We start from the raw sequence: 72,089 nt of genomic DNA on the forward strand, positions 1-72,089 counted from the left end.
TGTACGCTGAATACGAAAAGTGAAATCGTTGAAATCGCTGTATGCTGAATACGAAAGAAGAGAAATCGTTGAAATCGCTCTAGACTGGATACGAAAGAAGAGAAATTGTTGAAATCGCTGTACGCTGAATACGAAAAAATAAAATCGTTGAAATTGCTGTAGGCTGAAAACGAAAGAAAAATCGTTGAAATCGCTGTACGCTGAATACGAAAAAGAGAAATCGTTGAAATCGCTGTAGGCTGAATACGAAAGAGAAATCGTTGAAATCGCTGTACGCAGAATACGAAAAAGTGAAATCGTTGAAATCGCTGTAGGCCGAATACGAAAGAAGAGAGATCGTTGAAATCTTTGTACGCTGAATACGAAAAAGTGAAATTGTTGAAATCGCTGTAGACTGAATACGAAAGAAAAGAAATCGTTGAAATCGCTGTACGCTGATTACGAAAAAGTGAAATAGTTGAAATCGCTGTAGGCTGAATACGAAAGCAGAGAAATCGTTGAAATCGCAGTACGCTGAATACGAAAAAGTGAAATCTTTGAATTCCCTGTAGGCTGAATACGAAAGAAGAGAAATCGTTTAAATCGCTGTACGCTGAATACGAAAAAGTAAAATTGTTGAAATCGCTGTACGCTGGATACGAAAAAGTAAAATCGTTGAAATCGCTGTACGCTGAATACGAAAGAAAAGATATCGTTGAAATCGCTGTAGACTGATTACGAAAGAAGAAAAATTGTTGAAATCGCTGTACGCTGAATACGAAAAAATGAAATCGTTAAAAATCGCTGTAGGCTGAATACGAAAAAAAGAAATCGTAGAAATCGCTGTACGCTGAATACGAAATAGTGAAATCGTTGAAATGGCTGCACGCTGAATTCGAAAGAAGAGTAATCGTTGAAATCGCTGTAGGCTGAATACGAAAGAAGAGAAATCGTTGAAAGCGCTGTACGCTGAATACGAAAATGTGAAATCGTTGAAATAGCTGTATGCTGATTACGAAAGAAGAGAAATAGTTGAAATCGCTGTACGCTGAATACGAAAAGTGAAATCGTTGACATCGCTGTAGGCTGAATACGAAAGAAGAGAAATCGTTGAAATCGCTGTACGCTGAATAGGAAAAAAGTGAAATCGTTGAAATCGCTGTAGGCTGAAAACGAAAGAAAAGAAATCGTTGAAATCGCTGTATGCTGAATACGAAAAAGTGAAATCGTTGAATTCGCTGTAGGCTGAATACGAAAGTAGAGAAATCGTTGAAATCGCTGTAGGCTGAATACGAAAGAGGAGAGATCGTTGAAATCGCTGTACGCTGATTACGAAAAAGTGAAATAGTTGAAATTTCTGTACGCCGAATACGGAGAAAGTGAATTTGTTGAAATCGCTGTACGCTGAATACGAAAAAGTGAAATCATTGAAATCGCTGTAGGCTGAATACGAAAATAGGGAAATTGTTGAAATCGCTGTACGATGAATACGAAAAAGTGAAATCGTTGAAATCGCTGTAGGCTGAATACGAAATAAGATAAATCGTTGAAATCGCTGTACGCTGAATAAGAAAGAGTAAAATCGTTGAAATAGCTGTAGGCTGAATATGAGAGAAGAGAAATTTTTTAAAATAGCTCTATGCAGAATACGAAAAAGTGAAATCGTTGAAATCCCTGTAGGCTGAATACGAAAGAAGAGAAATAGTTGAAAGCGCTGAACGCAGAATACGAAAAAGTGAGATCGTTGAAGTCGCTGTACGCGGAATCCGAAAGAGGAGAAATCGTTGAAATCGCTGTAGGCTGAATACGAAAGAAGAGATATAATTGAAATCGCTGTACGCTGAATACGAAAATGTGAAATCGTTGAAATCTCTGTAGGCTGAATACGAAAGAAGAGAAATAGTGGAAATCGCTGTACGCTGAATTGGAAAAAGTGAAATCGTTGAAAACGCTGTAGGCTGAATACGAAAGAAGAGAAATCGTTGAAATCGCTCTACGCTGAATAAGAAAAAAGTGAAATCGTTGAAATCGCTGTAGGCTGAAAACGAAAGAAGAGAAATCGTTGAAATCGCTGTACACTGAATACGAAAAAGTGAAATCTTTGAAATCGCTGTAGGCTGAATACGAAAGAGAAATCGTTGAAATCGCTGTAGGCTGAATACGAAAGAAAAGAAATCGCTGAAATCGCTGTACGCTGATTACGAAAAAGTGAAATCGTTGAAATCGCTGTAGGCTGAATACGAAAGCAGAGAAATCGTTGAAATCGCTATGCGCTGAATTGGAAAAAGTGAAATCGTTGAAACCGCTGTAGGCTGTATACGAAAGAAGAGAAGTCGTTGAAATCGCTGTACGCTGAATTCGAAAAAATGAAATAGTTGAAATCGCTGTACGCTGAATACAAAAATTGAAATCGTTGAAATCTCTGTATACTGAATACGAAAGAAGAGAAATCGTTGAAATCGCTGTAGGCTGAAGACGAGAAAATGAAATCGTTGAAATCGCTGTAGGCTCAATACGAAATAAGAGAAATCGTTGAAATAGCTGTACGCTGAATACGAAAAAGTCAAATCTTTGAAATCGCTGTAGGCTGAATACGAAAGAAGAGAAATCGTGGAAATCGCTGTACGCTGAATACGAAAAAGTGAAATCGTTGAAAACGCTGCTAGGCTGAATACGAATGAAGAGAAATCGTTGAAATCGCTGTAAGCAGAATTCCAAAAAGTCAAATCGTTGAAATGCCTGTAGGCTGAATACGAAAGAAGAGAAATCGTTGAAAGCGCAGTTCGCTGAATACGAAGATGTGAAATAGTTGAAATCATTGTACGCTTAATACGAAAATGTGAAATCGTTGAAATCGCTGTACGCTGAATACGAAAGAAGAGAAATCGTTGAAATCGCTGTATGCTGAATACGAATTAAGTGAAATCGTTGAAATCGCTGTAGGCTGAATACGAAAGAAGAGAAATCTATGAAATCGCTGTACGCTGAATAGGAAAAAAGTGAAATCGTTGAAATCGCTGTAGGCTGAAAACGAAAGAAAAGAAATCGTTGAAATCGCTGTATGCTGAATACGAAAAAGTGAAATCGTTGAATTCGCTGTAGGCTGAATACGAAAGTAGAGAAATCGTTGAAATCGCTGTAGGCTGAATACGAAAGAGGAGAGATCGTTGAAATCGCTGTACGCTGATTACGAAAAAGTGAAATAGTTGAAATTTCTGTACGCCGAATACGGAGAAAGTGAATTTGTTGAAATCGCTGTACGCTGAATACGAAAAAGTGAAATCATTGAAATCGCTGTAGGCTGAATACGAAAATAGGGAAATTGTTGAAATCGCTGTACGATGAATACGAAAAAGTGAAATCGTTGAAATCGCTGTAGGCTGAATACGAAATAAGTTAAATCGTTGAAATCGCTGTACGCTGAATAAGAAAGAGTAAAATCTTTGAAATAGCTGTAGGCTGAATATGAGAGAAGAGAAATTTTTAAAATAGCTCTATGCAGAATACGAAAAAGTGAAATCGTTGAAATCCCTGTAGGCTGAATACGAAAGAAGAGAAATAGTTGAAAGCGCTGAACGCAGAATACGAAAAAGTGAGATCGTTGAAGTCGCTGTACGCGGAATCCGAAAGAGGAGAAATCGTTGAAATCGCTGTAGGCTGAATACGAAAGAAGAGATATAATTGAAATCGCTGTACGCTGAATACGAAAATGTGAAATCGTTGAAATCTCTGTAGGCTGAATACGAAAGAAGAGAAATCGTTGAAATCGCTGTATGCTGAATACGAATTAAGTGAAATCGTTGAAATCGCTGTAGGCTGAATAAGAAAGAAGAGAAATCTATGAAATCGCTGTACGCTGAATAGGAAAGAAGAGAAATCGTAGAAATCGCTGTAGGCTGAATACGAAAGAGAAGTAGTTGAAATCGCTGTACGCTGAATACGAGAAAGTGAAAACGTTGAAATCGCTGTAGGCTGAATACGAAAGAAGAGAAGTAGTTGAAATCGCTGTACGCTGCATACGAAAAAGTGAAATCGTTGAAATCGCTGTAGGCTGAATACGAAAGATGATAAATCGTGGAAATCGCTGTACGCAGAATACGAAAAAGTGGAATCGTTCAAATCCTTCTAGGCTGAATACGAAAGTAGAGAAATAGTTGATATCGCTGTACGCTGAATAAGAAAAAGTGAAATGGTTGAAATCGCTGTAGGCTGAATACGAAAAAAGAGAAATCGTTTAAACCGCTGTCCGCTGAATACTAAAAAGTGAAATCGTTGATATCGCTGTAGGCCGAAAACGTAAGAAGAGAAATCGTAGAAATCGCTATACGCTGAATACGAAAAAGGGAAATCGTTGAAATCGCTGTACACTGAATACGAAAAATTGAAATCGTTGAAATCGCTGTAGGATGAATACGAAAGAAGAGAAATCGTTGAAATCGCTGTACTTGGAATACGAAAAATTGAAATCGTTGAAATCGCTGTAGGCTGAATACGAAAGAAGGGAAATCGTTGATATCGCTATTCGCTGAATAGGAAAAAGTGAAATCGGTGAAACCGCTGTAGGCTGAATACGAAAGAAGAGAAATCGTTGAAATCGCTGTTCGCTGAATTCGAAAATGTGAAATAGTTGAAATCGCTGTAGGCTGAATACGAAAGATGAGAAATCGTTAAAATCGCTGTAGGCTGAATACGAAAAAGAGAAATCTATGAAATCGCTGTACGCTGAATAGGAAAGAAGAGAAATCGTTGAAATCGCTGTACGCTGAATACGAAAAAGTGAAATAGTTGAAATCGCTGTAGGCTGAATACAAAAAAGTGAAATCGTTGTAGGCTAAATAGGAAAGAAGAGAAATCTATGAAATCGCTGTACGCTGGATAGAAAAGAAGAAAATGCGTTTAAATCGCTGTGCGCTGAATACGAAAAAGTGAAATCGTTGAAATCGCTGTAGGCTGAATACGAAAGAAGAGATATCGTTGAAATCGCTTTACGCTGAATACGAAAAAGTGAAATCGTTGAAATCGCTGTACGCTGAATACGTAAGACGAGAAATAGTTGAAATCACTGTACGCTGAATACGAAAAAGTGAAATCGTTGAAATCGCTGTTGGCTGAATACGAAAGAAGATAAATCGTGGAATTCGCTGTACGCTGAATACGAAAAAAGTGAAATCGTTGAAATCGCTGTTGGCTGAATACGAAAGAAGATAAATCGTGGAAATCGCTGTACGCTGAATACGAAAAAAGTGAAATCGTTGAAATCCCTGTAGGCTGAATACGAAAGAAGAGAAATCGCTGATATCACTGTACGCAGAATACGAAAAAGTGAAATCGTTGAAATCGCTGTAGGCTGAATACGAAAGAAGAGAAATCGTTGAAATCGCTGTACACTGAATACGAAGAAGTGAAATAGTTGAAATCGCTGTAGCCTGAATACGAAAGAATGGAAATCGTTGAAATCGCTGTACGCTGAATACTAAATTGTGAAATCGTTGAAATCGATGTAGGATGAATACGAAAGAAGAGAAAACTTTGAAAAAGCTGTACGCTGAATACGAAAAATTGAAATCGTTGAAATCGCTGTATGCTGAATACGAAAAAGTGATTCGTTGAAATCCCTGTAGGCTGAATACGAAAGGAGAAATCGCTGTACGATGAATACGAAAAAGTGAAATCGTTGAAATCGCTGTAGGCTGAATACGAAAAAAGAGAAATCGTTGAAATCGCTGTACGCTGAATACGAAAAAAGTGAAATCGATGAAATCGCTGTAGGCTGAATATGAAAGAACAGAAATCTTTGAAATCGCTGTACGCTGAACATGAAAAAGTGAATTCGTTGAAATCGCTGCTGGCTGAATACGAAAGAAGAGAAATCGTTGAAATCGTACGCTGAATACGAAAAAGTGAAATAGTTGAAATCGCTGTAGGCTGAATAAGAAAAAGTGAAAGCGTTGAAATCGCTGTACGCTGAATACGAAAAGTGTCAAATCGTTGAAATCGCTGTATGCTGAATACCAAAGAAGAGAAATCCTGGAAATCGCTGTACGCTGAATACGAAAAGTGTGAAATCGTTGAAATCGCTGTATGCTGAATACGAAAGAAGTGAAAACGTTGAAATCGCTGTAGGCTGAATACGAAACAAGAGAAATCTATGAAATCGCTGTACGCTGAATAGGAAACAAGTGAAATCGTTGAAATCGCTGTAGGCTGATAAATCGTGGAAATCGCTGTACGCTGAATACGAAACAAGTGAAATCGTTGAATTCGTTGTAGGCTGAATACGAAAGAAGAGATATCTTTGAAATCGCTGTACGCTGAATACAAAAATGTGGAATCGTTCAAATCGTTCTAGGCTGAATACGAAAGTAGAGAAATCGTTGATATCGCTGTACGCTGAATACAAAAATGTGAGAAAGAGTTGAAATCGCTGTGCGCAGAATACGAAAAAGTGAAATCGTTGAAATCGCTGTAGGCTGAATACGAATGAAGAGAAATCGTGGAAATCGCTGTACTCTGAATGCGAAAAAAGTGAAATGGTTGAAATCGCTGTATGCTGAATACGAAAGAAGTGAAATCGTTGAAATCGCTGTACGCCGAATACGAAAAGGTGAATTCGTTGATATCGCTGTATCCTGAATACGAAACCAGAGAAATCGTTGAAATCGCTCTACGCAGAATACGAAAAAGGGAAATCGTTGAAATCGCTGTTGGCTGAATACGAAACAAGAGAAATCGTTGATATCGCTGTAAGCTGAATACGAAAATGTGAAACCGTTGAAATCGCTGTAGGCTGAATACGAAAGAAGAGAAATCGTTTAAACCGCTGTATGCTGAATACGAAAAAGTGAAATCGTTGAAATCGCTGTACGCTGAATACGAAAAAGTGAAATCGTTGAAATCGCTGTAGGGTGAATACGAAAGAAGAGAAATCTATGAAATCGCTGTACGCTTTATAGGAAAGAAGAGAAATAGTTGAAATCGGTGTACGCTGAATACGAAAAAGTAAAATCGTTGAAATCGCTGTAGGCTGAATACGAAAAAAGAGAAATCATTGAAATCGCTGTACGCTGAATACGAAAAAAGTGAAATCGTTGAAATCGCTGTAGGCTGAATATGAAAGAACAGAAATCTTTGAAATCGCTGTACGCTGAACATGAAAAAGTGAAATCGTTGAAATCGCTGTACGCTGAATACGAAAAAGTGAAATCGTTGATATCGCTGTATCCTGAATACGAAACCAGAGAAATCGTTCAAATCGCTCTACGCTGAATACGAAGGGAAATCGTTGAAATCGCTGCAGGCTGAATACGAAACAAGAGAAATCGTTGAAATCGCTGTAGGCTGAATACGAAAGAAGAGAAATCGTTTAAACCGCTGTACGCTGAATACTAAAATGTGAAATCGTTGAAATCGCAGTAGGCCGAAAACGTAAGAAGAGAAATCGTTGAAATCGCTGTACGCTGAATACGAAAAAGTGCAATCGTTGAAATCGCTGTACACTGAATACGAAAAATTGAAATCTTTGAAATCGCTGAATGCTGAATACGAAAGAAGACAAATCGTTGAAATCGGTGTACTTGGAATACGAAAAAAGTGAAATCGTTGAAATCGCTGTAGGCTGAATACGAAAGAAGAGAAATTGTGGAAATCGCTATACGCTGAATAGGAAAAACTGAAATCGTTCAAACCGCTGTAGGCTGAATACGAAAGAAGAGAAATCGTTGAAATCGCTGTTCGCTGAATTCGAAAAAGTGAAATAGTTGAAATCGCTGTAGGCTGAATACGAAAGAAGAGAAATCGTTGAAATCGCTGTAGGCTGAATACGAAAAAAGAGAAATCTATGAAATCGCTGTACGCTGAATAGGAAAGAAGAGAAATCGTTGAAATCGCTGTACGCTGAATACGAAAAAGTGAAATCGTTGAAATCACTGCAGGCTGAATACGGAAGAAGAGAAATGGTTGAAATCGCTGTACGCTGAATATGAAAAAGTGAAATCGTTGATATCGCTGTATCCTGAATACGAAACAAGAGAAATCGTTGATATCGCTCTACGGTGAATACGAAAAAGGGAAATCGTTGAAATCGCTGTAGGCTGAATACGAAACAAGAGAAATCGTTGAAATCGCTGTAAGCTGAATACGAATGAAGAGAAATCGTTGAAATCGCTGTACGCTGAATACGAAAAGTGAAATAGTTGAAATCGCTGTAGGCTGAATACAAAAAAGTAAAATCGTTGTAGGCTAAATAGGAAAGAAGAGAAATCTATGAAATCGCTGTACGCAGAATAGGAAAGAAGAGAAATGGTTTAAATCACTGTACGCTGAATACGAAAAAGCGAAATCGTTGAAATCGCTCTAGGCTGAATACGAAAGAAGAGATACCGTTGAAATCACTTTACGCAGAATACGAAAAAGTGAAATCGTTGAATTCGCTGTACGCTGAATACGTAAGACGAGAAATAGTTGCAAATCGCAGTACGCTGAATACGAAAAAAGTGAAATTGTTGAAATCGCTGTACGCTGAACATGAAAAAGTGAATTCGTTGAATTCGCTGCTGGCTGAATACGAAAGAAGAGAAATCGTTGAAATCGTACGCTGAATACGAAAAAGTGAAATAGTTGAAATCGCTGTAAGCTGAACAAGAAAAAGTGAAAGCGTTGAAATCCCTGTACGCTGAATACGAAAAAGTGAAATCGTTGATATCGCTGTATGCTGAATACCAAAGAAGAGAAATCGTGGAAATCGCTGTACGCTGAATACGAAAAGAGTGAAATCGTTGAAATCGGTGTATGCTGAATACGAAAGAAGGGAAACGTTGAAATCGCTGTAGGCTCAATACGAAACAAGAGAAATCTATGAAATCGCTGTACGCTGAATAGGACACAAGTGAAATCGTTGAAATCGTTGTAGGCTAATAAATCGTGGAAATCGCTGTACGCTGAATACGAAACAAGTGAAATCGTTGAATTCGTTGTAGGCTGAATACGAAAGAAGAGATATCTTTGAAATCGCTGTACGCTGAATACGAAAATGTGGAATCGTTCAAATCGTTCTAGGCTCAATACGAAAGTAGAGAAATCGTTGATATCGCTGTACGCTGAATACAAAAAAGTGAAATAGTTGAAATCGCTGTAGGCTGAATACGACAGAAGAGAAATCGTTTAAATCACTGTACGCTGAATACTAAAATGTGAGAAATAGTTGAAATCGCTGTGCGCAGAATACGAAAAAGTGAAATCGTTGAAATCGCTGTAGGCTGAATACGAAAGAAGAGAAATCGTTTAAACCGCTGTACTCTGAATACGAAAAAGTGAAATCGTTGAAATCGCTGTACGCTGAATACGAAAAAGGGAAATCGTTGAAATAGCTGTAGGGTGAATACGAAAGAAGAGAAATCTATGAAATCGCTGTACGCTTTATAGGAAAGAAGAGAAATAGTTGAAATCGGTGTACGCTGAATACGAAAAAGTAAAATTGTTCAAATCGCTGTAGGCTGAATACGAAAAAAGAGAAATCGTTGAAATCGCTGTACGCTGAATACGAAAAAAGTGAAATCGTTGAAATCGCTGTAGGCTGAATATGAAAGAACAGAAATCTTTGAAATCGCTGTACGCTGAACATGAAAAAGTGAAATCGTTGAAATCGCTCTATGCTGAATACGAAAGAAGTGAAATCGTTGATATCGCTGTATCCTGAATACGAAACCAGAGAAATCGTTCAAATATCTCTACGCTGAATACGAAGAAGGGAAATCGTTGAAATCGCTGTAGGCTGAATACGAAACAAGAGAAATCGTTGAAATCGCTGTAGGCTGAATACGAAAGAAGAGAAATCGTTTAAACCGCTGTACGCTGAATACTAAAATGTGAAATCGTTGAAATCGTAGTAGGCCGGAAACGTAAGAAGAGAAATCGTTGAAATAGCTGTACGCTGAATACGAAAAAGTGAAATCGTTGAAATCGCTGTACACAGAATACGAAAAATTGAAATCTTTGAAATCGCTGAAGGCTGAATACGAAAGAAGAGAAATCGTTGAAATCGCTGTACTTGGAATACGAAAAAAGTGAAAACGTTGAAATCGCTGTAGGCTGAATACGAAAGAAGAGAAATCGTGGAAATCGCTGTATGCAGAATACGAAAAAGTGATTCGTTGAAATCCCTGTAGGCTGAATACGAAAGGAGAAATCGCTGTACGATGAATATGAAAAAGTGAAATCGTTGAAATCGCTGTAGGCTGAATACGAAAAAAGAGAAATCGTTGAAATCGCTGTACGCTGAATACGAAAAAAGTGAAATCGATGAAATCGCTGTAGGCTGAATATGAAAGAACAGAAATCTTTGAAATCGCTGTACGCTGAACATGAAAAAGTGAATTCGTTGAAATCGCTGCTGGCTGAATACGAAAGAAGAGAAATCGTTGAAATCGTACGCTGAATACGAAAAAGTGAAATAGTTGAAATCGCTGTAGGCTGAATAAGAAAAAGTGAAAGCGTTGAAATCGCTGTACGCTGAATACGAAAAGTGTGAAATCGTTGAAATCGCTGTATGCTGAATACCAAAGAAGAGAAATCCTGGAAATCGCTGTACGCTGAATACGAAAAGTGTGAAATCGTTGAAATCGCTGTATGCTGAATACGAAAGAAGTGAAAACGTTGAAATCGCTGTAGGCTGAATACGAAACAAGAGAAATCTATGAAATCGCTGTACGCTGAATAGGAAACAAGTGAAATCGTTGAAATCGCTGTAGGCTGATAAATCGTGGAATTCGCTGTACGCTGAATACGAAACAAGTGAAATCGTTGAATTCGTTGTAGGCTGAATACGAAAGAAGAGATATCTTTGAAATCGTTGTACGCTGAATACAAAAATGTGGAATCGTTCAAATCGTTCTAGGCTGAATACGAAAGTAGAGAAATCGTTGATATCGCTGTACGCTGAATACGAAAAAGTGAAATAGTTGAAATCGCTGTAGGCTGAATACGACAGAAGAGAAATCGTTTAAATCGTTGTACGCTGAATACAAAAATGTGAGAAAGAGTTGAAATCGCTGTGCGCAGAATACGAAAAAGTGAAATCGTTGAAATCGCTGTAGGCTGAATACGAATGAAGAGAAATCGTGGAAATCGCTGTACTCTGAATGCGAAAAAATGAAATGGTTGAAATCGCTGTATGCTGAATACGAAAGAAGTGAAATCGTTGAAATCGCTGTACGCCGAATACGAAAAGGTGAATTCGTTGATATCGCTGTATCCTGAATACGAAACCAGAGAAATCGTTGAAATCGCTCTACGCAGAATACGAAAAAGGGAAATCGTTGAAATCGCTGTTGGCTGAATACGAAACAAGAGAAATCGTTGATATCGCTGTAAGCTGAATACGAAAATGTGAAACCGTTGAAATCGCTGTAGGCTGAATACGAAAGAAGAGAAATCGTTTAAACCGCCGTATGCTGAATACGAAAAAGTGAAATCGTTGAAATCGCTGTACGCTGAATACGAAAAAGTGAAATCGTTGAAATCGCTGTAGGGTGAATACGAAAGAAGAGAAATCTATGAAATCGCTGTACGCTTTATAGGAAAGAAGAGAAATAGTTGAAATCGGTGTACGCTGAATACGAAAAAGTAAAATCGTTGAAATCGCTGTAGGCTGAATACGAAAAAAGAGAAATCATTGAAATCGCTGTACGCTGAATACGAAAAAAGTGAAATCGTTGAAATCGCTGTAGGCTGAATATGAAAGAACGGAAATCTTTGAAATCGCTGTACGCTGAACATGAAAAAGTGAAATCGTTGAAATCGCTGTACGCTGAATACGAAAAAGTGAAATCGTTGATATCGCTGTATCCTGAATACGAAACCAGAGAAATCGTTCAAATCGCTCTACGCTGAATACGAAGAAGGGAAATCGTTGAAATCGCTGCAGGCTGAATACGAAACATGAGAAATCGTTGAAATCGCTGTAGGCTGAATACGAAAGAAGAGAAATCGTTGAAATCGCTGTACGCTGAATACGAAAAGTGAAATAGTTGAAATCGCTGTAGGCTGAATACAAAAAAGTAAAATCGTTGTAGGCTAAATAGGAAAGAAGAGAAATCTATGAAATCGCTGTACGCAGAATAGGAAAGAAGAGAAATGGTTTAAATCACTGTACGCTGAATACGAAAAAGCGAAATCGTTGAAATCGCTCTAGGCTGAATACGAAAGAAGAGATACCGTTGAAATCACTTTACGCAGAATACGAAAAAGTGAAATCGTTGAATTCGCTGTACGCTGAATACGTAAGACGAGAAATAGTTGCAAATCGCAGTACGCTGAATACGAAAAAAGTGAAATTGTTGAAATCGCTGTACGCTGAACATGAAAAAGTGAATTCGTTGAATTCGCTGCTGGCTGAATACGAAAGAAGAGAAATCGTTGAAATCGTACGCTGAATACGAAAAAGTGAAATAGTTGAAATCGCTGTAAGCTGAACAAGAAAAAGTGAAAGCGTTGAAATCCCTGTACGCTGAATACGAAAAAGTGAAATCGTTGATATCGCTGTATGCTGAATACCAAAGAAGAGAAATCGTGGAAATCGCTGTACGCTGAATACGAAAAGAGTGAAATCGTTGAAATCGGTGTATGCTGAATACGAAAGAAGGGAAACGTTGAAATCGCTGTAGGCTCAATACGAAACAAGAGAAATCTATGAAATCGCTGTACGCTGAATAGGACACAAGTGAAATCGTTGAAATCGTTGTAGGCTAATAAATCGTGGAAATCGCTGTACGCTGAATACGAAACAAGTGAAATCGTTGAATTCGTTGTAGGCTGAATACGAAAGAAGAGATATCTTTGAAATCGCTGTACGCTGAATACGAAAATGTGGAATCGTTCAAATCGTTCTAGGCTCAATACGAAAGTAGAGAAATCGTTGATATCGCTGTACGCTGAATACAAAAAAGTGAAATAGTTGAAATCGCTGTAGGCTGAATACGACAGAAGAGAAATCGTTTAAATCACTGTACGCTGAATACTAAAATGTGAGAAATAGTTGAAATCGCTGTGCGCAGAATACGAAAAAGTGAAATCGTTGAAATCGCTGTAGGCTGAATACGAAAGAAGAGAAATCGTTTAAACCGCTGTACTCTGAATACGAAAAAGTGAAATCGTTGAAATCGCTGTACGCTGAATACGAAAAAGGGAAATCGTTGAAATAGCTGTAGGGTGAATACGAAAGAAGAGAAATCTATGAAATCGCTGTACGCTTTATAGGAAAGAAGAGAAATAGTTGAAATCGGTGTACGCTGAATACGAAAAAGTAAAATTGTTCAAATCGCTGTAGGCTGAATACGAAAAAAGAGAAATCGTTGAAATCGCTGTACGCTGAATACGAAAAAAGTGAAATCGTTGAAATCGCTGTAGGCTGAATATGAAAGAACAGAAATCTTTGAAATCGCTGTACGCTGAACATGAAAAAGTGAAATCGTTGAAATCGCTCTATGCTGAATACGAAAGAAGTGAAATCGTTGATATCGCTGTATCCTGAATACGAAACCAGAGAAATCGTTCAAATATCTCTACGCTGAATACGAAGAAGGGAAATCGTTGAAATCGCTGTAGGCTGAATACGAAACAAGAGAAATCGTTGAAATCGCTGTAGGCTGAATACGAAAGAAGAGAAATCGTTTAAACCGCTGTACGCTGAATACTAAAATGTGAAATCGTTGAAATCGTAGTAGGCCGGAAACGTAAGAAGAGAAATCGTTGAAATAGCTGTACGCTGAATACGAAAAAGTGAAATCGTTGAAATCGCTGTACACAGAATACGAAAAATTGAAATCTTTGAAATCGCTGAAGGCTGAATACGAAAGAAGAGAAATCGTTGAAATCGCTGTACTTGGAATACGAAAAAAGTGAAAACGTTGAAATCGCTGTAGGCTGAATACGAAAGAAGAGAAATCGTGGAAATCGCTGTATGCAGAATACGAAAAAGTGATTCGTTGAAATCCCTGTAGGCTGAATACGAAAGGAGAAATCGCTGTACGATGAATATGAAAAAGTGAAATCGTTGAAATCGCTGTAGGCTGAATACGAAAAAAGAGAAATCGTTGAAATCGCTGTACGCTGAATACGAAAAAAGTGAAATCGATGAAATCGCTGTAGGCTGAATATGAAAGAACAGAAATCTTTGAAATCGCTGTACGCTGAACATGAAAAAGTGAATTCGTTGAAATCGCTGCTGGCTGAATACGAAAGAAGAGAAATCGTTGAAATCGTACGCTGAATACGAAAAAGTGAAATAGTTGAAATCGCTGTAGGCTGAATAAGAAAAAGTGAAAGCGTTGAAATCGCTGTACGCTGAATACGAAAAGTGTGAAATCGTTGAAATCGCTGTATGCTGAATACCAAAGAAGAGAAATCCTGGAAATCGCTGTACGCTGAATACGAAAAGTGTGAAATCGTTGAAATCGCTGTATGCTGAATACGAAAGAAGTGAAAACGTTGAAATCGCTGTAGGCTGAATACGAAACAAGAGAAATCTATGAAATCGCTGTACGCTGAATAGGAAACAAGTGAAATCGTTGAAATCGCTGTAGGCTGATAAATCGTGGAATTCGCTGTACGCTGAATACGAAACAAGTGAAATCGTTGAATTCGTTGTAGGCTGAATACGAAAGAAGAGATATCTTTGAAATCGTTGTACGCTGAATACAAAAATGTGGAATCGTTCAAATCGTTCTAGGCTGAATACGAAAGTAGAGAAATCGTTGATATCGCTGTACGCTGAATACGAAAAAGTGAAATAGTTGAAATCGCTGTAGGCTGAATACGACAGAAGAGAAATCGTTTAAATCGTTGTACGCTGAATACAAAAATGTGAGAAAGAGTTGAAATCGCTGTGCGCAGAATACGAAAAAGTGAAATCGTTGAAATCGCTGTAGGCTGAATACGAATGAAGAGAAATCGTGGAAATCGCTGTACTCTGAATGCGAAAAAATGAAATGGTTGAAATCGCTGTATGCTGAATACGAAAGAAGTGAAATCGTTGAAATCGCTGTACGCCGAATACGAAAAGGTGAATTCGTTGATATCGCTGTATCCTGAATACGAAACCAGAGAAATCGTTGAAATCGCTCTACGCAGAATACGAAAAAGGGAAATCGTTGAAATCGCTGTTGGCTGAATACGAAACAAGAGAAATCGTTGATATCGCTGTAAGCTGAATACGAAAATGTGAAACCGTTGAAATCGCTGTAGGCTGAATACGAAAGAAGAGAAATCGTTTAAACCGCCGTATGCTGAATACGAAAAAGTGAAATCGTTGAAATCGCTGTACGCTGAATACGAAAAAGTGAAATCGTTGAAATCGCTGTAGGGTGAATACGAAAGAAGAGAAATCTATGAAATCGCTGTACGCTTTATAGGAAAGAAGAGAAATAGTTGAAATCGGTGTACGCTGAATACGAAAAAGTAAAATCGTTGAAATCGCTGTAGGCTGAATACGAAAAAAGAGAAATCATTGAAATCGCTGTACGCTGAATACGAAAAAAGTGAAATCGTTGAAATCGCTGTAGGCTGAATATGAAAGAACGGAAATCTTTGAAATCGCTGTACGCTGAACATGAAAAAGTGAAATCGTTGAAATCGCTGTACGCTGAATACGAAAAAGTGAAATCGTTGATATCGCTGTATCCTGAATACGAAACCAGAGAAATCGTTCAAATCGCTCTACGCTGAATACGAAGAAGGGAAATCGTTGAAATCGCTGCAGGCTGAATACGAAACATGAGAAATCGTTGAAATCGCTGTAGGCTGAATACGAAAGAAGAGAAATCGTTTAAACCGCTGTACGCTGAATACTAAAATGTGAAATCGTTGAAATCGCAGTAGGCCGAAAACGTAAGAAGAGAAATCGTTGAAATCGCTGTACGCTGAATACGAAAAAGTGAAATCGTTGAAATCGCTGTACACTGAATACGAAAAATTGAAATCTTTGAAATCGCTGAAGGCTGAATACGAAAGAAGAGAAATCGTTGAAATCGGTGTACTTGGAATACGAAAAAAGTGAAATCGTTGAAATCGCTGTAGGCTGAATACGAAAGAAGAGAAATTGTGGAAATCGCTATACGCTGAATAGGAAAAACTGAAATCGTTCAAACCGCTGTAGGCTGAATACGAAAGAAGAGAAATCGTTGAAATCGCTGTTCGCTGAATTCGAAAAAGTGAAATAGTTGAAATCGCTGTAGGCTGAATACGAAAGAAGAGAAATCGTTGAAATCGCTGTAGGCTGAATACGAAAAAAGAGAAATCTATGAAATCGCTGTACGCTGAATAGGAAAGAAGAGAAATCGTTGAAATCGCTGTACGCTGAATACGAAAAAGTGAAATCGTTGAAATCACTGCAGGCTGAATACGGAAGAAGAGAAATGGTTGAAATCGCTGTACGCTGAATATGAAAAAGTGAAATCGTTGATATCGCTGTATCCTGAATACGCAACAAGAGAAATCGTTGATATCGCTCTACGCTGAATACGAAAAAGGGAAATCGTTGAAATCGCTGTAGGCTGAATACGAAACAAGAGAAATCGTTGAAATCGCTGTAAGCTGAATACGAATGAAGAGAAATCGTTGAAATCGCTGTACGCTGAATACGAAAAGTGAAATAGTTGAAATCGCTGTAGGCTGAATACAAAAAAGTAAAATCGTTGTAGGCTAAATAGGAAAGAAGAGAAATCTATGAAATCGCTGTACGCAGAATAGGAAAGAAGAGAAATGGTTTAAATCACTGTACGCTGAATACGAAAAAGCGAAATCGTTGAAATCGCTCTAGGCTGAATACGAAAGAAGAGATACCGTTGAAATCACTTTACGCAGAATACGAAAAAGTGAAATCGTTGAATTCGCTGTACGCTGAATACGTAAGACGAGAAATAGTTGCAAATCGCAGTACGCTGAATACGAAAAAAGTGAAATTGTTGAAATCGCTGTACGCTGAACATGAAAAAGTGAATTCGTTGAATTCGCTGCTGGCTGAATACGAAAGAAGAGAAATCGTTGAAATCGTACGCTGAATACGAAAAAGTGAAATAGTTGAAATCGCTGTAGGTTGAATAAGAAAAAGTGAAAGCGTTGAAATCCCTGTACGCTGAATACGAAAAAGTGAAATCGTTGATATCGCTGTATGCTGAATACCAAAGAAGAGAAATCGTGGAAATCGCTGTACGCTGAATACGAAAAGAGTGAAATCGTTGAAATCGGTGTATGCTGAATACGAAAGAAGGGAAACGTTGAAATCGCTGTAGGCTGAATACGAAACAAGAGAAATCTATGAAATCGCTGTACGCTGAATAGGACACAAGTGAAATCGTTGAAATCGCTGTAGGCTGATAAATCGTGGAAATCGCTGTACGCTGAATACGAAACAAGTGAAATCGTTGAATTCGTTGTAGGCTGAATACGAAAGAAGAGATATCTTTGAAATCGCTGTACGCTGAATACGAAAATGTGGAATCGTTCAAATCGTTCTAGGCTCAATACGAAAGTAGAGAAATCGTTAATATCGCTGTACGCTGAATACGAAAAAGTGAAATAGTTGAAATCGCTGTAGGCTGAATACGACAGAAGAGAAATCGTTTAAATCACTGTACGCTGAATACTAAAATGTGAGAAATAGTTGAAATCGCTGTGCGCAGAATACGAAAAAGTGAAATCGTTGAAATCGCTGTAGGCTGAATACGAAAGAAGAGAAATCGTTTAAACCGCTGTACTCTGAATACGAAAAAGTGAAATCGTTGAAATCGCTGTACGCTGAATACGAAAAAGGGAAATCGTTGAAATAGCTGTAGGGTGAATACGAAAGAAGAGAAATCTATGAAATCGCTGTACGCTTTATAGGAAAGAAGAGAAATAGTTGAAATCGGTGTACGCTGAATACGAAAAAGTAAAATTGTTCAAATCGCTGTAGGCTGAATACGAAAAAAGAGAAATCGTTGAAATCGCTGTACGCTGAATACGAAAAAAGTGAAATCGTTGAAATCGCTGTAGGCTGAATATGAAAGAACAGAAATCTTTGAAATCGCTGTACGCTGAACATGAAAAAGTGAAATCGTTGAAATCGCTCTATGCTGAATACGAAAGAAGTGAAATCGTTGATATCGCTGTATCCTGAATACGAAACCAGAGAAATCGTTCAAATATCTCTACGCTGAATACGAAGAAGGGAAATCGTTGAAATCGCTGTAGGCTGAATACGAAACAAGAGAAATCGTTGAAATCGCTGTAGGCTGAATACGAAAGAAGAGAAATCGTTTAAACCGCTGTACGCTGAATACTAAAATGTGAAATCGTTGAAATCGTAGTAGGCCGGAAACGTAAGAAGAGAAATCGTTGAAATAGCTGTACGCTGAATACGAAAAAGTGAAATCGTTGAAATCGCTGTACACAGAATACGAAAAATTGAAATCTTTGAAATCGCTGAAGGCTGAATACGAAAGAAGAGAAATCGTTGAAATCGCTGTACTTGGAATACGAAAAAAGTGAAAACGTTGAAATCGCTGTAGGCTGAATACGAAAGAAGAGAAATCGTGGAAATCGCTGTATGCAGAATACGAAAAAGTGATTCGTTGAAATCCCTGTAGGCTGAATACGAAAGGAGAAATCGCTGTACGATGAATATGAAAAAGTGAAATCGTTGAAATCGCTGTAGGCTGAATACGAAAAAAGAGAAATCGTTGAAATCGCTGTACGCTGAATACGAAAAAAGTGAAATCGATGAAATCGCTGTAGGCTGAATATGAAAGAACAGAAATCTTTGAAATCGCTGTACGCTGAACATGAAAAAGTGAATTCGTTGAAATCGCTGCTGGCTGAATACGAAAGAAGAGAAATCGTTGAAATCGTACGCTGAATACGAAAAAGTGAAATAGTTGAAATCGCTGTAGGCTGAATAAGAAAAAGTGAAAGCGTTGAAATCGCTGTACGCTGAATACGAAAAGTGTGAAATCGTTGAAATCGCTGTATGCTGAATACCAAAGAAGAGAAATCCTGGAAATCGCTGTACGCTGAATACGAAAAGTGTGAAATCGTTGAAATCGCTGTATGCTGAATACGAAAGAAGTGAAAACGTTGAAATCGCTGTAGGCTGAATACGAAACAAGAGAAATCTATGAAATCGCTGTACGCTGAATAGGAAACAAGTGAAATCGTTGAAATCGCTGTAGGCTGATAAATCGTGGAATTCGCTGTACGCTGAATACGAAACAAGTGAAATCGTTGAATTCGTTGTAGGCTGAATACGAAAGAAGAGATATCTTTGAAATCGTTGTACGCTGAATACAAAAATGTGGAATCGTTCAAATCGTTCTAGGCTGAATACGAAAGTAGAGAAATCGTTGATATCGCTGTACGCTGAATACGAAAAAGTGAAATAGTTGAAATCGCTGTAGGCTGAATACGACAGAAGAGAAATCGTTTAAATCGTTGTACGCTGAATACAAAAATGTGAGAAAGAGTTGAAATCGCTGTGCGCAGAATACGAAAAAGTGAAATCGTTGAAATCGCTGTAGGCTGAATACGAATGAAGAGAAATCGTGGAAATCGCTGTACTCTGAATGCGAAAAAATGAAATGGTTGAAATCGCTGTATGCTGAATACGAAAGAAGTGAAATCGTTGAAATCGCTGTACGCCGAATACGAAAAGGTGAATTCGTTGATATCGCTGTATCCTGAATACGAAACCAGAGAAATCGTTGAAATCGCTCTACGCAGAATACGAAAAAGGGAAATCGTTGAAATCGCTGTTGGCTGAATACGAAACAAGAGAAATCGTTGATATCGCTGTAAGCTGAATACGAAAATGTGAAACCGTTGAAATCGCTGTAGGCTGAATACGAAAGAAGAGAAATCGTTTAAACCGCCGTATGCTGAATACGAAAAAGTGAAATCGTTGAAATCGCTGTACGCTGAATACGAAAAAGTGAAATCGTTGAAATCGCTGTAGGGTGAATACGAAAGAAGAGAAATCTATGAAATCGCTGTACGCTTTATAGGAAAGAAGAGAAATAGTTGAAATCGGTGTACGCTGAATACGAAAAAGTAAAATCGTTGAAATCGCTGTAGGCTGAATACGAAAAAAGAGAAATCATTGAAATCGCTGTACGCTGAATACGAAAAAAGTGAAATCGTTGAAATCGCTGTAGGCTGAATATGAAAGAACGGAAATCTTTGAAATCGCTGTACGCTGAACATGAAAAAGTGAAATCGTTGAAATCGCTGTACGCTGAATACGAAAAAGTGAAATCGTTGATATCGCTGTATCCTGAATACGAAACCAGAGAAATCGTTCAAATCGCTCTACGCTGAATACGAAGAAGGGAAATCGTTGAAATCGCTGCAGGCTGAATACGAAACATGAGAAATCGTTGAAATCGCTGTAGGCTGAATACGAAAGAAGAGAAATCGTTTAAACCGCTGTACGCTGAATACTAAAATGTGAAATCGTTGAAATCGCAGTAGGCCGAAAACGTAAGAAGAGAAATCGTTGAAATCGCTGTACGCTGAATACGAAAAAGTGAAATCGTTGAAATCGCTGTACACTGAATACGAAAAATTGAAATCTTTGAAATCGCTGAAGGCTGAATACGAAAGAAGAGAAATCGTTGAAATCGGTGTACTTGGAATACGAAAAAAGTGAAATCGTTGAAATCGCTGTAGGCTGAATACGAAAGAAGAGAAATTGTGGAAATCGCTATACGCTGAATAGGAAAAACTGAAATCGTTCAAACCGCTGTAGGCTGAATACGAAAGAAGAGAAATCGTTGAAATCGCTGTTCGCTGAATTCGAAAAAGTGAAATAGTTGAAATCGCTGTAGGCTGAATACGAAAGAAGAGAAATCGTTGAAATCGCTGTAGGCTGAATACGAAAAAAGAGAAATCTATGAAATCGCTGTACGCTGAATAGGAAAGAAGAGAAATCGTTGAAATCGCTGTACGCTGAATACGAAAAAGTGAAATCGTTGAAATCACTGCAGGCTGAATACGGAAGAAGAGAAATGGTTGAAATCGCTGTACGCTGAATATGAAAAAGTGAAATCGTTGATATCGCTGTATCCTGAATACGCAACAAGAGAAATCGTTGATATCGCTCTACGCTGAATACGAAAAAGGGAAATCGTTGAAATCGCTGTAGGCTGAATACGAAACAAGAGAAATCGTTGAAATCGCTGTAAGCTGAATACGAATGAAGAGAAATCGTTGAAATCGCTGTACGCTGAATACGAAAAGTGAAATAGTTGAAATCGCTGTAGGCTGAATACAAAAAAGTAAAATCGTTGTAGGCTAAATAGGAAAGAAGAGAAATCTATGAAATCGCTGTACGCAGAATAGGAAAGAAGAGAAATGGTTTAAATCACTGTACGCTGAATACGAAAAAGCGAAATCGTTGAAATCGCTCTAGGCTGAATACGAAAGAAGAGATACCGTTGAAATCACTTTACGCAGAATACGAAAAAGTGAAATCGTTGAATTCGCTGTACGCTGAATACGTAAGACGAGAAATAGTTGCAAATCGCAGTACGCTGAATACGAAAAAAGTGAAATTGTTGAAATCGCTGTACGCTGAACATGAAAAAGTGAATTCGTTGAATTCGCTGCTGGCTGAATACGAAAGAAGAGAAATCGTTGAAATCGTACGCTGAATACGAAAAAGTGAAATAGTTGAAATCGCTGTAGGTTGAATAAGAAAAAGTGAAAGCGTTGAAATCCCTGTACGCTGAATACGAAAAAGTGAAATCGTTGATATCGCTGTATGCTGAATACCAAAGAAGAGAAATCGTGGAAATCGCTGTACGCTGAATACGAAAAGAGTGAAATCGTTGAAATCGGTGTATGCTGAATACGAAAGAAGGGAAACGTTGAAATCGCTGTAGGCTGAATACGAAACAAGAGAAATCTATGAAATCGCTGTACGCTGAATAGGACACAAGTGAAATCGTTGAAATCGCTGTAGGCTGATAAATCGTGGAAATCGCTGTACGCTGAATACGAAACAAGTGAAATCGTTGAATTCGTTGTAGGCTGAATACGAAAGAAGAGATATCTTTGAAATCGCTGTACGCTGAATACGAAAATGTGGAATCGTTCAAATCGTTCTAGGCTCAATACGAAAGTAGAGAAATCGTTAATATCGCTGTACGCTGAATACGAAAAAGTGAAATAGTTGAAATCGCTGTAGGCTGAATACGACAGAAGAGAAATCGTTTAAATCACTGTACGCTGAATACTAAAATGTGAGAAATAGTTGAAATCGCTGTGCGCAGAATACGAAAAAGTGAAATCGTTGAAATCGCTGTAGGCTGAATACGAAAGAAGAGAAATCGTTTAAACCGCTGTACTCTGAATACGAAAAAGTGAAATCGTTGAAATCGCTGTACGCTGAATACGAAAAAGGGAAATCGTTGAAATAGCTGTAGGGTGAATACGAAAGAAGAGAAATCTATGAAATCGCTGTACGCTTTATAGGAAAGAAGAGAAATAGTTGAAATCGGTGTACGCTGAATACGAAAAAGTAAAATTGTTCAAATCGCTGTAGGCTGAATACGAAAAAAGAGAAATCGTTGAAATCGCTGTACGCTGAATACGAAAAAAGTGAAATCGTTGAAATCGCTGTAGGCTGAATATGAAAGAACAGAAATCTTTGAAATCGCTGTACGCTGAACATGAAAAAGTGAAATCGTTGAAATCGCTCTATGCTGAATACGAAAGAAGTGAAATCGTTGATATCGCTGTATCCTGAATACGAAACCAGAGAAATCGTTTAAATATCTCTACGCTGAATACGAAGAAGGGAAATCGTTGAAATCGCTGTAGGCTGAATACGAAACAAGAGAAATCGTTGAAATCGCTGTAGGCTGAATACGAAAGAAGAGAAATCGTTTAAACCGCTGTACGCTGAATACTAAAATGTGAAATCGTTGAAATCGTAGTAGGCCGGAAACGTAAGAAGAGAAATCGTTGAAATAGCTGTACGCTGAATACGAAAAAGTGAAATCGTTGAAATCGCTGTACACTGAATACGAAAAATTGAAATCTTTGAAATCGCTGAAGGCTGAATACGAAAGAAGAGAAATCGTTGAAATCGCTGTACTTGGAATACGAAAAAAGTGAAAACGTTGAAATCGCTGTAGGCTGAATACGAAAGAAGAGAAATCGTGGAAATCGCTGTATGCAGAATACGAAAAAGTGAAATCGTTGAAATCCCTGTAGGCAGAATACGAAAGAAGAGAAATCGTAGAAATCGCTGTACGCTGAATACAAAAAAGTGAAATCGTTGAAACCGGTGTAGGCTGAATACGAAAGAAGAGAAATCGTTGAAATCGCTGTTCGCTGAATTCGAAAAAGTGAAATAGTTGAAATCGCTGTAGGCTGAATACGAAAGAAGAGAAATCGTTGAAATCGCTGTAGGCTGAATACGAAAAAAGAGAAATCTATGAAATCGCTGTACGCTGAATAGGAAAGAAGAGAAATCGTTGAAATCGCTGTACGCTGAATACGAAAAAGTGAAATCGTTGAAATCGCTGCAGGCTGAATACGGAAAAAGAGAAATGGTTGAAATCGCTGTACGCTGAATATGAAAAAGTGAAATCGTTGATATCGCTGTATCCTGAATACGAAACAAGAGAAATCGTTGAAATCGCTCTACGCTGAATACGAAAAAGGGAAATCGTTGAAATCGCTGTAGGCTGAATACGAAACAAGAGAAATCGTTGAAATCGCTGTAAGCTGAATACGAATGAAGAGAAATCGTTGAAATCGCTGTACGCTGAATACGAAAAGTGAAATAGTTGAAATCGCTGTAGGCTGAATACAAAAAAGTAAAATCGTTGTAGGCTAAATAGGAAAGAAGGGAAATCTATGAAATCGCTGTACGCAGCTTAGGAAAGTAGAGAAATGGTTTAAATCACTGTACGCTGAATACGAAAAAGTGAAATCGTTGAAATCGCTGTAGGCTGAATACGAAAGAAATACCGTTGAAATCGCTTTACGCTGAATACGAAAAAGTGAAATCGTTGAATTCGCTGTACGCTGAATACGTAAGACGAGAAATAGTTGAAATCGCTGTACGCTGAATACGAAAAAGTGAAATCGTTGTAATCGCTGTTGGCTGAATACGAAAGACGAGAAATCGTGGAAATCGCTGTACGCTGAATACGAAAAACGTGAAATCTTTGAAATCGCTGTATGCTGAATACGAAAGAAGTGAAATCGTTGAAATCGCTGTAGGCTGAATACGAAAGAAGAGAAATCTATGAAATCGCTGTACGCTGAATAGGAAAGAAGAGAAATCGTTAAAATCGCTGTACGCTGAATACGAAAAAGTGAAATCGTTGAAATCATTGTAGGCTGAATATGAAAGAAGTAGTTGAAATCGCAGTACGCTGAATACGAAAAAAGTGAAATCGTTGAAATCGCTGTACGCTGCTTTCGAAAAAGAGAAATAGTTGAAATCGCTGTAGGCGGAATACGAAAAAGTGAAATCGTTGAAATCGCTGTAGGCTGAATACGAAAAAAGAGAAAACTATGAAATCGCTGTACGCCGAATAGTAAAGAAGAGAAATCGTTGAAATCGCTGTACGCTGAATACGAAAAAAGTCAAATCGTCGAAATCGCTGTTGGCTGAATACGAAAGCGCACAAATTGTTGAAATCGCTGTACGCTGAATACGAACAAGTGAAATCGTTGAAATCGCTGCAGGCTGAATACGAAAGAAGAGAAATCGTGGAAATCGCTGTACGCTGAATACGAAAAAAGTGAAATCATTGAAATCGCTGTATGCTGAATACGAAAGAAGTGAAATCGTTGAAATAACTGTAAGCTGAATACGACAAAGTGAAATCGTTCAAATCGCTGCAGGCTGAATACGAAAGAAGAGAAATCGTTGATATTACTGTACGCTGAATACGAAAAAGTGAAATAGTTGAAATCGCTGCAGGCTGAATACGAAAGAAGAGAAATCGTTTAAATCGCTGTACGCTGAATACTAAAATGTGAAATCGTTGAAATCGCTGTAGGCTGAATACGAAATGAGAGAAATTGTTGAAATCGCTGTACGCTGAATACGAAAAAGTGAAATCGTTGAAATCGTTGTACGCTGAATACGAAAAAGTGAAATCGTTGAAATCGCTGTAGACTGAATACGAAAGAAGAGAAATCGTTGAAATCGCTGTACGCTGAATACGAAAAAGTGAAATCGTTAAAATCGCTGTAGGCTGAATACGTAAGAAGAGAAATAGTTGAAATCGCTGTACGCTGAATACGAAAAAGCGAAATCGGTGAAATCGCTGTCGGCTGAATACGAAAGAAGATAAATTGTGGAAATCGCTGTACGCAGAATACGAAAAAAGTGAATTTGTTGAAATCGCTGTAGGTTGAATACGAAAGAATTGAAATCGTTGAAATCGCTGTACGCTGAATACGAAAAAGTGAAATCGTAGAAATCGCTGTATGCTGAATACGAAAAAGTGATTCGTTGAAATCCCTGTAGGCTGAATACGAAAGGAGAAATCGCTGTACGATGAATACGAAAAAGTGAAATCGTTGAAATCGCTGTAGGGTGAATACGAAAGAAGAGCAATCTATGAAATCGCTGTACGCTTAATAGGAAAGAAGAGAAATCTTTGAAATCGCTGTACGCTGAATACGAAAAAGTGAAATCGTTGAAATCGCTGTAGGCTGAATACGAAAAAAGAGAAATCGTTGAAATCGCTGTACGCTGAATACGAAAAAAGTGAAATTGTTGAAATCGCTGTAGGCTGAATATGAAAGAATAGAAATCTTTGAAATCGCTGTACGCTGAACATGAAAAAGTGAATTCGTTGAAATCGCTGCTGGCTGAATACGAAAGAAGAGAAATCGTTGAAATCGTACGCTGAATACGAAAAAAGTGAAATAGTTAAAATCGCAGTAGGCTGAATAAGAAAAAGTGAAAGCGTTGAAATCCCTGTACGCTGAATACGAAAAAGTGAAATCGTTGAAATCGCTGTATGCTGAATACGAAAGAAGTGAAAACGTTGAAATCGCTGTAGGCTGAATACGAAACAAGAGAAATCTATGAAATCGCTGTACGCTGAATAGGAAACAAGTGAAATCGTTGAAATCGCTGTAGCCTGATAAATCCTGGAAATCGCTGTACGCTGAATACGAAACAAGTGAAATCGTTGAATTCGTTGTAGGCTGAATACGAAAGAAGAGATATCTTTGAAATCGCTGTACGCTGAATACGAAAATGTGGAATCGTTCAAATCGTTCTAGGCTGAATACGAAAGTAGAGAAATCGTTGATATCGCTGTACGCTGAATACGAAAAAGTGAAAACGTTGAAATCGCTGTACGCTGAATACGAAAAAGTGAAATAGTTGAAATCGCTGTAGGCTGAATACGACAGAAGAGAAATCGTTTAAATCGTTGTACGCTGAATACTAATATGTGAGAAATAGTTGAAATCGCTGTGCGCTGAATACGAAAAAGTGAAATCGTTGAAATCGCTGTAGGCTGAATACGAAAGAAGAGAAATCGTGGAAATCGCTGTCCTCTGAATGTGAAAAAAGTGAAATCGTTGAAATCGCTGTATGCTGAATACGAAAGAAGTGAAATCGTTGAAATCGCTGTACGCTGAATACAAAAAGGTGAATTCGTTGATATCGCTGTATCCTGAATACGAAACCAGAGAAATAGTTGAAATCGCTCTACGCTGAATACGAAAAAGGGAAATCGTTGATATCGCTGTAGGCTGAATACGAAACAAGAGAAATCGATGATATCGCTGTAAGCTGAATACGAAAATGTGAAATCGTTGAAATCGCTGTAGGCTGAATACGAAAGAAGAGAAATCGTTTAAACCGCTGTATGCTGAATACGAAAAAGTGAAATCGTTGAAATCGCTGTACGCTGAATACGAAAAAGTGAAATCGTTGAAATCGCTGTAGTGTGAATAGGAAAGAAGAGAAATCTATGAAATCGCTGTACGCTTCATAGGAAAGAAGAGAAATAGTTGAAATCGGTGTACGCTGAATACGAAAAAGTAAAATCGTTGAAATCGCTGTAGGCTGAATACGAAAAAAGAGAAACCGTTGAAATCGCTGTACGCTGAATACGAAAAAAGTGAAATCGTTGAAATCGCTGTAGGCTGAATATGAAAGACCAAATCTTTTAAATCACTGTACGCTGAACATGAAAAAGTGAAATCGTTGAAATCGCTGTATGCTGAATACGAAAGAAGTGAAATCGTTGAAATCGCTGTACGCTGAATACGAAAAAGTGAAATCGTTGAAATCGCTCTAGGCTGAATACGAAAGAAGAGAAATTGTGCAAATCGCTATACGCTGAATAGGAAAAAGTGAAATCGTTGAAACCGCTGTAGGCTGAATACGAAAGAAGAGAAATCGTAGAAATCGCTGTTCGCTGAATTCGAAAAAGTGAAATAGTTGCAATCGCTGTAGGCTGAATACGAAAGAAGAGAAATCGTTGAAGTCGCTTTAGGCTGAATACGAAAAAAGAGAAATCTATGAAATCGCTGTACGCTGAATAGGAAAGAAAAGAAAGCGTTGAAATCGCTGTACGCTGAATACGAAAAAGTGGAATCGTTAAAATCACTGCAGGCTGAATACGGAAGAAGAGAAATGGTTGAAATCGCTGTACGCTGAATATGAAAAAGTGAAATCGTTGATATCGCTGTATCCTGAATACGAAACAAGAGAAATCGTTGAAATCGCTCTACGCTGAATACGAAAAAGGGAAATCGTTGAAATCGCTGTAGGCTGAATACGAAACAAGAGAAATCGTTGAAATCGCTGTACGCTGAATACGAAAAGTGAAATAGTTGAAATCGCTGTAGGCTGAATACAAAAAAGTAAAATCGTTGTAGGCTAAATAGGAAAGAAAAGAAATCTATGAAATCGCTGTACGCAGAATAGGAAAGAAGAGAAATGGTTTAAATCACTGTACGCTGAATACGAAAAAGTGAAATCGTCGAAATCGCTGTAGGCTGAATACGAAAGAAGAGATACCGTTGTTATCGCTTTACGCTGAATACGAAAAAGTGAAATCGTTGAATTCGCTGTACGCTGAATACGTAAGACGAGAAATAGTTGAAATCGCTGTACGCTGAATACGAAAAAGTGAAATCGTTGAAATCGCTGTTGGCTGAATACGAAAGACGAGAAATCGTGGAAATCGCTGTACGCTGAATACGAAAAACGTGTAATCGTTGAAATCGCTGTAAGCTGAATACGAAAGAAGTGAAATCGTTGAAATCGCTGTAGGCTGAATACGAAAGAAGAGAAAACTATGAAATCGCTGTACGCTGAATAGGAAAGAAGAGAAATCGTTAAAATCGCTGTACGCTGAATACGAAAAAGTGAAATCGTTGAAATCACTGTAGGCTGAATATGAAAGAAGTAGTTGAAATCGCAATACGCTGAATACGAAAAAAGTGAAATCGTTGAAATCGCTGTACGCTGCTTTCGAAAAAGAGAAATAGTTGAAATCGCTGTAGGCTGAATACGAAAAAGTGAAAACGTTGAAATCGCTGTAGGCTGAATACGAAAAAAGAGAAATCTATGAAATCGCTGTACGCCGAATAGTAAAGAAGAGAAATCGTTGAAATCGCTGTACGCTGAATACGAAAAAGTGAAATCGTTGAAAACGCTGTAGGCTGAATTCGAAAGAAGAGAAGTCGTTGAAATCGCTGTACGCTGAATACGAAAAAAGTCAAATCGTTGAAATCGCTGTAGGCAGAATACGAAAGCGAACAAATTGTTGAAATCGCTGTACGCTGAATACGAACAAGTGAAATCGTTAAAATCGCTGCAGGCTGAATACGAAAGAAGAGAAATCGTGGAAATCGCTGTACGCTGAATACGAAAAAAGTGAAATCGTTGAAAGCGCTGTATGCTGAATACGAAAGAAGTGAAATCGTTGAAATAACAGTAGGCTGAATATGAAAGAAGTACTTGAAATCGCTGTACGCTGAATACGAAAAAAGTGAAATCGTTGAAATCGCTGTAGGCTGAATGCGAAAGAAGAGAAACCGTTGATATCGCTGTACGCTGAATACGACAAAGTGAAATCGTTCAAATCGTTGTAGGCTGAATACGAAAGAAGAGAAATCGTTGATATTACTGTACGCTGAATACGAAAAAGTGAAATAGTTGAAATCGCTGCAGGCTGAATACGAAAGAAGAGAAATCGTTTAAATCGCTGTACGCTGAATACTAAAATGTGAAATCGTTGAAATCGCTGTAGGCTCAATACGAAATGAGAGAAATTGTTGAAATCGCTGTACGCTGAATACGAAAAAGTGAAATCGTTGAAATCGTTGTACGCTGAATGCGAAAAAGTGAAATCGTTGAAATCGCTGTAGACTGAATACGAAAGAAGAGAAATCGTTGAAATCGCTGTACGCTGAATACGAAAAAGTGAAATCGTTAAAATCGCTGTAGGCTGAATACGTAAGAAGAGAAATAGTTGAAATCGCTGTACGCTGAATACGAAAAAGCGAAATCGGTGAAATCGCTGTCGGCTGAATACGAAAGAAGATAAATTGTGGAAATCGCTGTACGCTGAATACGAAAAAAGTGAATTTGTTGAAATCGCTGTAGGTTGAATACGAAAGAAGAGAAATCGTTGAAATCGCTGTACGCTGAATACGAAAAAGTGAAATCGTTTAAATCGCTGTAGGCTGAATACGAAAGAAGAGAAATCGTTGATATCGCTGTACGCTGAATAGGAAAGAATAGAAAACTATGAATTCGTTGTATGCTGAATACGAAAAAGTGAAATCGTTGAAATCGCTGCAGGCTGAATACAAAAGAAGAGAAATGGTTGAAATCGCTGTACGCTGAATATGAAAAAGTGAAATCATTGATATCGCTGAATCCTGAATACGAAACAAGAGAAATCGTTGAAATCGCTCTACGCTGAATACGAAAAAGGGAAATGGTTGAAAACGCTGTAGGCTGAATACGAAACAAGAGAAATCGTTGAAATCGCTGTAAGCTGAATACAAAAAAGTGAAATAGTTGAAATCGCTGTAGGCTGAATACAAAAAAGTGAAATCGTTGTAGGCTAAGTAGGAAAGAAGAGAAATCTATGAAATCTCTGTACCCAGAATAGGAAAGAAGAGAAATCGTTTAAATCGCTGTACGCTGAATACGAAAAAGTGAAATCGTTGAAATCGCTGTACGCTGAATACGTAAGAAGAGATATAGTTGAAATCGCTGTACGCTGAATACGAAAAAGTGAAATCGTTGAAATCGCTGTTGGCCGAATACGAAAAAATGAAATCGTTGAAATCGCTCTATCCTGAATACGAAAAAGTGAAATCGTTGAAATCGCTGTAGGCTTAATACGAAAGAAGAGAAATCTATGAAATCGCTGTACGCTGAATATGAAAGAAGAGAAATCTTTGATATCGCAGTGCACTGAATACGAAAATGTGAAATCGTTGAAATCGCTGTAGGCAGAATATGAAAGCAGAGATATAGTTGAAATCGCTTTACGCTGAAAACGAAAAAGTGAAATCGTTGAAATCGCTGTAGGCTGAATACGAAAGAAGAGAAATCTTTGAAATCGCTGTACGCTGAATAGGAAAGAAGAGAAATCGTTGAAATCGCTGTACGCTGAATACGAAAAAGTGAAATCGTTGAAATAGCTGTAGGCAGAATACGAAAAAAGAGAAGTAGTTAAAATCGCTGTACGCTGAATACGAAAAAGTGACATCGTTCAAATCGCTGTAGGCTGAATACGAAAGAAGATAAATCGTGGAAATCGCTGTACGCTGAATACGAAAAAAGTGAAATCGTTGAAATCGCTGTGGGCTGAATACGAAAGAAGAGAAATCATTGAAATCGCTGTACGCAGAATACGAGGAAGTAAAATCGTTCAAATCTCTGTAGGCTGAATACGAAAGAAGAGAAATCGTTGATATCGCTGTACGCTGAATACGAAAAAGTGAAATAGTTGAAATCGCTGTAAACTGAATACGAAAGAAGAGAAATCGTTTAATTCGCTGTACGCTGAATACTAAAATGTGAAATCGTTGAAGTCGCTGTAGGCTGAATACGAAAAAAGAGAAATCGTTGAAATCGCTGTACGCTGAATACGAAAAAATGAAATCGTTGAAATCGCTGTACGCTGAATACGAAAAAGTGAAATCGTTGAAATCGCTGTAGACCGAATACGAAAGAAGAGAAATCGTTGAAATCGCTGCACTTGGAATTCGAAAAAAGTGAAATCGTTGAAATCATTGTAGGCTGAATATGAAAGAAGTAGTTGAAATCGCAGTACGCTGAATACGAAAAAAGTGAAATCGTTGAAATCGCTGTACGCTGCTTTCGAAAAAGAGAAATAGTTGAAATCGCTGTAGGCTGAATACGAAAAAGTGAAAACGTTGAAATCGCTGTAGGCTGAATACGAAAAAAGAGAAATCTATGAAATCGCTGTACGCCGAATAGTAAAGAAGAGAAATCGTTGAAATCGCTGTACGCTGAATACGAAAAAGTGAAATCGTTGAAAACGCTGTAGGCTGAATTCGAAAGAAGAGAAGTCGTTGAAATCGCTGTACGCTGAATACGAAAAAAGTCAAATCGTTGAAATCGCTGTAGGCAGAATACGAAAGCGAACAAATTGTTGAAATCCCTGTACGCTCAATACGAACAAGTGAAATCGTTAAAATCGCTGCAGGCTGAATACGAAAGAAGAGAAATCGTGGAAATCGCTGTACGCTGAATACGAAAAAAGTGAAATCGTTGAAATCGCTGTACGCTGAATACGAAAAAAGTGAAATCGTTGAAATAACTGTAGGCTGAATATGAAAGAAGTACTTGAAATCGCTGTACGCTGAATACGAAAAAAGTGAAATCGTTGAAATCGCTGTAGGCTGAATGCGAAAGAAGAGAAACCGTTGAAATCGCTGTACGCTGAATACGACAAAGTGAAATCGTTCAATTCGTTGTAGGCTGAATACGAAAGAAGAGAAATCGTTGATATTACTGTACGCTGAATACGAAAAAGTGAAATAGTTGAAATCGCTGCAGGCTGAATACGAAAGAAGAGAAATCGTTTAAATCGCTGTACGCTGAATACTAAAATGTGAAATCGTTGAAATCGCTGTAGGCTCAATACGAAATGAGAGAAATTGTTGAAATCGCTGTACGCAGAATACGAAAAAGTGAAATCGTTGAAATCGTTGTACGCTGAATGCGAAAAAGTGAAATCGTTGAAATCGCTGTAGACTGAATACGTAAGAAGAGAAATAGTTGAAATCGCTGTACGCTGAATACGAAAAAGCGAAATCGGTGAAATCGCTGTCGGCTGAATACGAAAGAAGATAAATTGTGGAAATCGCTGTACGCTGAATACGAAAAAAGTGAATTTGTTGAAATCGCTGTAGGTTGAATACGAAAGACGAGAAATCGTTGAAATCGCTGTACGCTGAATACGAAAAAGTGAAATCGTTTAAATCGCTGTAGGCTGAATACGAAAGAAGAGAAATCGTTGATATCGCTGTACGCTGAATAGGAAAGAATAGAAAACTATGAATTCGCTGTATGCTGAATACGAAAAAGTGAAATCGTAGAAATCGCTGCAGGCTGAATACAAAAGAAGAGAAATGGTTGAAATCGCTGTACGCTGAATATGAAAAAGTGAAATCATAGATATCGCTGAATCCTGAATACGAAACAAGAGAAATCGTTGAAATCGCTCTACGCTGAATACGAAAAAATAAAATCGTTGAAAACGCTGTAGGCTGAATACGAAACAAGAGAAATCGTTGATATCGCTGTAAGCTGAATACAAAAAAGTGAAATAGTTGAAATCGCTGTAGGCTGAATACAAAAAAGTGAAATCGTTGTAGGCTAAGTAGGAAAGAAGAGAAATCTATGAAATCTCTGTACGCAGAATAGGAAAGAAGAGAAATCGTTTAAATCGCTGTACGCTGAATACGAAAAAGTGAATTCGTTGAAATCGCTGTACGCTGAATACGTAAGAAGAGATATAGTTGAAATCGCTGTACGCTGAATACGAAAAAGTGAAATCGTTGAAATCGCTGTTGGCCGAATACGAAAAAATGAAATCGTTAAAATCGCTGTATGCTGAATACGAAAAAGTGAAATCGTTGAAATCGCTGTAGGCTTAATACGAAAGAAGAGAAATCTATGAAATCGCTGTACGCTGAATATGAAAGAAGAGAAATCTTTGATATCGCAGTGCACTGAATACGAAAATGTGAAATCGTTGAAATCGCTGTAGGCAGAATATGAAAGCAGAGATATAGTTGAAATCGCTTTACGCTGAAAACGAAAAAGTGAAATCGTTGAAATCGCTGTAGGCTGAATACGAAAGAAGAGAAATCTATGAAATCGCTGTACGCTGAATAGGAAAGAAGAGAAATCGTTGAAATCGCTGTACGCTGAATACGAAAAAGAGAAATCGTTGAAATAGCTGTAGGCAGAATACGAAAAAAGAGAAGTAGTTAAAATCGCTGTACGCTGAATACGAAAAAGTGAAATCGTTCAAATCGCTGTAGGCTGAATACGAAAGAAGATAAATCGTGGAAATCGCTGTACGCTGAATACGAAAAAAGTGAAATAGTTGAAATCGCTGTGGGAAGAATACGAAAGAAGAGAAATCATTGAAATCGCTGTACGCAGAATACGAGGAAGTAAAATCGTTCAAATCTCTGTAGGCAGAATACGAAAGAAGAGAAATCGTTGATATCGCTGTACGCTGAATACGAAAAAGTGAAATAGTTGAAATCGCTGTAAACTGAATACGAAAGAAGAGAAATCGTTTAATTCGCTGTACGCTGAATACTAAAATGTGAAATCGTTGAAGTCGCTGTAGGCTGAATACGAAAAAAGAGAAATCGTTGAAATCGCTGTACGCTGAATACGAAAAAGTGAAATAGTTGAAATCGCTGTACGCTGAATACGAAAAAGTGAAATCGTTGAAATCGCTGTAGACCGAATACGAAAGAAGAGAAATCGTAGAAATCGCTGTACGCTGAATACGAAAAAGAGGAATCGTTGAAAACGGTGTACGCTGAATTCGAAAGAGGAGATATCGTTGAAATCGCTCTACGCTGAATACGAAAAAAGTCAAATCGTTGAAATCGCTGTAGGCTGAATACGAAAGCTGAGAAATAGTTGAAATCGCAGTGCGCTGAATACGAAAGAGTGAAATCGTTGAAATCGCTGTATTCTGAATACGGAAGAAGAGAAATCGTGGAAATCCCTGTACGCTGAATACGAAAAAAGGGAAATCGTTGAAACCACTGTAGGCTGAATACGAAAGAAGAGAAATGATTGAAATCGCTGTACGCTGAATACGAAAAAGTAAAATCGTTCAAATCTCTGTAGGCTGAATACGAATGAAGAGAAATCGTTGATATCGCTGTACGGTGAATACGAAAAAGTGAAATAGTTGAAATCGCTGTAGGCTGAATACGAAAGAAGAGAAATCTTTTAATTCGCTGTACGCTGCATACTAAAATGTGAAATCGTTGAAGTCGCTGTAGGCTGAATACGAAAGAAGAGAAATCGTTGAAATCGCTGTACGCTGAATACGAAAAAGTGAAAACGTTGAAATCGCTGTACGCTGAATACGAAAAAGTGAAATCGTTGAAATTGCTGTAGACCGAATACGAAAGAAGAGAACTCGTTGAAATCGCTGTACTTGGAATTCGAAAAAAGTAAAAATCATTGAAATCGCTGTAGGCTGAATACGAAAGAGAAATCGTTGAAATCGCTGTATGCTGAATACGAAAAAGTGAAATCGTTGAAACCGCTGTAGGCTGAATACGAAAGAAGAGATATCTTTGAAATCGCTGTACGCTGAATTCGAAAAAGTGAAATAGTTGAAATCGCTGTAGGCTGAATACGAAAAAGTGAAATCGTTGAAATCGCTGTAGGCTGAATACGAAAAAAGAGAAATCTATGAAATCGCTGGACGCTGAATAGGAAAGAAGAGAAATCGTTGAAATCGCTGTACGCTGAATAGGAAAAAGTGAAATCGTTGAAAACGCTGTAGGATGAATTCGAAAGAAGAGAAATCGTTGAAATCGCTGTACGCTGAATACGAAAAGAGTCAAATCGTTGAAATCGCTGTAGGCTGAATACGAAAGCCGACAAATTTTGAAATCGCTGTACGCTGAATACGAACAAGTGAAATCGTCGAAATCGCTGCAGGCTGAATACGAAAGAAGAAAAATCGTGGAAAACGCTGTTCCCTGAATACGAAAACAGTGAAATCGTTGAAATCGCTGTATGCTGAATACGAAAGAAGTGAAATCGTTGATATCGCAGTACGCAGAATACGAAAAAGTGAAATCGTTGATATCGCTGTATCCTGAACACGAAAAAGGGAAATCGTTGAAATCGCTGTAGGCTGAATACGGAACAAGAGAAATCGTTGATATCGCTGTAGGCTGAATACGAAAGAAGAGAAATCGTTGAAATCGCTGTACGCTGAAAACGAAAAAGAGAAATAGTTGAAATCGCTGTAGGCTGAATACTAAAAAGTGAAATCATTGAAATTGTTGTAGGCTAAATAGGACACTAGGAAATCTATGAAATCGCTGTAGCTGAATAGGAAAGAAGAGAAATCGTTTAAATCGCTGTACGCTGAATACGAAATAGTGAAATCGTTGAAATCGCTGTAGGCTGAATACGAAGGATGGGAAATCGTTGAAATCGCTGTACGCTGAATACGAAAAAGTGAATTCGCTCAAATCGCTGTAGGCTGAATACGAAAGATGACAAATCGTTTACATAGCTGTACGCAGAATACGAAAAAGTGAAATAATTGAAATCGCTGTAGGCTGAATACGAAAGAAGGGAAATCGTTCAAATCGGTGTACGCAGAATACTAAAATGTGAAATCGTTGTAATCGCTGTAGGCTGAATACGAAAAAAGAGAAGTCGTTGAAATCACTGTAGGCGGAATACGAAAAAGTGAAATCGTTGAAATCGCTGTGCGCTGAATACGAAAAAGTGAAATCGTAGAAATGCCTGTAGGCTGAATACGAAAGAAGAGAAATCGTTGAAATATCTGTACGCTGAATACGAAAAAGTGAAAACGCTGAAATCGCTGTACGCTGAATACGAAAAAGTGAAAATATTGAAATCGCTGTAGACCGAATACGAAAGAAGAGAAATCGTTGAAATCGCTCTACGCCGAATACTAAAATGTGAAATCGCTGAAGGCTGAATACGAGAGAAGAGAAATCGTTGAAATCTCTGTACGCTGAATACGAAATAGTGAAATCGTTGAAACCGCTGTAGGCTGAATACGAAAGAAGATAAATCGTTGAAATCGCTGTACGCTGAATTCGAAAAAGTGAAATAGTTGAAATCGCTGTAGGCTGAATACGAAAAAGTGAAATCGTTGAAATCGCTGTAGGCTGAATACGAAAAAAGAGAAATCTATGAAATCGCTGTACGCTGAATAGGAAAGAAGAGAAATCGTTGAAATCGCTGTACGCTGAATATGAAAAAGTGAAATCGTTGAAAACGCTGTAGGCTTAATTCGAAAGAAGAGAAATCGTTGAAATCGCTGTAGGATGAATACGAAAAAAGTCAAATCGTTGAAATCGCTGTAGGCTGAATACGAAAGCCGACAAATTGTTGAAATCGCTGTACGCTGAATACGAACAAGTGAAATCGTTGAAATCGCTGCAGGCTGAATACGAAAGAAGAGAAATCGCGGAAATCGCTGTAGGCTGAATACGAAAAAAGTGAAATCGTTGAAATCGCTGTACGCAGAATACGAAAAAGTGAAATCGTTGATATCGCTGTATCCTGAATACGAAACAAGAGAAATGGTTGAAATGGCTCTAAGCTGAATACGAAAAAGGGAAATCGTTGAAATAGCTGTAGGCTGAATACGGAACAAGAGAAATTGTAGATATCGCTGTAAGCTGAATACGAAAAAGTGAAATCGTTGAAATCGCTGTAGGCTGAATACGAAAGAAGAGAAATCGTTATAATCGCTGTACGCTGAAAACGAAAGAGAAATAGTTGAAATCGCTGTAGGCTGAATACGAAAAAGTGAAATCTTTGAAATCGTTGTAGGCTAAATAGGAAACAAGGAAATCTATGAAATCGCTGTAGCTGAATAGGAAAGAAGAGAAATCGTTTAAATCGCTGTACGCTGAATACGAAAATGTGAAATCGTTGAAATCGCTGTAGGATGAATACGCAAGAAGGGAAATCGTTGAAATCGCTGTACGCTGAATACGAAAAAGTGAAATCGCTCAAATCGCTGTAGGCTGAATACGAAAGAAGAGAAATCGTTGATATCGCTGTACGCTGAATACGAAAAAGTGAAATAGTTGAAATCGCTGTAGGCTGAATACGAAAGAAGGGAAATCGTTCAAATCGCTGTACGCAGAATACTAGAATGTGAAATCGTTGAAATCGCTGTATGCTGAATACGAAAAAAGAGAAGTCGTTGAAATCGCTGTACGCTGAATACCAAAAAGTGAAATCGTAAAAATCGCTGTACGCTGAATACGAAAAAGTGAAATCGTTGAAATGCCTGTAGACTGAATACGAAAGAAGAGAAATCGTTGAAATCACTGTACGCTGAATACGAAGATGTGAAATCGTTGAAATCGCTGTAGGTTCAATAAGAAAGAAAAGAATTCGTTGTAATATCTGTACGCAGAATACGAAGAAGTGAAATCGTTCTAATCGCTGTACGCTGAATACGAAAAGAGTGAAATCGTTGAAATCGCTGTAGGCTAAATACGAAAGAACAGAAATCGTTGAAATCGCTGTACGCTGAACACGAAAAAGTGAAATCGTTGAAATCGCTGTAGGCTGAATACGAAAGAAGAGAAATCTATGAAATCGCTGTACGCTGAATACGAAAGAAGGGAAATCGTTGAAATCGGTGTAGGCTGTATACGAGGAAAGAGAAATTGTTGAAATCGCTCTACGCTGAATACGAAAAAGTGAAATCGTTGAAATCGCTGTAGACTGAATACGAAAGAAGAGAAATCGTTGAAATCGATGTACGCTCAATACGAAAAAGTGAAATAGTAGAAATAGCTGTAGGCTGAATACGAAGGAAGAGAAATCTTTGAAATCGCTGTACGCTGAATAAGAAAAAGTGAAATAGTTGAAATCGCAGTAGGCTGAATACGAAAGAAGAGAAATCGTTGAAATCGCTGTACGCTGAATACGAAATAGTGAAATCGTTGAAATCGCTGTACGCTGAATACGAAAGAAGAGAAATCTTTGAAATCGCTGTACGCAGAATACAAAAACGTGAAATCGTTGAAATCCCTGTAGGCTGAATACGAAAGAGAAATCGTTGAAATCGATGTACGCTGAATACGAAAAGGTGAAATAGTTGAAATCGCTGTAGGCTGAAGACGAAAGAAGAGAAATCGTAGAAATCGCTGTAGACTGAATACTAAAGAAGAGAAATTGTTGAAATCGCTGTACGCTGAATAAGAAAAAATGAAATCGTTGAAATCGCTGTAGGCTGAATACGAAACAAGAGAAATCGTAGAAATCGCTGTACGCTGAATACGAAATAGTGAAATCGTTGAAATCGCTGCACGCTGAATACGAAAAAAAATAAATCTTTGAAAACGCTGTACGCGGAATACGAAAGTAGAGAAATCGTTGAAATCGCTGTACGCCGAATACGAAAAAGTGAAATGGTTGAAATAGCTGTAGGCTGAATACGAAAGAAGGGAAATCGTTGGAATCGCTGTATGCTGAATACGAAAATAGAAATAGTTGAAATCGCTTTAGGCTCAATACGAAAGAAGAGAAATCGTTGAAATCGCTGCAAGCTTAATACGAAAAAGTGAAATCGTTCAAATTGCTGTAGGCTGAATACGAAAGAAGAGAAATTGTTGAATTCGCTGTACGCAGAATACGTAAAAGAGAAATTGTTGATATCCCTGTAGGCTGAATACGAAAGAAGAGAAATCGTTGAAATCGCTGTACGCTGAATATGAAAAAGTGAAATAGTTGAAATCGCTGTACGCTGAATACGAAATAGTGAAATCGTTAAAATCGGTGTACGCTGAATACGAAAGAAGAGAAATCGTTGAAATCGCTGTAGATTGAATACGAAAGAAGAGAAATTGTTGAAATCGCTGTACGCTGGATACGAAAAAATGAAATCGTTGTAATCGCTGAAGGCTGAATACGAAACAAGTGAAATCATAGAAATCGCTCTACGCTGAATACGAAATAGTGAAATAGTTGAAATCGCTGTACGCTGAATACGAAACATAAATTTCGAGGACAGCCACTATTTCTGACGAACTGTGAAGAATATTACGATTTACAGCAATGTAGGGTAGGCTACCTACAGAATTAAAATCTTCTTCACCCAAATTTCCCTGAGAATTTTCATCGCGTTCCCAGGCCGTTCTCTAAAATTATTCTTATTATTATTATTATTATTATTATTATTATTATTATTATTAATATTATTATCATTATTATTATTACTTTAAAAATAGGCTTAAGGACCTTACTAATAGGCGGTAATTATACACAGTATTTAAATGGTGAAAATTATATGTAGTTATTGAAGTGTTGTATCAGTGAAGAATTATGTTGTGTCAGTGAAGTGTGCTGCATCAGTGAAGAAGTATGTCGTGTCAGTGAAGTGTGCTGTGTAAGTGAAACGTGTTCCTGTCAGTGAAGCTTTATAATTTATAGTGGCAGTGCAAAGAATTTGAACGTTAAAAGGTTTTTTTAAGTGTTAGTGAAATCTGGATAGAATCAGTGAAATGTGTTGTAGTTCCAGTGAAGTGAGTGAGTTGACAGCGAAATGAGTGTAATGTTGAAAGGTACTTGTGCAGATATGAGCATATACTCGTGGGTTTTAGTTCGATCTTAGTTGTAAGATACAAATTAGAATATTTCAAATGTTATTTTAAGTGATCGTTTCATTTAATTTAGTATATTCCCTGTTTTTGTTGTTGTTGTTATTATTATTATTATTATTATTATTATTATTATTATTATTATTATTATTATTAGTTATTAGTTTTATTATTAAATATATTTTTAGTTAATAAGTTTATTATTGTGATTATTGAGTGTAATTAGTTCCCATTGCCACCGGGTATATACCCATTGCAGTGTGAATAAATACATACATACATTACCATTATTATTATTAAAAACTAACACGAAATATTATTTAAATTGTACAGTATTATTACTCGTTTTTCGGCCTCCTCCTCCCCTATAGCCGACCTTACCTCGCCAATTGTTCTTTCCTTTTTTTATTTTCAAATTATATAAAAACAAGAAAAATATATCCTGAAGTATAAAAGAGTAGTAATACTGTACATATTACAAAGGATATAATATCTAACTTAATAGCGTAGAAGTTAGTACATAGTAAATGAATACAAAGACTAAGTAAGTCAGCAGAATTATACAATCCTTTAGGAAAGCAAATTCTTTTCCTATATAATTAGTTGCATTTATAATACCAATAATGTTATAATAGAGAAAAAGAAAATTCTACGGAAATCTGGAAAAACACCGAGTGCCGAGGCTAGTTAAGTGCTTTGTGTGGACTATGTTTATGTATAGGGAGGAAACTTAGAGATTACGACGAAGTGAAGACAAGAGACCAGAGTCATTTGGAATATGGATAAGGAGAAGAATGGATGGTGTCAAATAGACAGACAGAATAAGAAATGAAGCTGTGTTGGAAAGAAAGGGTGAAGAAAGAATGATGCTGAAAAAGATCAGGAAGAAAAAATAATTGCCTGGGTCACTGGCTAAAACGAACTGTATACTGAAGGATCCACTGGAAGGAATTGTGAACGGACGAAAAAAATAGTTGAAATGGAGAAAATAGTATGAATGGCTGTACGGTGAATACGAAAAAAATCGTTGAAATCGTTGTACGTTCAACACGAAAAAAATCGTTGAAATCGCTGTACGCTGAATACGAAAAAGGCGTTGAAATCGCTGTAGGCTGAATACATATAAAAGAGAAATCCTTCAAATCGCTGTACGCTGAATACGAAAGAAGAGAAATCGTTGAAATCGCTGTACGCTGAGTACGAAAAAAATCGTTGAAATCGCTGTGCGCTGAATACGAAAATGGCGTTGAAATCACTGTACGCTGAATACGAAAGAGGAGAAATCGTTGAAATCGCTGTACGCTTAATACGAAAACGATCGTTGAAATCGTTGTACGATGAATACGAAAAAAATATGGTTGAAATCGCTGTACGCGGAATACGAAAAAGAGAAATCGTTGAAATCCCTGTACGCCGAATAGGAAAAAAAACATAAATCAGTGAAATCGCTTCACGTTGAATACGAAAGAAGAGAATTCGTAGAAATCGCTGTACGCTGAATACGAAAAAAAAAAAAACGCTGCAATCGCTCTGAGCTGAATACGAAAAAAAAATCATTGAAATCGCTGTACATTGAATACGAAGAAAAAGAAATCGTTGAAATCGCTGTACGCTAAATACGAAAGAAGAGAAATTGTGGAAATCGCTGTACGCTGAATACGAAATAGTGAAATCGTTGAAATCGCTGCACGCTGAATACGAAAAAAAAAAGAGAAATCGTTGAAAACGCTGTACGCAGAATACGAAAGAAGAGAAATCGTTGAAAGCGCTGTACGCTGAATACGAAACATAACGTACAAACCCCTGAACGCTGAATGCAATTCGTAAATTGAGTTGGACGACCTTCTATGTTATATCTTGGGTATGCGGACGACAAACTGACTAATTTTGGAGGATACCAACGAAGTATGACGATTTATATTACTTGTGTCTCATAATAGTGTGAGTACACATCTGTGGAGTAACGGTCAGCGCGTCTGGCCGCGAAACCATGTGGACCGTGTTCGATTCCTTGTCGGGGCAATTTATCTGGTTGAGGTTTTTTCCGGGGTTTTCCCTCAACCCAATATGAGCAAATGCTGGGTAACCTTCGGTGCTGGACCCCGGACTCATTTCACCGGCATTATCATCTTCATCTCATTCCGACGCTAAATAACCTAAGTTGTTGATCAAGCGTCGTAAAATAATCTACTAGAAATAATAGTCTGTTTAGTGTAAAATATAACTAATCAGCGATGTATACAATGGAAGGGGAAATGAACTTGCCATTCTACCCCATTATCTCTTGGATTAATTGCCTCATGAATGATACCTAATGATGTTCAGATCTGTTTTAGGACTGTTGGCTAAACAACAATTTGAAATGACGAATAATAAAGGATGCCAATGATGAACTGTGATTGATGTTCTGCTATGACGACGAGGAGGATGACTATGACGAGTTAAGATTGATGATTTATTATGACGGATAATGGAGGATTACAGATTAACTATAGTTTGTGATGATCTAGTACGGCGAATAATGGAGCATGACTGATGACTGGTGATCGATGACAAATATTGACGAGTTACGGTGATGACAATGAAGAATTGTGGCGGATAACTTACGATGAATTGCGGCAAATAACCTATGAAGATGAATAATGAGGGATGACGACCTATGGTGAAGAATAATGTCTGATGACGATGACATACTTTGACGAGTAATACAGGATGACTACGATGAATAAAATAAAATAATGAGTAATTATAATGGGTGACTGATAATTACGAATTACGAGTAACAGGGAAGAAGTATGAATAATTTTCGAGGACAGCCACTATTTCTGACGAACTGTGAAGAATATTAGGATTTACAGAAATGTAGGGTAGGCTACCTACAGAATTAAAATCTTCTTCACCCAAATTTCCCTGAGAATTTTCATCGCGTTCCCAGGCCGTTCTCTAAATATATTAATATAATTATTATCATTATTATTATTATTATTATTATTAATATTATTATCACTATTATTATTACTATAAAAATAGGCTTAAGGACCTTACTAATAGGCGGTAATTATACACAGTATTTAAAGGGTGAAAATTATATGTTGTTATTGAAGTGTTGTATCAGTGAAGAATTATGTTGTGTCAGTGAAGTGTGCTGCATCAGTGAACAAGTATGTCGTGTCAGTGAAGTGTGCTGTGTAAGTGAAACGTGTTCCTGTCAGTGAAGCTTTATAGTTTATAGTGGCAGTGCAAAGAATTTGAACAGTGAATTTTTTTTAAGTGTTAGTGAAATCTGGATACAATCAGTGAAATGTGTCGTAGTTCCAGTGATGTGAGTGAGTTGACAGCGAAATGAGTGTAATGTTGAAAGGTACTTGTGCAGATATGAGCATACACTCGTGGGTTTTAGTTCGATCTTAGTTGTAAGATACAAATTAGAATATTTCAAATGTTATTTTAAGTGATCGTTTCATTTAATTTAGTATATTCCCTGTCGTTGTTGTTGTTATTATTATTATTACTATTATTATTATTATTATTATTATTATTATTATTATTATTAGTATTAGTTATTAGTATTATTAATAAATATATTTTAGTTAATAAGTTGATTATTGTGATTATTGAGTGTAATTAGTTACCATTGCCACCGGGTATATACCCATTTCAGTGTGAATAAATACGTACATACATTATCATTATTATTATTAAACTAACACGAAATATTATTTAAATTGTACAGTATTATTACTCGTTTTTCGGCCTCCTCCTCCCCTATAGCCGACCTTACCTCGCCAATTGTTCTTTCCTTTTTTTATTTTCAAACTATATAAAAACAAGAAAAATATATCCTGAAGTATAAAAGAGTAGTAATACTGTACATATTACATAGTATATAATATCTAACTAAATAGAGTAGAAGTTAGTGCATAATAAATGAATACAAAGACAAAGTATATCAGCAGAATTATACAGTCCTTTTGGAAAACAAATTCTTTTCTTATATAATTAGTTGTATTTATAATACCAATAAACTTATAATAGAGAAAAAGAGAATTCTACGGAACACTGGAAAAACAACTAGTGTCGAGACTAGTGAAGTGCTTTGTGTGGACTATGTTTAAGTATAGGGAGGAAACATAGAGATTACAACGAAATGAAAACAAGTGTCTAGAGTCATTTGGAATGTAGATATGGTGAATAATGGATGGTGTGAAATGGACAAACAGAATAAAAAATTAAGCTGTGTTGGAAAGAATGGGTGAAGAAAGAATGATGCCGAAAAAGATCAGGAAGAAAAAATAATTGCCTGGGTCACTGGCTAAGAAGAAACTGTATACTGAAGGATCCACTGGAAGGAATTGTGATCGCACGAAAAAAATTGTTGAAATGGCAGATCGATGAATGGGAAAAAAATAGTAGGAATCGCTGTACGGTGAATACGAAAAAAATCGTTGAAATCGTACGCTGAATACGAAAAAAAAATCGTTGAAATCGCTGTACGCTGAAAAGAAAAAGGCGTTGAAATCACTGTACGCTGAATACGAATAAAAGAGAAATTCTTCAAAATCGCTGTACGCTGAATACGAAAGAGGAGAAATCGTTGAAATCACTGTACGCTGAATACGAAAAAAAGAGAAATCTTTGAAATCTCTGTACGCTGAATACGAAAAAAAGAGAAATCTTTGAAATCGCTTCACGTTGAATACGAAAGAAGACAATTCGTAGTAATCGCTGTACGCTGAAGACAAATTAAAAATCGTTGATATCGCTGTACGCTGAATACGAAAAAAAACTTTGAAATTGCTGTACGCAGAATACGAAAAAAAAAATCGTTGAAATCGTTGTACGGTGAATACGAAAAAAAGAGAAATCTTTGAAATCGCTGTACGCTGAATACGAAAAAAAAAAAGAGAAATCGTTGAAATCGCTTCACGTTGAATACGAAAGAAGACAATTCGTAGTAATCGCTGTACGCTGAAGACAAATTAAAAATCGTTGATATCGCTGTACGCTGAATACGAAAAAAGAACTTTGAAATAGGTGTACGCTGAATACGAAAATAAAATCGTAGAAATTGCAGTACGCTGAATACGATAAATGCGTTGAAATCAGTTACGCTGAATACGAATGAATAGCTCTACGTTGAATACGAAAAAGCGAGAAATCGTTGAAATAGCTCTACGCTGAATACGAAAAAATATGGTTGAAATCGCTGTACGTTCAATATGAAAAGAGAGAAATCGTTGTTCGATGAATACGAAAAAAATATGGTTGAAATCGCTGTACGCTGAATACGAAAAAGAGAAACCGTTGAATTTGCTATACGCTGAATATGAAAAAAGATTAAAATCGTTGAAATCGCTGTATGCTGAATACGAAAAAAAACGTTGAAATCCCTGTACGCTGAATACGAATATGACGTTCAAATTACTGTACGCTGAAAACGAAAAAAAGAGAAATTCTTGAAATCTCTCTACGCTGAATACGAAAGAGAAATCGTTGAAATCGCAGTACGCTTGATACGAAACAAAATCGTTGAAATCGTACACTGAATACGAAAAAAAATCGTAGAAATCGCAGTACGCTGAATACGATAAATGCGTTGAAATCAGTTACGCTGAATACGAATGAAAGAAATTCTTGAAATCGCTGTACGCTGAATACAAAAGGGGAGAAATCGTTGAAATCGCTTTACGCTGAATAAGAAAAAAAATTGTTGAAATCGTTGTACGCTGAATACGAAAAAATATGGTTGAAATCGGTGTACGCTGAACATGAATAAAGATGTTTGAATTTGCAGTACGCAGAATACGAAAAAAAATCGCTGAAATCGCTGTACGCTTAATACGAAGAAAGAGAAATAGTTGAAATCGCTGTACGCTAAATACGAAAGAGGAGATATCGTTGAAATCGCTGTACGCTGAATAGGTAGAAAGTGAAATCGTTGAAATCGCTGTACGCTGATTAGGAAAAAAAGGGAAATCGTAGAATTCGCTGTACACTGAATACGAAAAAAGGAGAATTCGTTGAATTAGTTGTACGCTGAATACGAGATAAAATCATAGAAATAGCTGTACGCTGAATACGAAAAAAAATCGTTGATATGGCTGTACGCTGAATACGAAAAAAAATTGTTGAAATCGTTGTCCGCTGAATATGAAAAAAATCGTTGATATCGCTGTACGCTGAAAAGAATAAGGCGTTGAAATCACTGTACGCTGAATACGAATAAAAGAAAAATTCTTGAAATCGCTGTACGTTGAATACGATAGAGGAGAGATAGTTGAAATCGCTGTAAGCTGAATACGAAAAAAATCGTTGAAATAGTACGCTTAATACGAAAAAAAGAGAAATCATTGAAATCGCTGTACGCTGAATACGAAAAAAAACAGAAATCGTTGAAATCGCTTCACGTTGAATACGAAAGAAGAGAAATCGTAGTAATCGTTGAACGCTGAATACAGATTAAAAATCGTTGATATCGCTGTACTCTGAATACGAAGAAAAGAGAAACCGTTAGAATCGCTGTACGCTGAATAAGAAAAAAATCGTTGAAATCGTTGTACGCTGAATACGAAAGAAAATCGTTGAAATCTCTGTACGCTGAATACGTAGAAAAGAGAAATCGTTAGAATCGCTGTACGCTGAATAAGAAAAAAGTCGTTGAAATCGCTGTACGCTGAATACGAAAGAAAATCGTTGAAATCGCTGTACTCTGAATACGAAATAAAGACAAATCGTTGAAATCGCTTTATTTTGAATACGAAAAAAAGGGACATCGTTGAAATCGCTCTATTCTGAATACGAAAAAAGAGAATTCGTTGAAATCGCTATACGCTGAATACGAGAGAAGAGAATAGTCGAAATCGCTGTACGCTGAATACGAAAAAAAACTTTGAAATCGCTGTTCGCTCAATACGAAATAATGAGAAATCGTTGAAAAAGCTGTACGCTGAATACGAAGAAAAGAGAAATCGTTGAAATCGCTGTACGCTGAATATGAAAGAAAATTTTTGAAAACGCTCTACGGTGAATACGAAAAAAATATGGTTGAAAGAGCTGTACGCGGAATACGAAATAGAGAAATAGTTGAAATTGCTTTACGCTTAATACCAAAAAAAGAGAAATCGTTGAAATCGCTTCACAATGAATACGAAAGAAGATAAATCGTAGTAATTGCTGAACGCTGAATACAAAAAAATGGTTGAAATCGTTGTAAGCTGAATACGAAGAAAGATCTTTGAAAATCCTGTACGCAGAATACGAAAAAAAATCGTTGAAATCGCTGTACGCTGAATAAGAAAAAAAGAGAAATCGTTGAATTCGCTGTACGCTGAATACAAAAGAAAATCGTTGAAAATCGCTGTACGCTGAATACGAAATAAAGAGAAATCATTGAACTCGCTGAATACGAAAGAAGTGAAATTGTTGAAATCGCTGTACACTGACTACGAAAAAAAGAGAAATACTTAAAATAGCTTTACGCTGAATATGAAACAGTAATCGTTGATATCGCTGTACGCTTGATACGAAAAAAAAGTTGAAATCGTTGTACGCTGAATACTAAAAAATCGTTGAAATCATTGTACGCTGAATACGAAAAATGCGCTGAAATCACTTACGCTGAATATGAATAAAAGAGAAATTATTGAAATCGCTGTACGCTGAATACGAAAGTGGAGAAATCGTTGAAATCGCTGCATGCTACATACCAAAAAAATCGTTGAAATCGTTGTATGCTGAATACGAAAAAAATCGCTGAAATCGCTGTACGCTGAATACGAAAAGAAATCGTTGCAATCGTTGTACGCTGAATACGAAAAAAATCATTGAAATCGCTGAACGCTGAATAAGAAAAGGTCATTGAAATCGCTGTCCTCTGAAAACGAAAGTTAATCGTTGAAATCGCTGTACGCTGATTAATAATAAAAGAGAAATCGTTGTAATCGCTTTACGTGGAATACGAAAAAAAATGAAATCGTTGAAATCGCTGTGCGCTGAATAGGATAAAGAGAAATCGTTGAAATCGTAGTACGTTATATACCAAAGAAGAGAAATCGTTGAAATCGGGGTACGCTGAATAAGAAAAAAAGAAAAATCGTTGAAATCGCTGTACGCTCAATACGATAAGAGAAATCGTTGAAATCGCCGTACGCAGAATATGAAAAAAATCGTTGAAATCGCTGTACTCTGAGTATGAAAAAAATTGTTGAAATCGCTGTACGCTGCATAAAACAAAAGTGGTTGAAATAGCTGTACGCTGATTACGAAAAAATCGTTGAAATCGCTGTACGCTGAATACGAAAAACTGAAATCGTTGAAATCTGTGTACGCTGAATAAGAAATGTTATGGTTGAAAGCGATGTACGTTCAATATGTAAAAAGAGAAATCGTTCGCTGAATACGAAAAAAATATGGTTGAAATCGCTGTATGCTAAATACGAAAAAAAGTCTTTGAAATCGCTGTACGCTGAATACGAAGAAAAGAGAAATCGCTGAAATCGCTGCACGCTGAATACGGGAGAAGAGAAATCGTTGAAATCGCTGTACACGGAATACGAAAGAAGAGAAATCGTTGCAATCGCTGTACACGGAATACGAAAGAAGAGAAATCATTGAAATCACTGTACGTTGAATACGAAACATAACGTAAAATCTCCTGAAGGCTGAATGAAATTCGTAAATTGAGTTGGACGTCCTCCTATGTTTAATCTTAGGCAGACAGAATAAGAAATGGAGCTTTGTTGGAAAGAATGGGTGGAGAATGATAATGCTGATTATGATCAGGAAGAAAAAACAGGAATTGGCTGGGTCACTGGCTTAGAAGAATCTGCCTACTGAAGGATGCACTGGAAGGAATGGTGAACGGACGAAATAAACGTTGAAATCGCTGAACGATGCATGAGAAAAAAATATTAGAAATCGCTGAACGGTGAACAGGAAAGAAAAATCGTAGAAATTGTTGTACGCTGAATACGAAAAAGAAAAGAAATCTTTGAAATCGCTCAACGCAGAATAAGAAAAAAATTGTAGGAATCACTGGACGGTGGACATAAAAAAATCGTAGAAATCGCTGTACGCAGAAAAAAAAAATTCTTAAAAATCGCAGTGCGTTGAATAAGAAAGAAAATAGTTGAAATCGCTGAACGATTAATGCGAAAAAAATCGTTAAATCGTTAAACGCTGAATGCGAAAAATTAGTATAAATCGCTGTACGGTGAACAAGAAACAAAAATCGTAGAAATCATTGTTCGCTCAATACGAAAAAGAAAGAAATGTTGAAATTGCTGAACGCGGAATACGAAAAAAGATTGTAGAAATCGGTGACCGCTGAATAAGAACAAAAATAGTTGAAATCGGTGACCGCTGAATACAAAAAATATCGTGGAAATCTTTGAACGCTGAATGCGAAAAAACTCGTATAAATCGCAGTAGCGTGAACATAAAAAATTGAAATAATTGAAAGAGCAGAACGCTTAATACGAGGAATGTTGTAGAAATTGCTGTACGCTGAATTGGGGAAAAAATCGTTAAAACCACTGAACGTTGAGTACGAAAAAAAAATGTAGAATTCGGCAACCGCTGATGACAAAAAAATCATTCAAATCCCTGTACATACGAAAAAAAAGAAACCGTTGAAATCGCTGTACGCTGAATACGAAAAAAGAAACCGTTGAAATCCCTGTACGCTGAATTGGAAAAAAGAAACCGTTGAAATCGCTGTACGCTGAATACGAAAAAAAAAAGAAATTGTTGAAATCGCTGTACGCTGAATACGAAAAAAAGAAACCGTTGAAATCGCTGTACGCTGAATACGAAAGAAAAGAAACCGTTGAAATCGTTGTACGCTGAATTGGAAAAAAGAAACCGTTGAAATCGCTGTACGCTGAATACGAAAAAAAATAAATCGTTGAAATCGCTGTACGCTGAATACGAAAAAAAAGAAACCGTTGAAATCGCTGTACGCTGTATTGGAAAAAAAGAAACCGTTGAAATGGCTGTACGCTGAATACGAAAAAAAAAGAAATCGTTGAAATTGCTGTACGCTGAATACGAAAAAAAAAGAAATCGTTGAAATCGCTGTACCCTGAATACGAAAAAAAAGAAACCGTTGAAATCGCTGTACGCTGAATTGGAAAAAAAGAAACCGTTGAAATGGCTGTACGCAGAATACGAAAGAAAAGAAACCGTAGAAATCGCTGTACCCTGAATACGAACAAAAAGAACCCGTTGAAATCGCTATACGCTACATACGAAAAAAAGAAACCGTTGAAATCGTTGTACGCTGAATACAAAAAAAAATAGTTTAAATTGCTGAACGCTGAATGCGAAAAAAAACCGTTGAAATCGCTGTACGCTGAATACGAACAAAAAGAAACCGTTGAAATCGCTATACGCAACATACGGAAAAAAAGAACCCGTTGAAATCGCTGTACGCTGAATACGAACAAAAAGAAACCGTTGAAATCGCTATACGCTACATACGGAAAAAAAGAACCCGTTGAAATCGCTGTAGGCTGAATACGAAAAGGAAACAAACCGTTGAAATCGCTGTAGGCTGGATACGAAAAAAGTATGTTTGAAATAGCTATACGATGAATACGAAGAAAAGAGAGATCGTTGAAATCGCTGTACGCTGAATACGAAAAAATCGTTGAAATCGCTGTAGGCTTAATACCAAAAAAACACTGTATAAATCGCTGTACTCAGCAATCACTGTACTCTGAATACAAAAATAATCGTAGCAATCGATGTACTCTGAATACGGAAAAAAATAGTTATAATCATTGTACGCTGAATACGTCCATTAGTTTATTATAAATCACTTGTCACAGATTGTTTAACATTTGAATAGAAATTGCTGTATATAGACTATATCCAATATTTGAGTAGAAATCGCTGAACACGAATGACTTCAGTGGTTTTGTAGAACTCTCTATACAGAGGCTAAATTCAGTAGTTTAATAGAAATCACTATACAGAGACTAGTTTAGTAGTAATCACATTAGGTTAAACAGACAGATGGTCCGCTAGACTGAGAAATAGGCGAATACACTAGAAATCACTTTGCGTCAGTGATGCTAACAGCATGTAATTTCGCGAAAACGTGAAACTGGAATTATTGTCGAGACCGAATACGTTTCTTTATCCTTTGAAAAATACGAGAATGAAAATGAGTAATGTGTGAGTGGATTTACTTATATTAGCATGTAAAAGTAGACTATGAACGACCTCTACACAAAGAAGACAATAATGAAGTAGATACTTCTGTTGTCATAGCCTGCATTTCACATTTAAAACGACGTCTCTTTGGTCGCAGTTTGCCCGGGCAGTGAACTCAGCCCTCGAGCAGCTCTTCCCTAACCCCGACGTGTTTGTCGTCACAGTGCCTTCACCCTGGCAACACAGTGTGCGCGATGAGACAGCAGAGACATCTGTCATGTACTACCTAAAGGACGGAGCGCACGCCAGCTTCAGTCTACCTGCCTTCAAGAGCAACAAACCCGGGTCTCTCCACGAGGTAAGCTCAGATGAGAGTTTACCGAAGGAAAAGCAGAATTTATGTTTTAATACTGCATGAATTAATTAGGAATGCCTTGTGATTTCTGCACTTATATGTCAAAGTTAAAAAAAAAATGATTCTTTGTTTTTCTTATATTAATTTAATATGGACTTATTTTATACTAATAATAAATCTGTAGCCAAATTTTTTGTGTTAATTTTCGATTTTCCTAAAATAATTGGTGCTAACATGTATAATTAACCATCCTGAAAACGAAAATCGCTTTTTTGAAATTTTTGTTTGTATGTCTGTCTGCTTCCTTTTCACGCGATAATGGCTGAACCGAATTATATGAAAATTGGAATATAAATTAAGTTCGTGTTAACTTAGATTTTACGCTATATGGCATTCAAAATACATTATTTGAAAGGGGGGTTATAAAGAGGCCTGAATTAAATAGAAATATCTCGCTTATTATTGATTTGTATGAAAAATGTTACATAACAAAAGTTTCTTTAAAAATCATTTCCGATACGTTTTAATCTATACAAAATTTTGATGGGACTGATATTTAAAGAGATAAATGAGTTTTAAAATTACAATGACAACGCCATCTAAGGCACTGTACTGAAATAAAAACAAATGACTTCGTCTATAAGGGGCCTTGGACAACAACAATCGAAAGCTATTAAACATAGCCTGCAGAGAATGTTTCTGTGTTTGTGAAGTAATATCGGAAGCTAGTTTAATTATTATTTCACCACTGGAAAGTGTAGTTTCTCTAAATGGACATAATTCTACAATGTTATTACAGTAACTTCTGAAACACATAGCAAGTAATATGAAGTATACATATTAAAACTAAATGATATGTCAATCTTCATTAAACTATGGTTGCGTGTAATAACAATTAAGAAACATATTAAAGGAATTGTCATTGCACCAAATGATTGGTCTCTAGACCAAAATGACCGCATTTTAATTATTTAAATACAATTTAAATTAACTAGCATATAAACGATTTATCCTTCTATCAAACACGAATGTTCCCTGGATCAAACGTCCTATTTTAATTATGTAATTAATTTATATTTATTTCTAACAGGTGCAGCGGAGCGCACGGGTACGGCTAGTAGCTTAATATATGAGAAATATATTTTAAAAATCTATAAAATCACCGAGTTATGCATTAAAGTATCCCTCAGTGCTAACGGAACATCAGCTAGCAATCTATTTTTGAAACATACGTCTTCCAGGGTAAGAAAGAACTTTTAATTTTTCTTTTATGTTAATATTGGCTTTAGCTTTACATCCGTCAATAAAATTTTATAATATATACAAAATTGATCAAGTTATGCATTAAAATGTTTTCCCTTGCAAACACAATACCAGCCAGGAACAGGAATCTCTCTGGTAACTATTGCGAGTAGGATCGTGATTTTTGTCCATATCGATAGAAAATCTAATAAAGGATCATTATCCCTTTCGCGTATTGCAATAACGTGGACGGTTTTCGTGTAAATTTATTTTAAAACCACTAACTTGACGCTACTGAACGATGCGAGTATATTGCAACATTGTAGTCAGAAAGGGAGATGGGAGGTAGTTCACTAAGGTAGACAGACCACAGTTCGTTAACCTCTTACATCTATGTTACGAGAAGAAAAAGAAGTGTGTTTGCGGCGATGTTGCCAGACTATTCAAACTTTCAACACAGTTTTCTAATTAACTGTGAATTTAATAAAAAAAAGTGTTTTCTATTCATTTAAGCGTACTCTATCGTCTCTTTCAATCTCCAGGATTATTTCACTTGCACCCTGTTTATATATGTAGGCTATACATAAAATTTACGAAATTAAGCATTAAAATGTCCTGCCATGCAAAACACAGTACCAGACAACAATATTTAATTTTATCAGTCATTTTCTGAAAAGTGCATTTTTCAAAAAAGTTTAAAACATATCGTCTACATTTTTTTTAGATAATTGCATGACATTTTTCATGACCCAGTTTCTTAGTAAAGTCAACATTTCAAGCTAACTTTTAACATATATTAAAAAAGAGTTCCTTTATAATGAGTGTTGAGACGTTGACCCCCATCAACAATTAAAATATGTACTAATTTGATAGCAATGAAAATGGAAAAACAAAACTCTTATGAGAAGTAAAACCATATACCTACATTATATTATATACAAATATTAAACGAATTTGATACATAGTTTTATAATGTACATTATTTTATAATATAATTTATTATATCTGAAATAAATAAAAATTATTATTACAACTAATTTGTCACTGAGAAATAAGGAAACGCTGTCCTTTCTTTATAATCCCTATTCGCTGAGGAGACAGTCTGACCTTATATCTCCTCTGAACTCTGTCTCAATTGTTACTGGGCAATGATCACAAATAAGCTCCTGATATTGAAGGAAGAAAATGTACAACACCTCGCAATGTGTAATAAAAGTAATGAACAAAAGGTGCAACAGCATGAAAACAAATGAAGCGAGAAGTTGGGACAGCATTTCGGTTTCCAAACAACGGATCATCTCTTACAAATCGTTAACATAATTTTTACTTAATTCTTCTCTTCATTTCATTTTTGTTTTTGGGTATAATATCCATTTTCTATCTCGCACGAGTCAATATGATCTATAAAAAGTGTCAATTATATTTAGCAAAGATACGGACTAAGAAATAATGTAGAAATGTATCGCTACACGCAATTTATAACTAGTCCACACGTTGTAGCAATTTTTTCTAACAGCTCCACATGAAAAGCCGTCTTGGAGGGTACATAAGTTAGTAATTAATGTGGTCAGAGTGAGAATTGTTACTTTTTACTAGAAAAACAAATAAGCAGAGTAAACTTAAATTTCAAAGTGTCTTTTCGGAACAGAGGTAGCTATATGTACGATAAGATTTCTTCAAGATGTTCGTAAACCGAGGAACTAGGTTCCTGAGGAATAGCATGTATGTTATACTACGAGGAAAAAACTACCAAGTAGAAGAGGAGGTCCATGGTTTGTCCACAAATGGATCTACAAGGCGCATTGACATCATCGCTATCCCGACAAGATCAACAAGCGGATTCATAATTGATCCAACTGTAAGGATGGAAATGTACGAAAATCAACCTGCTGAGGTACATCAGGAAAAATGCGACATATACGACCCCACTATACCATATTATAAGGAAAAATATCATGTAACGTCGATCGAAGTTATTGGATTACTGATTGGGGCTAGAGGAACCATCACAAAAAGATTCGCGCATTTTTGTAATCAGTTTGATCTAGGACAAACTCTTGTCACTGAAGTATCTCTGTCTGCAGTGAAGGGATCTATAAAAATCCTAATAAACCATCTCTACAGTTATATAGATTGAGCTCTTTGCTATGGCGATCTGCTCACTTAAGTTGGGTCTTGCAACTAGTGCTAAATAGACGACTGTGATCATCCAATAGCTAATAGATACTAGGAAATGTTATGTTTCTTCTGGAATTAATTATGTTTTGTTTAGTCTTTTCCAATTATTTCTAATTGTGCTATTTCCTATTCTTTTTCTTCTCCATTGTTTTCTTTTTTTTCCATTATAACAACAATTTTGTGGTAAGCTTTGTCTTCTTTGTCACTTGGAGGAAGCTGAATAAAATTTATTCGAAATCAAAAATATTAACTTGTATTCAAATTACAAATATAGTGTATACATTTAACTTCAATTTCGATTTATTTTTCTTCGTAACCGCTACTTTCCAGAAAGTATTTTTAAGTAGTTGCAATCAAATTCCATAATAAATTGAATGGTTAGCAGAACAAAAGAGCAGCGGGGAATAATTTACCGAGGCTGTTAAGGGCGACAAGAATGTAGTATATCGTCGGTCGGCGATCAAAACCTCGTAACTCCATTTACAAATAAAATCGGTTTTTTGCCATAAACTGGCAACAAATAACATTTCCCATGTTCTATTAAAGCATTGTGACTCCAAATCTTACAGAAGCCATCTACTGACCAATTACAAAGACCTCGTATCTCCTTAGCATTTAATCTCAGACTCAAAACCTCGGATCTCCAGCAGACTGGAATCACGAGGTTTCCACTGCTCTTAATCTCAGACTCAAAATCTCGGAACTCCATTGGGTGGGATATTACGAGGTTTTAAATACCATGCTGATTGATCATTTGCAGACTGAAACTGACATACGAGGCATTGCGACTGATGCTGCGTTAAAAATATTGTACTCTGTCTAGTGACCAGTATGACAATAATCTGCTGCAAACTTCGGTGTTACAGAAGACAACAGTTCAGAAATTGTGCCTGCACTGTATGGAAATAATACGCAGAATAAAGGGAACTGAAATGGCGTTTTATTAGGCCTAAAAGATGAATAAATAAATATGTAATTAAATAATAAGTGAAGGAATGAATGAGTAAATAAATAATTAAATGCTCTAATTACATTATTTTATTTAGAACAAGATACATATTAAACATCATTATTATGGTTCCGCTGTAAACTTCGGTGTTACAGAACATAACACTTTAGAAATTAGTCTGCACTCTGTGGAGGTATTGCAAAAACTCCTGTTACGGGCATCAGAATATCCAATACCTCTGTTCAACTCAGTAGTAATACTAAGGCTGATAAGAGCAGTGAAGAGGAATCCACTAACAGTAGTTGTGATGAACACTATATGCCAAAAATAATAGCTTTTAGAACGAAGGTGAATCAGAAAACGAAAATGGGTGGGAGATAAATGGACGATTTGAATGACACTTGAAATTAATTGTTGCTGCACTGGTACAGTATACATTATTTTGTTATGGTTTGTTGAAATGGTAATGAAACAATATTTTTTTTTTTCATTTACTATTAGCAATAAAGTGGCAGAACTTAATATATAAGAAATCAGGATGCGGCTAACGGAAACTGACAGTCAACAAGAAACAACGAATGAAAGAACTAGATCACGTGGAGCTGGCGAAAGATGAGGCAGAAAAATGGAGATATGAAGTAGAAAGATGCATTCGTGTAATGCAAAAAGTAGGTTTTGTAAAATAATTTCAGAAAATCAACAAAAGACAATTTTCGATAATTTCTGGACTAATCTGTCATGGGAGGAAAAAAGATGTTTGTAATAGGGCTTGTAGATTGTATTCCAGTTCAGCGTCGAAGGAGAGATTCAAAAGAATCAAATCGATTTTATACTATGACCAATTATTTTTCATTGGCAGTAAAAGACAGAAAGTCTACAAGTCCATGTTTCTTAACACGTTTTCCATAGGGGAATGTGTCTGTAAGAAATGGGACCTAAGCTAACTCTAAATCTACCATCAAACCAAAGAGCTGTTAATAGTAAAAAAAAAAAAGGTAATGACTTAAGAATGAATAGTTCTCTACTTTTTCTGAGCTGCCTAAATTGGAGTTCTATCATTATCAAACTACTTCCAGAAAAATATATTTTGAACCAAATTGGCAGAGTAAAGCTGCCCTCTACAAAAAAATATGAGACATTTTATACATAAAAAAAGTCACAGTACTCAATAAATATATTTATGTAGGTATGTGATTGGGGAACAAAATTTAAGACTATTTTCACCTAAAAAAAACAACACTGTCATTTGTGCTACTTTCGTGATGCAGGAAATGTTGATGATGAAAAATATTAGTATCATATTCTTATAAAATATGAAGCAAGAAAGTCTAAGGAAGCAGACAAAAAAGGACACTAAAAGAGTACTGACTATTGACTTGCAGGATGTACTTCTGTGCTTATCTCTCCATGACTCAGCTCTGTACCATTAAGACGAAACTGAAACTGCATAAGTTTACGCTGTTTGATTCACAATGAAAAGATGTATTTTGTTATCGATGGCATGAGCTGAAGATAGACTAAATTCTTATTAATTTACCAGTATAATAGTGAGTTTTATTTACAAAAAAGTACCTGAAGATGAAGTAATTTTGTATAGTGATGAATGTACTTAACAAAACAGAAATAGTATTTTGGCAAATGATTTAATCGCCTTAACCATGAGAATTGTTCGGGAGTTTCTTGAGATAGGTTACAATCAAATGCAGTGTGATTCTGTTCACTCTACAATAGAAAGAAAATTAAGCAACTGGTAAATTTACACACCTGCAGTGTATGTTGAAGCATGCAAACTGTCAGACAAAAAATTAGCCATACATTATGTAATATCTTCACCATGACTTCTTCAAAGTATGTAGTAAAGTTTCGAGGCACTTCTCCATTGAACTTATTTCAAAAGCAGGAGACCCAACTGTCACCGACAATTCGGGAATAATTATTGAATACAAATTGAATTTGAATTGTGCATGGGACATTATTTCTAAAAGGATGCCAAAGAACAGAGAAAATGTGTCTTTACCACAGCTTTTTACAAATTCTCACCTACTTGCAGTAAATAAATAAAATATGCCCCATGATTTCAATGTATTCTACGACTTCCTACAAAACGTCAGCAGACACTTTCTTCCAGTTTAGTGGAAAGTATATAATTTCGTATAAATCCCAACACAACGAACAACAGAAATATTTATAAAATTGGGAAATTAAAAATTAAAATTGTCTTTACAGCGTTTATGTTAATTTTTTTAACAGTTTGTATAATGGTTATCTGTAAAGTTTGTATTCATTTTTATTGTCGTTAAATTTGTTATAAGATATACAAACATGCCTGTATTCCACTTAAGTGTAGTCACTTACTAATTTGGCATCCATGTAGTTGTGAAAAACTATTGAGATCACTTAAAAGAACATAGAGTAAACGAAAGAATTATGTTCATTTAGTAAAAACCACGTAAATCCAAAGTCCTAACCAGTAAAAAAAACGCGTAACTCCACCACACACAAATGTATATAATTTACAATATATACTGTTATCGTACATTTAATGTATCACATTTCGGTTGCTAAATTCAAAACCACATCGATTTTGCTTTAAAAACATGGTCACAGCAACATTATTTCTTTCTCCTGTAAAATTTTCAATTTTGGAGTTACGAGGTTTTGATCGTCAGCCGACGATATACAGACAATTGTGTAGTGTTCTTCTATATGAGCCGTTGGTGATTGTTTACACTTCGATGAAGGGCTATTTTAAACCCTCCTCATTGCTCATTTGACGTTTAATATATTATTCACAAAAGTTACCGATTTGGCATGATAAGACCTAGCATTACAGCCATTATTACCTTGTACAAAATCTTCCAACACAACAGGAAGTATGTAAACTCGTTTCTATGAACCTATGGTACACTTACTTGTCTTCGTCAAGGTTACACATCACAGAACTCGGAAAAACAGTTGAATTACGATTAACAAAAGAATGCTTATGTTGTACAGCAAAATTTTTTTCTGAATTCAATTTGAAACCAATCAAATTAAATGTTAGTAATAAATTAATAATATGAAACGAGAATTTAATTTCTGCGTTAGTAGGCTATATAGATATATTTAGTGTCCTTTCATGTAATATTTAATTTATTTCTGAGTTAAGAAATACTATTATATTATTTATTTATTAATGAATTAAGAGCGCATTGGGGCAAATTATCTGGTTGAGGTTTTTTCCGGGGTTTTCCCTCAATCCAAAAAGAGCAAATGCTGGGTAACTTTCGGCGCTGAACCCTGGACTCATTTCGCTGGTATTACCACCTTCATCTCATTCAGATGCTATATAAGCATGCTAATAGAAAAAGTGCCCTAAAATAACCAATAAAAATTAATTAAGAGCTAATTTAATTTTTAAAGTTATACAACTAGGATATACGTATTTCATTTCAATTTTGATATACTAATAAGAATTTATGTTGAAACTGTCCAGAAAGAGAGAAAGAAATTTGATGGGTCACTGCCGAGGAAGAAACTGCCTACTGGAGGATGCACTGGAACGAATGGTGAAGGGGAGAAAAATTCCGCGCGGAGGAAGATATCAGATGATAAAGAATATTAAGATGCATGGATCGTATGTGGAGACTAAGAAGAAGGTGGAAAAGAAGGAAGGCTGTATAATGCTGGATTTGCAGTGAAAGACCTTCCTTGGCCAGAACACTATTGACGAATGAATGAACGAATTAATCAGAAATGTGCTGATTTCTTAAATCAAATAATTAGAACTTTATACCTGTTTAGCATGTGGTTGGAAAAAAAAGATTACTAATAATAACCAACACTCTGTTTCTGAATATTTCATCAATTTTTCTGAAATCATGTGGGCCTAGATATATATATTCAGTTTAAATTTCAGAAATTAAAAAGAAAATTCTATTAAATATATTTTTTGTTCAGAAATACCATCTCCATCACCAGTACAGTATTCATTATCTGCACCGTTTATACTCACTGATAGGTGTTTAAAATTTTTGTAAAAAATCTTCGCGGGATGGTTGGACAGGACATTTGCAGCAGTTTAAGGTAGGAATTGATATCAGCTAAAAGTTACTATTAGAGTTACGTCACTGTAAAAGTATTAACTCCTGCACGTAGGCAAGCAACTTAAAAAAATATAATGAACGTCTTTCTGTTACACACAAGAATATTCGTGTTAAAAAAATTGATAAGAACTTTCGCAGGTTCATGGAAGCTATCAGAGATACGGAAAGAACACACCAAACAAGCACACTTAAAATGATTTCATTTGATAACACGACTCGGCGCCTGTAATATGCAATTCAGCACCTCGAATATGCAATTCAGCACCTCGAATACCCTATTCAGAACCTCGAATATGCAATTCAGCACCTCGAATATGCAATTCAGCGCCTCGAATATGCTATTCAGCACCTCGAATATGCAATTCAGCACCTCGAATATGCTATTCAGCACCTCGAATATGCTATTCAGCGCCTCGAATATGCAATTCAGCGCCTCGAATATGCTATTCAGCACCTCGAATATGCAATTCAGCGCCTCGAATATGCTATTCAGCGCCTCGAATATGCTATTCAGCACCTCGAATATGCTATTCAGCGCCTCGAATATGCTATTCAGCACCTCGAATATGCAATTCAGCACCTCGAATATGCTATTCAGCGCCTCGAATATGCAATTCAGCACCTCCAATATGCAATTCAGCACCTCGAATATCCTATTCAGCGCCTCGAATATGCTATTCAGCACCTCGAATATGCAATTCAGCGCCTCGAATATGCTATTCAGCGCCTCGAATATGCTATTCAGCGCCTCGAATATGCAATTCAGCACCTCGAATATGCAATTCAGCGCCTCGAATATGCTATTCAGCGCCTCGAATATGCTATTCAGCACCTCGAATATGCAATTCAGCACCTCGAATATGCAATTCAGCACCTCGAATATGCAATTCAGCACCTCGAATATGCAATTCAGCACCTCGAATATGCTATTCAGCGCCTCGAATATGCAATTCAGCGCCTCGAATATGCAATTCAGCGCCTCGAATATGCAATTCAGCGCCTCGAATATGCAATTCAGCACCTCGAATATGCTATTCAGCAACTCGAATATGCTATTCAGCGCCTCGAATATGCAATTCAGCGCCTCGAATATGCAATTCAGCACCTCGAATATGCAATTCAGCACCTCGAATATGCAATTCAGCACCTCGAATATGCAATTCAGCACCTCGAATATGCAATTGAGCACCTCGAATATGCAATTCAGCACCTCGAATATGCTATTCAGCACCTCGAATATGCTATTCAGCACCTCGAATATGCAATTCAGCACCTCGAATATGCAATTCAGCACCTCGAATATGCAATTCAGCACCTCGAATGTGCAATTCAGCACCTCGAATGTGCAATTCAGCACCTCGAATGTGCAATTCAGGTCCTCGAATATGCAATTCAGCGCCTCGAATATGCTATTCAGCGCCTCGAATATGCAATTCAGCGCCTCGAATATGCTATTCAGCGCCTCGAATATGCAATTCAGCGCCTCGAATATGCTATTCAGCGCCTCGAATATGCAATTCAGTGCCTCGAATATGCAATTCAGCGCCTCGAATATGCAATTCAGCGCCTCGAATATGCAATTCAGCGCCTCGAATATGCAATTCAGCGCCTCGAATATGCTATTCAGCGCCTCGAATATGCAATTCAGCGCCTCGAATATGCAATTCAGCGCCTCGAATATGCAATTCAGCACCTCGAATATGCAATTCAGCGCCTCGAATATGCAATTCAGCGCCTCGAATATGCAATTCAGCGCCTCGAATATGCAATTCAGCGCCTCGAATATGCAATTCAGCGCCTCGAATATGCAATTCAGCGCCTCGAATATGCAATTCAGCACCTCGAATATGCAATTCAGCACCTCGAATATGCAATTCAGCACCTCGAATATGCAATTGAGCACCTCGAATATGCAATTCAGCACCTCGAATATGCAATTCAGCACCTCGAATATGCTATTCAGCTCCTCGAATATGCTGTTCAGCACCTCGAATATGCTATTCAGCACCTCGAATATGCAATTCAGCACCTCGAATATGCTATTCAGCACCTCGAATATGCAATTCAGCACCTCGAATATGCAATTCAGCACCTCGAATATGCAATTCAGCACCTCGAATATGCAATTCAGCACCACGAATATGCAATTCAGCGCCTCGAATATGCAATTCAGTACCTCGAATATGCAATTCAGCACCTCGAATATGCAATTCAGCACTTCGAATATGCAATTCAGCACCTCGAATATGCTATTCAGCACCTCGAATATGCAATTCAGCACCTCGAATATGCTATTCAGCACCTCGAATATGCAATTCAGCACCTCGAATATGCAATTCAGCGCCTCGAATATGCAATTCAGCACCTCGAATATCCTACTCAGCGCCTCGAATATGCAATTCAGCACCTCGAATATGCAATTCAGTACCTCGAATATGCAATTCAGCACCTCGAATATGCTATTCAGCACCTCGAATATGCAATTCAGCACCTCGAATATGCAATTCAGTACCTCGAATATGCAATTCAGCAGCTCGAATATGCTATTCAGGACCTCGAAAATGCAATTCAGCACCTCGAATATGCTATTCAGCGCCTCGAATATGCAATTCAGCGCCTCGAATATGCTATTCAGCACCTCGAATATGCAATTCAGCGCCTCGAATATGCAATTCAGCGCCTCGAATATGCAATTCAGCACCTCGAATATGCAATTCAGCACCTCGAATATGCTATTCAGCACCTCGAATATGCAATTCAGCACCTCGAATATGCAATTCAGCGCCTCGAATATGCAATTCAGCACCTCGAATATGCAATTCAGCACCTCCAATATGCAATTCAGCACCTCGAATATGCAATTCAGCACCTCGAATATTGCAATTCAGCACCTCGAATATGCAATTCGGCACCTCGAATATGCAATTCGGCGCCTCGAATAAGCTACTCGGTACAAAGTGGCAATCGGCCTCTTAGTTTCGATCTTTCGTATGCTATACTAGCAGGCCGATGGTGACCGGAAGTGACCTTGTTCTAAATTTGTTCCTCAGAATTTACAGGCCTAGAATTCAACAAAATAATTATTCACGAATTCAGGAGTTTAATTTGAGTACGTCCCCAGCTAATAGGCTGATATGAAACACTTACTCTTTGATTTAAAGCGTGATGGAACCCAGACTAACACCCTGCAGCTTATAAAGATTAGAAAAGCCGTAAATTGAAATGGACAAACAGATATACAGGAAGAAAGGGATATCGTAATAGTTATTCTGAAAAGTACATAAACGCGTACACCTTCTGAAACTGCGACTAAACATATAATACGAGTATGTACCGTCCAACCGTTTTATTAGGAGACACGCAATTCAGAAACGCATCGTTTACTACACGCATCACACGTTTATTCGCTTACAGATTAATCAGGAGATCTCCTGAGAAGAATAAAGATGGTTGTCACAAGTTTTATGGTAATACATGCTTGCTACAATAATTATAATTTTTTCGCCTCAGTTTAGATGACAATTTTCGTAAAGTTCCCTAACAACTGTCTAAGCAGAGACGTATTATTTTAAGACAAACACGAAGTATTATTTAAACTGTACAGTATTATTACTCCTATTTCGGCCTCCTCCTCCCCTCTAGCCGACCTTACCTCACCTAAATTTATTTTCCCCCTTTTTTTTTCAATTTCAAACTGCATAATTACAAAGAAAATACATAATAAAATGAAAGGAGTAATAATACTGTACATTTTAAAAACTATAACATCTATTACATAGCACTAGGAAAATCCAGGAAAACAGAGAGGTTTAGGAATTGAACGGGTTGCATCAGCTGCTTGTTTATGTGGATGATACGAATATGTTAGAAGATCTCTTTATGAAAAAGTTTGAGAAACATTGGGATAGAACAGCCGTGACTAGAACGTGACTCGCAGTGACAGCTGTGTATTTCGCTTGCTTCTAACCTCCGCCAACCCCCACCCTCTCACTCACTGGAGTCAAACTCCGTTACATTTGTATTTGTGTCTGACTTGCGAGTGGCATATGTCTCTCTCGAAACCATGTACGAAAGTTCCAAGTAGGATGGGAGGACGCATTTTTTTGCTGGCAATATGATGACAATATTAAATGTATGATTTGTTCACAAGTATTACGAGGAAAACGGTTGTATGACATAAAACGGCATTATACTACATGTTACTGATGAAACATTAAAAGGTTAAGTGTTATTGTTGTTGTTATCATCATCATCATCATCATCATCTCTGTACGTCGACCCTTTTTCAGCAGATGTACGAATAATGCGGTTAGCTCTTCAATTTGAACTCACTGATTTACTATGTGATGTCAAATGAAAGCTAGATGTAAGGACTTGACAAATGTTGAACTTTCAAATCTTTGCCAAATAATAAATATCCGAAGCTTCGTTCTTTCGCTTGCTCTGTTGAAGCCATGTTCGCTACAACTTACGTTTGTGAAAAATTATCTTCAACAATGAAAATAGTAAAAACCAAATTTAGATCACGACTGACAGACAAAATACCTTCGTGATCAACTACGACCGGCAGTAAGTGACATAATTAATGATTCATGATTTTGAAATTTTGTCGCAGAGACATTCTGAAGACAGTTAATTTTAGGTTGTGATATTGTTCATTTCTTTCTTCGTTACACGTACCAAACATTATTTTGTAGCCTTGTACTGTATGAATTTATAATTTTAAGTGCTTGATGTAAGGAAAATGAAAAACCGTTAATAAGTCAGACAGTTGCTTCACTTCCCCTTCGGGTGTCCGCCTCCCTCCATATGTGCTATGCACGTTGCAGGTTACACAGTGGCTCGGCGCAAGATTACATTTTCGCCACCGCTGGGATAGAATGAGAAGCTAATTAATACTGATTTAAAACATGAAATTTGCTCTACTCATTTATTACGCAGGCAGATTTTGCTACGGTCATTTTTTCTGATGAAGCGGATCATTTTATTCAGGGTTCATTCACAATGTAAACATTAACATACACAAAATACGCGAGAACATGGACTTGAGACGCGTTTTATCACTCACAATACCAAACAGAAAAAGTGAAAACAATTGAAGACAAAATAAAAATGGGTTCTTCGACGATGAATGATGTAGTAATGTGATTTGTGTTCCTATAAACTGTGTTGTTTGTATACTACATTTGAAGACAAGGAAATGACCACGAAGCGTAGACGATCGTGGATTCATCCTTTCATGTATTGTGTGAGTGAATGGTGTGTGGTCAAAAAACCATTTTGTGATCCAATAAATTAATTGCTCTCCCCTGTAATTCCTATGTGGCCTGGGTGATGTAAATGAACCTAAAAGGAAGAGGTTAAACTAAGGTAAAGAAAGAAAAGAATTATAATTATTTGAACAGTGTCTAAAAAGCTGTATTATTATCTTATGACGAGTTCACAAACTTTTTTTTAATTGGGTTATTTTACGACGCTGTATCAACATCTAGCTTATTCAGCGTCTGAATGAAATGAAGGTGATAATGCCGGTGAAATGAGTCCGGGGTCCAGCACCGAAAGTTACCCAGCATTTGCTCATATTCGGTTGAGGGAAAACCCCGGAAAAAACCTCAACCAGGTAACTTGCCCCGATCGGGATTCGAGCCCGGGCCACCTGGTTTCGCGGCCAGACGCGCTGACCGTTACTCCACAGGTGTGGACGTTGCCAAACTAACTTACAATTATGACAAGTGTTGTATTGCATGTTTCCACGTATTCACATTTTTTATGTTCTAGTGATATTTAACTTATTTTATATTTTTGTTTTCATATTTTCCGATAATGGTATATCTATAATGTGATAAGTTGAGCTATATATAATCATAATTTTCCTTACTGTGTGTACTTAAAAATATTGTATTCATTTAATGCTTTGTACTGCACTATTTTATTACTATTATTATTATTATTTATCATTATTATTATTATTATCAATAATTGTCTTATTTTTTTATACTTTGTATGTCTCATTTATTTTGGCCTGCTATTCACATTTTATTATGCTTTTTTCTTTCTTTCTGTATGTTATATACGAATATTATGTCTGATTTCTACTTACTTGTTGTTTACATTTTATTATTATTATCTTATTCAGTTTTGTGTGTAAAATTGTAGTGTACTTTGTAAATTTGTAATGTTTTTGTAACGCAGTTTTACTCCTGGTTGAGTGTTAGAGAAGGCCGTATGGCCTTAACTCTGCCAGGTTAAATAAATATCATTATTATTATTATTATTATTATTATTATTATTATTATTATTATTATTATTAAGTATAAAACATTAAATACCGAATAATAAATCTGAAAAATGGGCTATGCAAAGACATATTTCATATTTAACTAGTGTAACATAATTAAACGAACAACACTTAGATGTATAAGAAACGCCTGTAAGAGAAAATGTAACATTTTTTGACATAAAAATTATCCATTTTTCTGTAAATCGTGTCTAATACATGTTTCCAAACTTACAAGAGCGTAAGACTATTGTAAATCTTCATAACGACGTCATAATTAAACGTCCGTAAATGTAAAAAAAAAAAAAAAAAAAACTTTACGAATATGTATCATACAATGTTTTTCTCCGATGGCACAGATTTACATTAATTAAATATATATCAAGTTGAAGAGGTTATAAGGTCACGATTTCATGGCCGCCTAAACTCAAAACCATTAAGAAATAAGTATCCTGGAATTACAGCCAGTTCTTTTCATGATCACGATTTCACGGCCGCCTAAACCGAGCATATAATCAACAAAGCAGTTGACACAGTTGTAACTTCAGAGTAATACGGGCTAATATGTAAATATGAATGTTAAATTTGTTACTCATTTGTGTTACGTGTAATGTTTACGTCATGAAAGTTGAGATTGTGCATTAATTTCTTACTGAATGAAGTTTGTACATTGAATATTACATTCTCCTGGCAGTGTCTAAAGTGATTACTTACTTTATTTTTACGTACCAGTGTTTTAAAGGCTCAATTTACGTACTGACAACACTGGGTAAAATGCGACTTTACGCACTATGCTAGAAAAAACAATTTAAATCACACATACCATTTTCAGAACACACACACTATTTGACTCCACTTTTCAACACGCAAACGCACCTCTACAACAGGCAGCGATGTCGAGATGACGCCGAGATCTAGTAGGCTCTGATGATGGTGTACAGTATACACGTGCTTATATAATTAACAGTAGTAAGTTTGCCATTGAATCAAAAATTTATATTTAAGTTTTAAAAGTAGTGTACGTAAGATTGAAGATGGATTTAAAAACATGTGGTTATTTCACAAATTATTTTTTCTGTGAAATCTAGGATTATTTAGAAAACAAATGCACAGTTATATTCCTACGACAACGGTGGTTCTGTATAAAATTTGTCAGATTAATTTAATTAAATTTGTATGAGTATAATTTTAAAAACATACACACCCCCTGTATTTATATTGAATCACTGAGAAATTAAGTATAAGATGAAAATTAAATTTTGGTCACTCTAATACGTTGCTAAGATATGAAAGCTGTATATCTAAAAATTTAGGAACTATCATTTTCTCTACATCTTCCCTTAAGACCGACTGCTTCTACAGGGACATCATTTTATTTTTACTAACATTTGTAATATTAACCTGGATATACCTTTGGATTAATGGTTAAGAACCGAAAACACCGTTTGCTACCCCGTTCCACGACTGGAGTTCGATGATACTGGCGTAAAATACAAACAAATCACTTTACTAGGTACAGGAGGGAAGAAAAGTAGTTCATCCATTTACGTAAATTAGGAAATATCGCTATTTTGAGTTTGATAATTTTCATTAGGTTTTTGTTTAATCAAAATACAGTACTGTATTAACAATACGTGTTTTTACTCACGAACTGAGCTATCCATTTAGACGTATTCATTATGCAGTGTATATTATACTGTCTACAGCGTACGATATAGAGAATGAAGTTAAATTGAGAAATAATATAACATGGATATTTAAATACATTTTTGAAAATGGTGGCCGTTCATTTCGATACAGGCTTCAGTTCTTTTGTGCATATTATCGCACTATAGACTATTGTACCTAATTCCAATTACCAGTTTCATCCTTCTTATGAGTAACTCATGTTGAAATAATTCTGTACATACTCTATAAAAGAGTACCTTACGTACTGTAAATTCAATCTTCACTTCTGCCTTATCCGAAAAGATAAAATTACTCAGACATACAGTACTATCTACTGTCCGTCCAAGTGGTTTTGTCGTAGAAAGAGGGGAAATCATATGACAATGAATTACTTAACGAGGCCCTTTTAATTAAGTTATTTTAAACAACTGTATAATATTACATAGACGTCCAATTTCTAATAGAAATTAATGTTTTCAGAAAAGAGCTAAGACAGCCCAGCCACTAGCCTTTACAGAGGAGCGAGCAGAAGCGCGTGGGGGAACCCGGTATGCGACGTAGGCAAATGGACGACAGTACCTGTGCGAAAATATGATTCAATATTGAAAGCTCTTTCGTAACTGGGAAACGCGAACATATTTCTGGAACGTACTATACTCACTAACTCAGTACTGTTCAGGCGTCTTTGACTGCATACGCGGCCTTGGTTCTGTGTGGTGGACGGTTGTAAGTTCACTAGTAGAGGGGGTGGGAGCGAAGTACATTCAAAAACTCAGGTACAATAAAAATTGAAGTAAAAAAAATGATGACTCTGTATTATGACTTCCACAAATACTCGATGATTTTCAACATTCTCGCATCCTTTACATTTTCCGGTCCAGAAGATAACTGCGTTTGAACAAACTCTGCAAAGCGACGTCTTTGGATATCCTTTTCCTCCCCAAAGTTTGTGTTAATATTGACGGCTTCTGCGATCAGCTGTAAATTTTTTTGTAGATGCTTCCAAGCTCACCGCTTTTCCATTCCTTTTCGTTCTGATGTCATTGACCTTGACTGCTCCTCGATGTGGGGACGGAGTGTGTCTATTGGGTCTAAACGCAATGCGTCCAATTCACGGTCAAGGGCAGTCTATTAGTTTTGCAACCCTTCAGCTTTCCGCGTGATTGTACCGGATTACGGGAAAACGCAATTTTGTCTAGTCTATGCCGATTTTGAGAATAGCATATAATATTATTATAAATTACACAAAAAGAAATATACGTATACGGGCATTTAAAGTAAAATTCATATTTGTTATGATAACTCAAGAGGCTCCAACAATTCATAGCTTTTTAATCCAAAGACTGGTCACTTACTGCAAACCCAGCATTCTCCAATCATCTTTTCTTCTGTCTTCCACTTCGTCTCCGCATACCATCCATACCTCTATCATTTGATATCTTCTCCTGCCACGAAATCATCTCCCGTTCACCATTCCTTCCAGTGCATCTTTCAGTAGGACTTTCTTCCTGATCAGTTTCAGCATCATTCTTTCTTCACCCACTCTTTGTAGCACAGCTTCATTTCTTATTCTGTCTGTCCATTTCACACGTTCCATTCTTCTCCATATCAACATTAAAATTCTTCTAGTTACTTCTATTCACTTCGTCGTAATGTCCATGTTTCTGCCACATACAATGCCACACTCCACACAAAGCACTTCACTACTCTCTCTCCCTTAGTCCTTTTTCCAGAGGTTCGCAGAAGATGCTCCTTTTCCTATTAAAAGCTTCCTCACCATTGCTATCCTCCTTTTGACTTCCTGGCAGCAGCTCATGTTACTGCTTATAGTACACCCCAAGTATTTGAAGCTGTCCACTTGCTCTACTGTCTTTGTAGATCTGCCTACATTTACAACATCCATACATGCACACGAACATGTTAGTACTGATCATAATCTTTCACCACACTCATTTCCATCTAACCTCACTCACTGCACTAACACTATGACACACTTTACTGGGGTTCAGTCTCTTGAAAGCCCCGCTCCATCTCTTGAAAGCCGACGCTCTATCTCTCTCTCTATCGCATTCCGTCATTGAAAAAATGGATTATTTTCCCTGGAAATAATACGTAGGGAATTCCTAAAGTATTAATTCGGCACTCAATTTGTCGGTAATAGCCCGATGTATATTTTTCGCACATTTCGAATAATTTCACTTAGCCTATGCACCGAATCACATCAGTTCGGCATTGATATAGATCACTTCTGCCCGTTCAAATCCTTAATCGCGCACATTACATAGATCACTTGAGCAGCAGCATATCACAAAGGTTCATTCAAAGGAAGTCACTTTAAAAAATATCACTCATCCAATGAAAATTATCTCTCCTGTAATTTCAGTAAATACACTTCGATGCAGAAAAATATTCAGTCGACAAATGGAAAAGTAATTTTCATTAATGTTTAAAAAATATTAACACAGTATTTTGAAGAAATATTAAACGAACATTTACAAAACCTTATTCCCTGTCTTGATACATATACCCTACAACAAAATACGTTAACTTAACTGTACAAAAATACAATACGACAGGCACTTCGAAATATTAATGGGCAATTCTTTGAAAAATTTTTTCGGAATTTCTAAATATGAAATTGGTATCAACAAATATATTTTCGACTTTGTAATTACTGATGCTCTTTATCGAAAGAAAGCAATTATATTCACCGAAACATTAATTCTGCTCGTCCAAATATCAATACCATTTTGAGCATATTAAAACGATTCCTCAGCGTATCAATTATGGACATTAAATTATTAATTCAGCACTCCGACATATCAATTCGTCATCTCGGAATAATAATCTTGAATTTGGAGAAACGATTATATGGTGAATCGGATAACATTATTCCGGATATTCATAATATATTTCCACTAAATCGTAAGTAATCCATTCCGCTCGAACAAAATAATAGAACCCCATTTTGGAAATTGATAATCAGACGGATACTGAAACATGAACCTGGAAGTGTAAAATAAATACCGGCAAATTTTCTAAATATTTATGTAGCGCTTGTAACAATATAAAAAAATATATCATGGCAATACATAGCCTTGTTCAACATCGAAATCAAAATTACTAAAAGACAGTACAAGAACACCAATATGGGACTAGAAGATTGTCAAATAGGGATGTGAAGAAAGTAATTTGGGAATCTTAGGGAAAATCAATTCGGAGGTCTCAGGAATATTAATTTTGCACTTTGACGTGTGTCAAATCGGTACTGTCAAGAATAACAATTCAACTCTTAAAATGTTCATTTGACAATATAAAAATATCGATTACGTACTATTGAAAATATCTATTAGGTATTACGAAAAATCTCGTAAAGATTTGTTCGGAACTTAAAGATTAGTATCACACTAAAAGATCACTCCGGTACTAAAACATCACTTCGGTATAGAAACATAAGGTCCGAGCCATGCAGGAAGACGTTCCTAGATGGGAAACTTGCACGATCGCTAACTTCTATTTGAAAAGACGTTAGAATATGTACATGTCACCTCAAATGATATGTTTTCTTGTCCCTTGATGCACGAAGTATTGAGTAAATCTGTCATCGGTCGGACTGTCTTTACAATGAAGTCTAGATTTAATACCGTGCGACATAAAACTATTTTGCCGAATGGGAAAGAAGACAATTTTGGAAGACAAATACAGCATCATATGAAAGACAATAAGGAACGCGGCGAAGACAAGGACCACGGGAAAGACAACTACCACAATAAGGACCATGACGAAGACAGCAAGCGCTACCATAAGAATAATGACGAAGACAGTAAACACCAGGACAAAGACAAAGACGCTATAACGACTAGATATGGCCAACGACAAGGGCCACGACATTGATCTTGATCAGAATAGAGTTAAGGATGAAGACAGCGATCCCAAAAACCAAGGTGGAAATATTGTTTCTTCCATTTGGCCAGTAGATTTCGTGTCACATGGTACCTTCCACACTTCGATAATATATGTATACAAAAATTATGCACTCAAAATGGAGACCTGCATTATTAAAGGCAGATGATACATTTTTCATAATTGTATTTTTTTTTGGTAGATTTGCGAGAAGAATGGGAGAGTTGGGTAAAATTAATCACACACGGCCAGACATCTTCCTGCATGGATACAATTGAATCAGTTAAGCGTCTAATGATATCACTCCTGAATTTTCAAAACATCAATCGGAGATATTAAGATATCACTTCTGCACTGAAGAATATGACTGCTTACTGAAAACCATCACTTTGGCACTGAAAATGG

Source organism: Periplaneta americana, chromosome 9, assembly GCF_040183065.1.
Source record: "Periplaneta americana isolate PAMFEO1 chromosome 9, P.americana_PAMFEO1_priV1, whole genome shotgun sequence".
Taxonomy (NCBI): domain Eukaryota; kingdom Metazoa; phylum Arthropoda; class Insecta; order Blattodea; family Blattidae; genus Periplaneta; species Periplaneta americana.